The 69,950-nt window shown below is 45.9% G+C and overlaps 3 protein-coding genes across 3 annotated transcripts in view; all 3 read left to right on the top strand.

Annotated features, from left to right (window-relative positions):
* The window catches only part of RORA (RAR related orphan receptor A), a 14,895-nt gene extending 8,687 nt beyond the window's left edge, over window positions 1-6,208 (top strand). Inside the window, exons 8-9 of the mRNA XM_015811005.2 lie at window positions 334-446; window positions 4,678-6,208. Coding sequence (XP_015666491.2) covers window positions 334-446; window positions 4,678-4,842 — 278 coding nt within the window. The 3' untranslated portion in view covers window positions 4,843-6,208. The remainder of the gene's footprint in view (window positions 1-333; window positions 447-4,677) is intronic.
* Window positions 6,209-20,164: 13,956 nt separating this feature from the next.
* On the top strand, window positions 20,165-31,586 carry ICE2 (interactor of little elongation complex ELL subunit 2). Its single transcript, XM_029283148.1, has 13 exons — window positions 20,165-20,414; window positions 20,528-20,647; window positions 20,863-20,997; window positions 22,044-22,169; window positions 23,061-23,220; window positions 23,836-24,005; window positions 24,230-25,136; window positions 25,476-25,639; window positions 26,490-26,619; window positions 28,531-28,615; window positions 29,647-29,697; window positions 30,357-30,615; window positions 31,386-31,586. Exons 2-13 carry the CDS (start codon window positions 20,531-20,533, stop codon window positions 31,584-31,586), a joined length of 2,505 nt encoding a protein of 834 aa, XP_029138981.1. The 5' UTR covers window positions 20,165-20,414; window positions 20,528-20,530.
* An 8,570-nt stretch (window positions 31,587-40,156) lies between these two features.
* ANXA2 (annexin A2) lies at window positions 40,157-59,039 on the top strand. Its single transcript, XM_015811004.1, has 13 exons — window positions 40,157-40,192; window positions 47,539-47,598; window positions 49,796-49,895; window positions 51,844-51,938; window positions 52,156-52,269; window positions 53,384-53,474; window positions 54,308-54,387; window positions 55,078-55,137; window positions 55,477-55,570; window positions 56,152-56,247; window positions 57,043-57,101; window positions 57,875-57,997; window positions 58,614-59,039. Exons 2-13 carry the CDS (start codon window positions 47,551-47,553, stop codon window positions 58,671-58,673), a joined length of 1,020 nt encoding a protein of 339 aa, XP_015666490.1. The 5' UTR covers window positions 40,157-40,192; window positions 47,539-47,550; the 3' UTR covers window positions 58,674-59,039.
* Window positions 59,040-69,950: the final 10,911 nt, after the last annotated feature.

Here is a 69,950-nt window from a genome sequence, read left to right as displayed (position 1 = left end):
CTGAAGAGACCCAGCAGCTCTCTTCTCACACTGGTTGGACTTTAAAGCCTTCTGACTGACCCCCAAACTTCAGGGAAAATGTGAACCATTTCTTGAAAGAAACAAGAACAGGATGGAGAACCATCAAATGTTCTTCAACCTCTCTTGCTTTCTACCAAGGAATGGAAGATGGCAGGTCATCTGAGACTGGAGCGCTATCAGGAGAGTTGGCTTGCTCTGTTTATGGTAGTGGAGTTAACCGAAGACTTCAACCCAATGAATAAAATGTCTGCAAATTGTAATTGAAAAGAATCACCTGAATTGTCCCCCCTTCCACTTTTTTCCCCCTTTTAGATCGATCGTGGCTTCAGGAAAAGGTAAAAATAGAAAAGCTCCAGCAAAAAATTCAGTTTGCGCTTCAACATGTACTGCAGAAAAACCATCGAGAAGATGGAATATTAACAAAGGTAATTAATCTACCACAGGGGTAGTCAATCTTGGCTCTTTTATGACTCGTGGACTTCAACTCCCAGAATTCCTGAGCCAACTAAGCTGGCTCAGGAATTCTGGGAATTGAAGTCCACGAGTCATAAAAGAGCCAAGGTTGACTATCCCTGATCTACCACAATCTTTTGCACTTTAAAGTCTATTTAACTAACTAGACCAGCCGTACAACTTTCAACTGAATTAACATCCTCTTTTACGGAATATTTTGTGATGCTTGTTTAAAATGTGATGGAGGAAATTGCAGTGATTATCTAATAAACCTGAATAATAAAGGTGAACAAATTATGAGCAATTGCTTCAGAGAACATAGATAATGTATTTCTTTCTTCTCGAGTTGCTTTAGATGCTGAACTAGAGTTAGAGGCTTTGAATCTCAGGCTTAGCAATGGATCAGGTGTCAACTCTTTAGAAATTGGGCATCATTTATGCGGAAATTTTAATGTTAGGGAGATATTTCTTAAAATTGTATGAAGAATGATTCTTCCTCTTGGGAGGAATCCAACTTTCTTTATATCCTTTTTGACATTGCTACCAGAAGAAGAGATCCCCATGGATAAGGCCACTATTGCTAGATGAGCATTATGGGTCCCCTGCTCACCTATAGCCCATAATGCTTCTGAAAGATAACATTTGATTAGAGGGGAAGGACCACTCCTCTTTGTCCCTCAGCTTTTCTAACCCCTGTTGCTTTGCAGGCCCTAACAATGGAAATAGGGAACAAGTTGAATAAATGAAAGATGAGCAGCCAGTTAAAGGGGTTGTATCTTAGAGCACTTACAACTTTTAAATATTTTAGTCATTTAAAACATTGGCAAAGCAGCCCATCTTAACACCAAATTCTGGGCAGCTTACAAGGAAGCAGTCTTCTCAGCCAGAACAGCAGCAAATTATAAAACCAAAAAGAGAAAGGCCTGGTGCCACCAACACAGCTGCTTGATGCAACCCATGAGGTTCTCCTTCCACCATGACCTCACCCCATCCTCCTCAGGGGGGCTTAAAAGCTTTTATGACTGCTCCCTTGAAGCCCCCCACCCACCCACCCACCCCGGAAAATAATGGCATCACTGATGGCATCTATTTTGCCTCTCCCCTCACNTAAACCACAGTTAAATTTTTAAAAAATGGCAGGAACAAGCCCTTTACGATGAATAAAACATGAAAAGTAGAAACTCCATTTGTTATCGGAGAGCAGGTTGTTCCTAAACTCAACCAAGACCACCTGCAATCTATTGAAAACCTTGTTCATCATATCATTTATTGCATGGAGGATGTGACCTTAGCCTTTGAGGAGGCCATGTGTTCCTTCCTGGTGGTAAAGAAGAACCCAGACAAGGAAATTATGTGACAGAGTAAGGCAAATGCTGAAATCCACATTTGTTTCAGTTAATCCTAGAATCGCTACCATAAAGTATGATGATTATTTGTGACATGTTGCTAACAGATTCTCAGAGGAACCCAAAAAACTGATAGTCTAAAGCAGGGGTCCCCAACCCCTGGTCCGTGGATCGGTACTGGGCCTCAGCATGCCAGCAACCGGTCTGCTCAAACAAGCAAAGCCCCATTCATGGGATGCAGGCAGCATGCAAAACCACGCCCCCTCTGGTCCACGGAAAAACCTCTCTCTGTGGAACCGGTCCCTGGTGCCCAAAAGGTTGGGGACCTCTGGTCTAAAGCAGTGTTCCTCAACCTTGGCAACTGGAAGACAGGTGGACTTCAACTCCCAGAATTCAACTTGAAGACGGGTGGATTTCCCCATTCTGACTGGGGAATTCTGGCAGTTGAAATCCACCCATCCTCAAGTTGCAAAGGTGGAGAAACGCTAGTCTAGAAGGATCCTTTAACAGTAAGTGGAGAAAACACTTTTCCCCCATTAGTTTTATATGTACTAAATAGATGAAATTGATTTAATAAATAACATATACAATCAAAAATGAAGTTACAGACCATAACAAGGCACTCCTGGTGAACAAGGCACACTTTTAAAAGCAACCTGAAACCTCTTATTTCTTAATATTGCCATTGAAAAATCTTTTCCTATTTCATTAGGGTCTTTAGAGGTTGTATTTATCAGAATGTGTCGTGCCTTTGACTCTCAAAACAACACAGTATACTTCGATGGCAAATACGCTGGCCCAGATGTATTCAAATCATTAGGTAAGGCAATAAATGCTTCATTAGAATGTATTAATATTCTAAATGTGCTGCATTTTGAAAACTATTTTTTATCATAAACAAATATATTTTATAGAAATAACTCAAAAAAATAATCATAAATACCCAGGGGCACAATTTAATTCCAGTGTTCTTTAACCTTATATGAGACTTAAGTATTATACAATGATACCCTGATGTTTAAATTGAAAAATTAAGGGTTTAAGCTAGAAAAATATACCAAGCAGAGTTTTAGTATACTAAGTACAAAAGTAGAAGCTGAAAGCACTTTTTATCTTCTTTTGCATTCTTTGGAAGAGACCCTGTTTGGTTGTTTTATTTTGCAGGCTGTGAAGATTTCATTAGTTTTGTTTTTGAATTTGGAAAGAGTTTATGTTCTATGCACCTTACTGAAGACGAGATTGCATTATTCTCAGCTTTCGTTTTACTATCTGCAGGTAAGGTATCAATCCGAGGAAGTAATTTTGCTTTTTCAAATTCACCTTGAATATTTTCTGCTCCTGAGCCAAAATGTTTTGCTTTTCCTTCAGAGCAATATATTTAGTTCACTTCCAATAGTCTGCAGGTTTTGTTACTGAAAACCTGACGTCATCACTTAGCTTGGTAATCCTGAAAGTCAAGTAGATATTTTAGGAGAGGAATAACGTGGCATAGATGTGCTTTTGGTTATCTCCTGAAGAGACCCAGCAGCTCTCTTCTCACACTGGTTGGACTTTAAAGCCTTCTGACTGACCCCCAAACTTCAGGGAAAATGTGAACCATTTCTTGAGAGAAACAAGAACAGGATGGAGAACCATCAAATGTTCTTCAACCTCTCTTGCTTTCTACCAAGGAATGGAAGATGGCAGGTCATCTGAGACTGGAGCGCTATCAGGAGAGTTGGATTGCTCTGTTTATGGTAGTGGAGTTAACCCAAGACTTCAACCCAATGAATAAAATGTCTGCAAATTGTAATTGAAAAGAATCACCTGAATTGCCCCCCCTTCCACTTTTTTCCCCCTTTTAGATCGATCGTGGCTTCAGGAAAAGGTAAAAATAGAAAAGCTCCAGCAAAAAATTCAGTTTGCGCTTCAACATGTACTGCAGAAAAACCATCGAGAAGATGGAATATTAACAAAGGTAATTAATCTACCACAGGGGTAGTCAACCTTGGCTCTTTTATGACTCGTGGACTTCAACTCCCAGAATTCCTGAGCCAACTAAGCTGGCTCAGGAATTCTGGGAATTGAAGTCCACGAGTCATAAAAGAGCCAAGGTTGACTATCCCTGATCTACCACAATCTTTTGCACTTTAAAGTCTATTTAACTAACTAGACCAGCCGTACAACTTTCAACTGAATTAACATCCTCTTTTACGGAATATTTTGTGATGCTTGTTTAAAATGTGATGGAGGAAATTGCAGTGATTATCTAATAAACCTGAATAATAAAGGTGAACAAATTATGAGCAATTGCTCCAGAGAACATAGATAATGTATTTCTTTCTTCTCAAGTTGCTTTAGATGCTGAACTAGAGTCAGAGGCTTTGAATCTCAGGCTTAGCAATGGATCAGGTGTCAACTCTTTAGAAATTGGGCATCATTTATGCGGAAATTTTCTAACCCCTGTTGCTTTGCAGGCCCTAACAATGGAAATAGGGAACAAGTTGAATAAATGAAAGATGAGCAGCCAGTTAAAGGGGTTGTATCTTACAGCACTTACAACTTTTAAATATTTTAGTCATTTAAAACATTGGCAAAGCAGCCCATCTTAACACCAAATTCTGGGCAGCTTACAAGGAAGCAGTCTTCTCAGCCAGAACAGCAGCAAATTATAAAACAAAAAGAGAAAGGCCTGGTGCCACCAACACAGCTGCTTGATGCAACCCATGAGGTTCTCCTTCCACCATGACCTCACCCCATCCTCCTCAGGGGGGCTTAAAAGCTTTTATGACTGCTCCCTTGAAGCCCCCCACCCACCCACCCACCCCGGAAAATAATGGCATCACTGATGGCATCTATTTTGCCTCTCCCCTCACAGCTAATATGCAAAGTGTCTACCTTAAGAGCCCTGTGTGGACGACATACAGAAAAGCTCATGGCGTTCAGAGCAATATACCCAGACATTGTACGACTTCATTTCCCTCCTTTGTACAAGGAGTTGTTCACTTCAGAATTTGAGCCGACGGTGCAGATGGAAGGGTAACGGGGTCTTCTCGAGCCTTCTAGAAGGGACAGACGTTCAAGCAGAAAGATAGCAAGAGAGAAAGAGATTAAACGAAACCAAGACACTTTCGTGGCCCTGCTTAAGACGTAGGGAGCCAGCACACTGCACATCTTCCGGGCAGAGGCGCCAGGCGAAGGAGGGGAAAAACGAAGCAAGGGCCGAACTTGCTCGTCTTCTTGGTCCAGTTGCTGCGATGCTCACCCAGAGGGACCCTTTTTTCCTGTCTGGACTTCTCAGTCTTCAGCCTCTGTTTACACAGAAGGAGGGTTTCCCTCTGTCCTTGTAACTCACTGCCCACAGAGACGCTCACCGAACAAGGTCCGAACCGAATCTCCAGCTTGACTCCGGTGACTGGTGTGCACCGCAGAGGCTCCGCATCATCAGTTTTGCACAACCTTGCTCATGGTTTCATGAAGGACGATGTCTTTTCACCGTACCGTGATTGCCGCCAGGCGGAATGGCATGAAAAGAGTCCATAGCAATAGCATTATAATCTATTACAGGGTAAATGGGCATGAAGTCAATATATAGCAAAAGAGATGATATTGTTTATATATTGTTTTAATTAATATAAAAATGTAGTTAACTGGTATAGCTTTTATTGTTGAATTGATAAGGCACTTTCATTTTGCACCTTTTTTTCTTTTTAAATTATATGCTGGCGTGTTCAATGTTTGTGCTGCATGTACACCAGAAATCCAAGTTTAAGGGAGGGCTGGAAGGGCGAGGAGGAGGAGGAGGACACTGCAAAAGGGGTTGTGCTGCTATTTACCACGTTTCCTTTGGCAGAGAGGCCGGCCCAGGTCATGAGATACCCTTCCGTGGTCTTGTGTAAGGGGGCAGGGAGGGGAGTCAAGTTTCTAAACTGTTCTCTGGTTCTTAAAACTATGATTTTATTGGAGAAGCAAGAAAAAAGAAAAAAAAATCCCTATTTTTAAACCAGATTGCTGACAATGGGGATTGAAAAGAAAAAAAAAAGAGCTATGTTTAATCACTTAACAAAATGTGTTGGTTTTCAGTAACATCTTTTTAAAATCAGCCCATTTCCTGGGATGAGTAAATATGGATTCCGACAACCAAATTTAGACACTTGTGTTTTGGAAATATTGGTCTTAATACTTTTGTTTACATTTTGTGTGTGTTTGTATATGTGTATGTGTGTGGAGAGAGAGAAACAGATTCAATGTACTAAGACAGATAGGGTACATACATTTTTTTCTTCTCATGGATAGTCTCCATGGGCTTAAATCTTGTATTCAGTGCATGGAAACCCAACTTTTTGCTGAAACGGCTGGAGGCTTGTTAAAAAACCTGCTCTTACATGTGGCTAATTCCTTTGTAAACCAAGAAGTGCTACTTGCACCCATGCTTCCCAATTCGTTCCAAACAGAAGCTCCCACGGAGGGGGGCGGGGAGCTTGGATCACACAGTTGCCACCGCCATCTTGGTATCTCGGTCAGTCCGCTATTTTGAAATCCAAAACAATCTGAATTCATGCTCTGCTTACCACGTGCTACACTTTAGCCACCTACACCTAGAATCAGGAGCAAGAAGCTCTATATTAAGAATTATTTATATCCTGGCCAATGAAATCCACCTGAGCAATCCTATTCAAATGCAAAATCTGATCTAAAAGGCGGTGATACAAGTTGGACTCCAGTTCTCCTTTTGACATTCCATTTGCTCCTTGGGCCACTTCAAAATCTTGGAGAGGGTCCCCTCAAACTGACCAGAAGTTCCAGTTGGAATCCTGGTCTTCACGGCTGTGTTTAGAGCCAGTGACCAAGGCTGCAATCCTGTGTCCTTTGATATATTGGGAAGCCCCACTGAACTCAATGGGGTCTCCATCCACACAGACGTACACGAGGCTCTTTGGTTGAGTTCTTGAATCACCTGTATTTAAAGAAACCAACTGCACAATCTTTAATTCTCGCCTATTTCTCTTTCCTGCCTCTTGAAATACAGTCTGTATTATCAGTGAATCTTAACTCACATTTATTAGAGTAGCTTAGATATTTTTAATTTGTTGACTACTAATCATTCTGAGGGCCATTTTGAATTCTGATTCCAGTTATCTTTTTGGTGGTAAAAATGCCATCAAGAATGAAAGTGATTGAGACCTTTATTCACGGATAGTGGTAATGTCAGCCAGACTTGCAAGCTACTCTTCTTTAAAAAAAATAGATTAAAAGTATAGCAAGCTTCAGCATCCCAATGATCTGAATATAAAGCCTTTGTAGGGATGTGTCTCCTCATCTCAAGCTCTTTATCCTTGACCTAGAGATGACTTTACTAGGCAGCTAAAATGTTTGAGAAGAATATTTTCATTCTTTGCTTTATCAAGCCTTCTGTAGGATCATGTATGTCCACAAATCATAATAGAGTTTGTTCATGTCCTGTCATGTCTATGAAAGAAAAAAGTTGAGTTTTCCCAGCATGAGGACTTTTTCCAGAGAGTTAAGTCTTCAAATAATGTGTCCAAAATAGGATAATTTGAGGTTAGTCTTTTGAGCCATGAGTGAGAATTCTAGGTTGACTTGTAGGATGATCCATTTTTTTAAAAAAAAATCTTAGCTGTCCATGCTCTTCTTAGGAGCCTTCTCCAGCTCCTAAGTTCAAAAGGATCAATCTTCCTCCTTCCCTGTTTCTTCAAAGTCCAACTTTGACTTCCCTAGAGAATCACAGGGAATTAATTCCCTGGCTTGCTCTGTTCTGATCATTTCCTTTTAGTTAATAGCAAATTATATTTTGATAACGATAAAATGATGCTGATAATCCTCTTATGAAAGATGCCACAAGTAATCAGCAATATGTACTTTGAATGTCAGAGGGGAAACCTATTGGCAAAAACATAAACTCCAGAAATAAGTTTTAACATCCAAAGTTGGCTAGCCTAATATACTTGTTGGATAACAAACTCCAGGTAGGATTCAGCTATATAAAGTGTAGCATTCTCCGTGGTGGGGTATATCAAAACTTCACAATATACCTGCAGGTGAACTCCAGAAAACTGGAAGTTAAAATTAATTTGGGTTTCCATTCTCCTATCCTATTTTGGTGGACCTATTGCACTATTTTAAAAGAAGGCATGTAGTCCTGGGCCTTGAAGGCACAATTCTGTCTCAGTCGTGTTTATATTGTTTAGAATTATGAACTGACATGCTATGTGACATTCTTTTAAATTTGGTTGTCTTTTTAGGGAGCTTTTCATTGTCATGAGGTTATCAAGGTCTGAGTGTGTGTACCCTTTACGTGTGGAATATGTGCGTGTGTGGTTGTTGTTAGGCCATTAAGTGTCCATGGAATAAAGAAAAATGTGTTGAAGATATGTAAGTCAAAAATAGAAGGTGGAAAAAATATTCTATATAAAGCCTTGTCTGGACCACTTAGAGAGACTTCTATTTTTTTAACCCTTCTATAAATATTTGGTGGCACTTGAACTATTCCTGCAATAAAATGTGATTTGTGTAAAGGTAGAAACAAACAAAAAAGATTTTGTAATGTGAAAAAAATGAAAGAAAGCAATGTAATTTTTCTAAAAAAGAAAAACAAAAAACAAATCAACTTTGTATTATTTTTGTGGATGGAATTTGTCTACTTGTCTTTGGAAAAAAGCATTTGATTTCATTGAATGTGCCATAGCAGAGGCGCGTGGGTGGTGGGTTTTTTTCGTTATGTCGTAGGTGAAAGGAAGTGATTTTGTGTTTCCGACATTCCGTAAAGCGTGAGGCCATCGCAAAATAATTCTTTTTAAAAATGTATTCGCAAGCTTCGGTCTTTGTTGCTTTTTTTGCACACGTGTTTCATTTCTCTCTAGTGCAATATGGGCGTAGAGCACTTGCGGGTTTTACTCAGGGAAAATTACATATTTGTTATACAGGGTTTTACGTTGTCGTTTTTTGTGGTTGTTTGGGGTGGGGTGGGGGTCGAGGGGTGTTTTTTCTTTTGCTAAGGAATGTCGATTGAATCACCTGTTGTCAAAGAGGCAGCCAGATAATAATCCTAACGCCACTGCCAAAGCCCCGAATCCTCTCTCGTTCCGGCCCTTGCCACTGACCACCACTTCCCCTGACCGCTCTTTGTGCGAATTGGAAAAAGAGAAAAAAAAAGGGTATATAAGCACCTTATGATTGACTTAACTGTGAATGACAATCCATCTTGTGATCGGTAATAGATGCCCAAGAAGTTAGCAGTTTTGGTTAAAGCTCAGGGACCTTTCAAACTCTTCAACAGGGAGACCAGAGTTATGGGTCAAAACGCTTTTGAGAAACGTCGGGCTCTTCTTATATTGAGCAGCTAATCGGGACAGAGCTACGTTTGTCCCTGTGGAATCTCTGGATTCTCAACTTTCGGCTACTTAACCCTGTTAAAGATCCATACTAAACCAACAGTAGAGGCTTTACAGCAAGGGTGTCCAACTTTGACCCCTTTAAGACTTGTGGACTTCAATTCCCAGAGTTCCCATTCATGGCTGGCTGGGGAATTCTGGGAGTTGAAGTCCATAAGTCCTTCCAAGGTTGGACACCCCTGGCTTACAGTATAAGTTAACACTGACCCATAATGCATGTCAAACAACCACTCTTTTATCTTTTTTAACAACAACAACAACAAATATCATTGAATCCTGAATATTTCTAGATACTATTTTGTGCTTTTCCAAATGAAGAAACTTTGAGGGAATGTGGCAAGATTTTCCAAGGCTACTTTTACCCTACATTAAAAATATATATATACAAGGGATGAGTGAAGGAGGATTGGAGAGATCACCAGTCCAGATAGATTTCCTTAGGTGCCAAATATAATTTCATCTGTAACCTTATGCAAAATCAAAATCTCGTGCAACTTGGTTTAGATTTTTAATTAATTTATTTATTGTTCCAGGTTTGCCATTCGGTGCAACCTGCAGCATTAAACATAAAGGAAAAAAGCAGTGTTTATTATATTGAAGTTATTAATTAAACTGTCTGCTGGGAGGAGGCCAAAATGATTAAATGTTGTAGCTGCCATGATTGATTTTTAATTCCTTCCCCGCAGAAACCTCTGATTTATTTATTTAAACAGATTATTACAACCTTTAAAAAACTATTTCAAACTCCTCAATGATCCATGAGCAGTATTTCTCAACCTCAGCAACATTAAAAAAGGTAGACTTCAATTCCCAGATATCCCAAGCATGGGGAATTCTGGGAGTTGGAGTCCACACCTCTGAAAGTTGCTGAAGTCGAGAAGCACTGCATTTAGAGGAATGTGCTGCTCAATAGTGAGGTGAGAGGTTTTCATTTAATTAAAAAGGCTGCCCAAATTATTTTAAACAGCCCATAGTAACGGTCCTCTAAGTAATTCCAGAATTGACATTAATTGTCTTGCCACTCGTCCAGTGCCAATTGTGTGCCAAAACATTTGAAGGAGGGAGGCTGAAACAGAAATGAGGAGTTCCCTTGAGACATGGATTATTTGCCTTTTTTCCATGTTTCTTAACAGGAGGAGTTCTAAAGGGAAAGAATTAGGAATTTATTGAACAGGCCAAAGAAAAGCGAATCGCATCTCAAATACGTGACTGGATTCCTCTGACTCCGATCACACCCATCCTAGCAATTACATTTCCCCCCCCCCCACTGAATTGGTCAACGTGGCCAATTGTCACAGCTCAAAAGCATTAATTTACTGTGATGGTTGTGTTTGGATTCAGGTTCTCAGAGATCAGCCCTGACTGGGAGAGTCATCTTCCTCCCTTTTCTTTTCTGATTGATTCCTTAGCAAGTCACGAGATTTTGGAGCAAGAATTGATTTTGAGCAACTCAACAGTTTCCCATCGAGCAGACGTGTTGCATCTTGTCCAAAGGGGTTGGGGCATCTTAGAGCAAGGGTGGGCAACCATGACAACTTTAAGACCTGTGGACTCCAACTCCCAGGATTCCTGAGCCAGCATGGTTGCCCAACGCTCTCCTAGAGATTTTAATGCAATAAAATTAAATGAAGGAAGGAAAGCCAGACAATGTATCTGAAGTTGGATTGGTAGATCTTTCTCCCAGTTTGGGTTCTCCATAGTCATGTGAACCACCGTGAGGATTATTCCATGTCCTTGTACCAGGGTTAGCCTGCACCCTTTCCTAAGGATTGACTTCTTAAATCATCTATGCACAGATCTTGGGAGTGCACAGGGACACAGTTTTCATCCAAAGGCGCCAAGGATTAGAAGGGGTTTCTGTGATCCATGAAGATCAAAGAGAGGGCAAAGGGCAATGAATATGGAGATCAGAGGTCAGTTCTGCCAGAAAAATCTCCTGGAAACTTGGCAACGTAATGGGTTACTCAATCAATGAGGACACAGCTGCAGATCTCATAGCATCTCAGGCACTTTGATTCAAGTTCCCCCAGGCGTTCCTCAACCTTGACAATTTTCACCCTTGTGGACTTCAGTTCCCAGAATTTGACTGGGGAATGCTGGGAGTTGAAGTCCACCATTTTCAAAGGGGATAAGGTTGAAAAACACTGCTTTAGATACATCTATATGACCTTACTGAGTTAGCATAAAACATGGAGTAGAGCTATCTGTGTTAGGAGTTGTTGGGGTTTTTCTCCAGATATTTTTTTTTTTATCATTTTCAGAAAAGCAAGCATAAATACAACCTCACCTGTATGTTTGGCAAGAAAAGCACGTTAAGCTATTGGGCAGCCAAAGCCAGAAATTTCCCGGGTTGGGTTAGAGTATCCTTTGATTCAAATCCATTTTAAACTATCATAATTTGTGAATAACTGTGTGACCAATTTAAAATTCATTATATAACTATGGGTGGTTGTGTGTTTTTTTTTAAATAACTATTTACGAAATCATTCCAAGTCCTGTAATCAGTTATTTGTTTATTAATGAATGATGTCCCAATAACTTTTGAGGATATAGAACAGAATAACAGAGTTGGAAGGGACCTTGGAGGTCTTCTAGTCCAACCCCCTGCTCAGGCAGGAAACCTATACCATTTCAGACAAATGGTTGTCCAGTCTCTTCTTAAAAACCTGCAGCGTTGGAGCACCTGCAACATCTGCGTGACTATATCCTCAAAAGTTATTGGGACATCCTTCGTTTTCATCATTTATTTTACTCTTGTTTGGCTTGTGATCACCCACTCTAATGCAAACTCATAGAGGAATATGGGCATATCATGTTTATAGGTGGGCATTAGCTAAGTCCTACAGTTGCTTTAATAAAATTAGATATGAGAAGCTCTAGAAATAAAGTAAGCTGTAACCTATCATTACTTTATGTCAATAAATAAATCCACCGATTGGATTTTTATGGGTAGCAGGGCGTAATCTTAACTCTTCAGAGCAATAAACCAACTGAATCCAAAAATGAAATCCTCAGCTCCTGTGCATTTTGAATCTCCAAGTGAAGAATCGTTATTTACATTCAGATTTTAGAATCTATCGTTAGGGTACGTATTTAATTACTCTTAGAAGTTCATCCCATTGATTTTGAAATTCAGAATATATCCCTCTTTCACCCCTCCCCCAGCTTTACGCCTCATTTACTGAAGATGCATAAATGCACAGGACCGTACAATCATGTGTTATCCTCTCGAAATGCAGAAAATTCATAAGCAATATCGTGAATTTTATTTCACAAACCACAGAGGTACTGTATATATATATTTTCCTAATTCCAAAATTTTCTATTTTGACGCAACAAAAAAATTTGTAAGAAAAAGACAAAAAAACCTCCAGTGGTCCCTCTTTTGATGAATATAGGACATTAGCTGGCTGCTTCTCTCTGTGTAAATCGTACTGTCTGCCTGCTCCTTTTTCGTGGAGATGCGTTTTTTGTATGGATGTTTGAGCCCACGGGAGGCTTCAAGCGATGAAGTATTTTTCCCACTTGGAATATATTTAACGTATTTAACAAACCCCAGACAAGGCTTTTTTAAAAAAAAAAACATGCAAGAAGAATTGCAGTGGTAGGTGGTTTATTTGCAAATTGTTTTCCGTGCGGTCCATTTTATGGCACCTTTAACGATATTCTTATTTCCAAAGTACACAATAAAGGTTAAAAAAAAAATACTCTAGCCATAACTGAATGTCAAGCAATAAAACAATGATTTTTGTGCATAGATTTAAAGACATACCAATTGTAGACATCTGCATGTAAATGCAAAATCTCTTGTTTACTGCTTTCTTAAACTTGATCAACCAACTCCTTATTTTACTACTAATTTAAGGACTTGTAATGGCCTGTATACATTTTCTCTAGCTTGGTTTGTTATGTCATTCTTTGTGTCTCAGCTTCTGAGTCCTACTTAACTGTTCCGTGTGGTTCTGCTCACCTCCTGTATGGTTATAACTACTTTGCGTTCATTCTCTATAGATAAAAAGATATACTATTTAAAAAAGAAAAGCCTACGCAGTGCAAATATTTATCTGTTTATCAAATACCACATTATGCTGTATAATATCTGTTTTACTATATACTCTATTTTAGAAATAGATGTTTAGAACTAGCGTCTGTTCTTTTGTGTTTTTCGGATGTGTGGTGCTAGAGAAGTTAATTTGACAAAAAACACCCCTTCCCCTGTTTTATTCCTAGGCAATACCACACTTGATCTTGTACGAATATTTCATGGAATATTTATATGTGTGTGTGTGTGTGTGTGTGTGTGTGTAGGTGTATATAGACCTTATACACACCTACACACGTGCCCAATGAATTACCTGCATCAGAGTATTAATTGGGGTCATGGTTTTCTCTTCAAATGTATAATATAATTCTATAAAGTTGTCTCTCGTATATTTAATCAGGAGGAACTTAACTCCTCGGTATGATATTTGATATCCAATATAGTGTTTCCTCTCTTCTTTTTACCTGCCTAATTAAGTTCTTGCAATGCCAGGGATTCACCATCATTTGGGCTGAATTTTTGTTTGTTGTTTTTGCCAATCTTTTGAAAACAGCTGTTCAAAAGATCTGGGTTTAATTTGAACTTGCCCTGCTCTGAAATACTCACAGGACTAAAAGAAGCAGATTTGGAGAACTGCAAAATTCTAATGATATAATGTAATTAGAGAGTCCTGGAATCAATAGGTGATCCATAGGACAACTTTAAGTATTTTATTTTGAAAATATTATCCGGAAAAACCCAGGTGAACTTGCAGTTCCAGAATCTGATGGGCCAATTGCAATTACATCCTTAAAATCTAAAGCAGGGGTGTCCTGTGGATTTTAACCCCCAGAATTCCCCAGCCAGCATGGGGAAGTTATGGCCTGAGTGATACCAAGAGTCCATGTTGAACCAGAACATGGACCTAGTCCTCCAATAAAATCTAGATGTCTAAGACTTCTTGTGCATTGAGCTAGAACTTACCAGCACAAGCACATTTGGAGTGGCTGGGTAGGCTTTCTCAGTGAGTGAGAATATTACCATCCTTGGTGGGGCAGGGTCTCCTAGTTAAAACGTGTCCACCATGGTCTCAAACTGCTACTGGAATCCAGAGCTTCTAAGCCAAACAGTGAAGAACTGCCCTACACCTTTTTATGAGCTATTCTCTGTAAACCCAATAAGGAATGCCCCATGAATATTGCACTAAAGGCACTTACTAGACCCTCAAACTTGTGAAAACCTGAACCTCATACATCCTCTGTGGGACTCCTATTGAGCTCAGCAGGACCTCAAGACCCTTGACCCAAATTCAATTTCTGGCAACTCTGTGGAAGTGGGCAGGCATTTTCTTGCTGACCACACAGAAAGGTTTTGTCATTGCCTTCTTTAATTTCCTTAAAAACATCTCTGTCTGGCCACCGCTCTGAACCTCCTTGGCGGACTCTTGTCCAAATTTATCTATTAATCGCATTAACATGGCTGCCCACCTCACCCAAAGTGACTCTAGATGACGGACAAAGACCATCAGATCTTTCTCCCTAGAGCTTCCAAGCCCCTGTAAGTTTGATTGAGTGCAACTGCTTCCTGAATCAATGAATGTTTCCTCCCAAGGAAATAAGTGCAGATTCTCCACCTCATTTATTCAAGAAAAAGTTTCACTGAACTTACCATGAGTAAGTTGTGAGTAGATCTGCATAGGAGGGCGCTGTAAGCATGATTACCTGATAAACCAACACATGCTGAGAAAAATGAACAATTACTATAAAGCTGCTGATCAATTCCTTTCTGTTCCTGTCCTGGCCATTCACCCATCCATTCACCAATGTGTGTTTACTGTAAGTCTAGATAAGGGTAATGCAAACTGGAAAATGCAAATCTAGGTTATCCATGGCATTGCAAGTGACAGGTCTAATTCTGAACAAAAGCTGGCACTGGAATTCACCACCACCACCTGAGATTGGCAGTATAAAAAAAAAATTAGGACCAGTATTCTTTTAGCAATAATGGATATCAAATATCTAAAATGAGGAATACATTTTGAAATATTTATTATGACTCTTTTATGGACTATTAACTGGTTATAAAATCTTTAGCAAACATTTTTGAGGAATTTAAGAAGCTGTTTGTTTTCCACTCTTTTTGATAACAGAGGATAGTGACTCTTAAAGTCCCAGCTCCATGCACTGCTTCTGTTTTTGATTTAATACACCAGTCATTATTCTGGGGTGAAAAAAAAATCAAAATTTATCTGCACCCTGGCTACATTTTAATAACTTACGTACATTTACTTCATCTGTAATAATCAGTTGATCAGGTTTTCTTAAACATATAATCTTTTTTAAAAGATGCAAGTCCATTATTACAGTTCATTCCCTTATCAGTCCAGGTCACTTTTTAATCAGAGATCCTCTTACTTGTGTAATCCATGTTTCACATCCTTTATACCAATCCCTAATTGTTTGGGCTTCATTGTTTTATAAATTATGCAAGTCTGTGCAAGTAATGTTTCTCATAGTGTCTGAGAAATAATAAATGCTGATTATAAATATGTATTGGTCTGAGAATTAAGCACATATACATCACCAACCTCACTGAGAGAAATGCTCAGTCTTTTGTAAATACCTACAAATTGACATGAATCTGTACTGGACATGCAAAAACATGTGGTCTTTTGTGTACAGTATATATAAGTCCATTTTTCTAGTTATAAAAAAAGTATAAGCCATTGAGATGAATATTAAAAGTAATATTGTAATAAAATACTAATGGTCTTTGCCCTGTTATGACCTAATTTTTTTCACTGCAATCAGATTTTCTTTAGAATTCACTCCTACACCTGACAGCTTAGGCGCAAGCAGTTTTATCCTAATCCTGAATAAAGTATTTTGACTCATTTTGTAAATACAATTGTAAAAATAAGAGATTTAATGTTGTCTTTTAAATACTCTGATTTTCATTCTAATATGAATGTTGTTATATTGTACTTAGAACCTGTACCTTTAATATTACATTACCTTTATTAAGTGCATTGAACACATCAATTTTAGATGTGCTTTATGTACTGGTCTCCTGTAATAAAACTTCAGCTTCTAATGGGAACTTTTGTCTTCTTCGTTTTTTTCCTGTGTGCCTTATTGGATTTTCCTAAGGGTTCAAGCAAAGCCCCCACTGACAGAATGATGTGGTGATTCTGGGACTGAATGGTGATAAAAAAAAAATGGAAATGAGGCTTTGATGGGGGGGTGGTGGTTCCAAACAAGTTCCACTACCAGAACCTGATTGGTGGTGGTGGTGGGGGGGGGGGGGTTCAGAAGAAATGAAGGGCAGAAGAAAAGAAGAACAGAAGAGCAGAGTTGGAAGGGCCCTTGGAGGTCTTCTAGTCCAACCCTCTGTTCAGGCAGGAGACCCTGTACCATTTCAGCCAATCCTCAATGCCTAAAACTTTGCCTTTTTGGTTCTGAGGTTTCCCAAGTTGAACGTGCTTGAGAACCAGGTTCTGGCCTATTTCCACCCACGTAGCTCATGGGGCAATTTAATGCTCAGCCCAATCTGAACTGCAAGGTTGTCCTTAGGAAAACTGGAGGAAAAACTAAGTATACATTTCGTGAGTCAATTCAGACACTTTTATTTACAACTGATTTACAGTTCAATCGCCAGGGAGTTCCCCCAGTGAAGTGAGAGACCACTTTGGGAGTAGAAGAGGAATCAGGTGAGTTTTATCATTGGCACAGATTCCTGGTCAGTGTTTTTCAACCTTGGCAACTTTGAAAATGGGTGGACTTCCACTGCCAAAATACCCCAGCCAGCAAAGCAAAGCAAAGCTGGCTAGGGAATTCTGGGAATTGAAGTCCACCCATTTTCAAAGTTGCCAAGGTTGAGACAAGGTGACTTCTAGCAGGATGCTATTTATTGCTATTGCAATCTGATTTTCTTGCTGTTTCGAAGGTGCTAATGCCAAAGATTCAGATTTATTCCTAAATCTGCAAGCCCATATTTATTGATCCGCATGGAAGAAAAACCCACGTTATTTGCTTCCCATTCGAAACGCTTGCTGAAAAGACGGCGTCAAGTTCCTCTCTACACGTCCTTCCTCTCCACCCTCTGATTGGACAGTTTGCTTCCCGGGCGGGGCTTCGTGGCGAGGTCCACTCCGTGGATTGGTCATTCCCGGAGCTTGGGGCGGGGCTTGCTGACACTTGCCACCAGGACGGGTAGACGCAAGGCAAGTGGCGGCGGGCCAGGCTCAAGATGGCGGTTCCTGGTTGGATGACGCTGCGCTGGTAAGTGGGACCGCGGGGCTCCGTCGGGGGCCTTTGGGGGTGGTGGGAGGGAGCAGGACCGTGCCCTGACATGCCTTGTGGACCCAGACCCCCGGAGTGTGCGCGGGGACGGGGAGGAAAGCGAGCCTCTGGGCATGTACAGGGTGCCCCCTCCTTCCCTAGCTCTAAAGAGCCACAGAAGCTGGAAATGGATCGTGCCCGAAGGGAAAGACACCTTTTTAAAATAAATATATTTTGTGTCAACCCCATTAAATGCATTTTTGGGGGAGGGAGACGTAAACCCTCATCTCCCCCCCCCAAAAAAAACCCGCCTTCCCCTATGGTCAGACTACACTTCCCATCCTCCCCGTCGCTGCTGGGGGTGGAAGCAAAGCCCCACAATCAGTTATAATACACTGCAAGGTGGTTTATATAATCTCATTATAAGTAAAATGATTTAGTTGCCCATCACGAAAGAGCTGACTCTTTCCCTTTTGTTTGGGGGATGCGTTTAAAAAAAACAAAAAAAAACACGTGTGTGTGTGTGTGTTGTATACGTTTGTCTAGCAAATTTTTTGATTTGATTTCTATAGCCACCCATCTCAGCAAATGATTCTGGGCAGTTCCCAATGTAAAACATATATTACAATTAAAATCTTAAAAAAACATTTTAAAACAGTAAGAAGCATTGAAAAAGTAAAAATTAATATTGATTGATGAATTACCCCCTTGTTTTTTTAATACAGCCCTATTCCAAGACATACATTGTATCTAAAAATAATTTTATTTATTGATATCTTCTTTATTTTGGAGTGGGGCAGTCTAAAAAATGGGATATCAATCAATCCAGGATCATTGGCTGACCTCTCCTGCCAGTTAAAAATTCACCCTTCTCATTTTGACTAAATTTGACTAAACTAAATTTCATTTTTGATTTGTGATGTTGTGCCCACAGTAAAAAAAATGACAATAAATCTTATCTTGACGTACCTTTGATGCTGTTAAATTTTTTATAAATGTGACTGTTTTCTTTTTCCTTCCACCCTAGGGACACCCCCCCTCAAAATGGGCACGATGTGTATTTCTCTCGAGATCTTTATGAGAAATACTCTCTGGCTCCGACCCTCTCCGAACTAATGTCATTATCAGAAAGGTATTAGTCAATGCTTAATGCTTTCCTAAGCATTAGGAGGTGTTTGTTCCTCTTTTCCAAGATCTTTTGTTCCTCTTTTCCAAGATCTTTTCTCCCTTGAATTAAGGAGGGCTTTAAATAAGACCCCAGTGGTGATGCAGTGGGAAAGAGGCAGCAAAGGCCAACTTTGGCTTTCATTCTGTGTGGGGGAGGGCTTGGACATTCCCCCCCCCCAGCTGCTGACCTCTCCTGATGGGCCGCTTCCCCCTTCTCCATCAAAGGCGCTAATTTAAGCTGCTCAAGTTGCTTGATGCTTCTGCTTGCCGAGCCTGGCTGAGTCAGCATCTCCTTCGGAGAACGGCTTAATTAAATTTGCCAGTTCGTACCAGGCGGATGGACACGTTCCTTCATTCCGAGAGACGGCCGGGTGGTGTTATTAAGAGAGGTAGAGACAATGCTGCCGAGACCTTTCTTGGGACGCAATTCAAGATTTTCTTTTTTGACTAGGTCAGCAGTTAAGGCTTCACTTAGTTCATCCCAAATGTGCCTGTGACTTTATCATGCGTTTCAACAGAGTCGAAACACAGAGCGAGCTCATTGCGCATTGAGAGTTGGAGCTTGTGGGACCAGTCATGACTCCTCGGGAAGTGTGCAGGATGCACAAAACCACAAAGCAAATTCTTTGCAATCACAGCGGCTTTAGAAGATTCACACACACACAAACACACACACTCAGAGCACCCCATCAGATGTCAAGATGTGCTGAAAAGAGTTTGAAGAATGATGGGAAGTGGTTTGGGCTGCTGGAAGAAAATGACTTTTTAATGTTATTTGTACCTGCTCCTAAATGGCCGTAGGGTCAGCCCTGTTTCCTGCCAGCCGTTTGTACTGAACTCAAATGTTCTTGTCTGAGGGCAGGAATACATCACGATGTAGGCGAGATTTCAAAGGTAAATAAAAGGGAGTTAAGAGATTGTCCCAACCAGTGGTTCACATCTGTAACTAAAGCATTTTTCCTTTTAAGTAAACGCTGTCTTTAAGATTGGGGGAGTGAATCCGAAGACTCCTTGCCTGTTTTGGCCAGAATGAAAAAGAAAAATAAGCGTCAGAACTGTGTACAAGTAGTCATCAAAGTTCATTTAGTGGACGTTCAAAGAACAACGGCACTGAAAAAAGTGACTTGTGACAATTTTTCACACTTACAACAATTGCAGCATCCCTATGGACATGGGATCAAAATCCAGACGCTTGGCAACTGCCTCACATTTATGACCTGACAAGTAAAGTCAGTGGGGAAGCCAGGTTCACGTAACAACTGTGTTACTAATTTAACAACTGTAGTGTTTCACTTAACGGTGGCAAGAAAGGTTATAAAATGTGGCAAAATCACTTAACAAATGTCTCGCTTAGCAATGGAAATTTTGGGCTCATTTGTGGTTGTAAGTCGGGGACTCTCTGTAATAACAGTGTGCAACTTGCTCCTGGTTGGACGGGAATTGAGATGGCTTGCCTACAGCCGAAGGTGGCTCTGTCTGTTTCAGGCACTCTGAGAAGAAAGTGGCTGCGCCAAGCTCGGGACCCGAAAAGAAGCAGCAGCCTGGCCAACAGTCTAGAGTGAAAGCCGAGCCTCTTGTGGCCCCCCCTCCCCAGGAGCCCAGGGTCCCCTACCCTTATGTTTCCAGCCTGTCTGAGAAAGAGCAAAGAAGATACTTATTTCTTTTGTCTGAATATTTAAATGCCGACCCAAACCTCTTGCACTGGTCTCAGCAAAGAAATTACACACAGTATCTGGTAAGTGCTTCGTATCTTTTTTCCTTTTTTTCTAGTCTGTTATGGAGGTAGTGTAATAGCAAATGTCTAAGAGAATTAGGACTTAAAAACTACCACTATTACATGTGTTACAGCAAATGAAAGAATTTGTCAGCAAAGAAGTTGCAGAATTCTTGAAATTCGCCCAGAACGCTGCTAGAAGCTGTTCTAAAGATTACAGTGACATCTCTGAAGATGCATTGATTTACACCAAGGTAATATTAAAAGATGGCTCTGCTACCTTTTCCAGGAATAGAGAAGCCCTCTGCTTCTAAAATAATAGTAAATCGTTGGGTTTTTCATAGATCGGTTAATTTAAAGAAAACGGAAAAGAAATGCGTTCTGTGCAGAAGCTGCTTCATGATGGAGAAATATAAACATTTCAAGACACGTTTAAAAAACATAGTCTTTTTCTCTCTCTTTTCTTGAGGATTTTCTGAGCGCTCGTGTGGGTTATGTGAAGAATTACCCTGAGTGGTATTCTCTCCACGAAGTGACCAGCCTCATGGGCGGACGATTTAATAGAGAATTGACCCTCAAGTTTGAGAAAACTCTTCTTGCCTTGGTGAGCTCCCCTGGAATTGCACCTACCTTAGTATCTTCTTGAGGGATACAAATAATTTACACTTAAGCGACTGTTCTAAGTTATGGTGGGACACCCCCCCCCCCAAAAAAAAAGCCACTTAGTAATTCCAACACATACATCTTGCAGTCATGCAATCGCATTTGGCAAGTAGTTTAACCTTTAAATTTTTTGATGTTTTTTGCCAGTTTCTGGTGTTAAACTTGCAGTTTTGGGGTGGGGGGGAATGCCATTGGGTAAAATGGATTTGCCTAATAGTCGCAGCTTTTGCCATGTTCGCTTTATGACCTCTGCAAAAAATGTTGTACATTTGGGTCTGGTCATGTGGTGACTCACTTAATGTCTTATTATTATTATTATTATTATTATTATTATTATTATTATTATTATTATTTATTGAATTTATATACCGCCCTATCTCCCTTACGGGACTCAGGCGGTGAACAGGCGATAATAAAAACCACAATAAATATACACAAATTTCTGTCTAAAATCAAATTAAATAACAGGCCTGCTCTAAAAATGCCCCATACAAAACCCCCACTAAAACATAATCAAACTACGCCAGGCCGGCCGCACGGAATAGATGAGCCTTCAGGGCTCGGCGAAAAAGGCGCAGGTCATAAGTTGAGGACTACCTGTCCTGTAGAAATCCGTAAGACCACAAGATGACAGTAAAAACAAAGCCTTTGCTATCCACTAGTGCAGGGGTCCCCAACCTTGGCATGTTTAAGACTTGTGGACTTCAACTGTGGCTGGGGAATTCTGGGAGTTGACGTCCACCCATCTTAAAGCTGCTGAAACTGAGAAACGCCGCTCTAGTGGTTTACTGGATGTTTGTGACCCAGGCTTGCTTCTCCCTTTTCTTAAGGAAGAATGATTTCTAGCCCTGCTTGGAGATTTGGGAGGCTGACCTTCTATTTGACCCTCCAGGTGTGCCCAGGATGTAGGCCTAGGTGGCTTCTTCCTTGGACAGCCATTCAACCAAAGGTATTAACATTAAAAATATATTTTTTCTCTCTTCCAAGGGAATGGTGCACCTTGTTAAGCGATTCTTCCCTAAGCTGCCAGCATCGATTAATTTTCCTGCTGATAAATCTAAGCGTGAACTACTCTGTGGGACTCCGGAGCACCGTGCTGCCCAGCTGCACAATGTAAGGATGCAATCAGGCAAGCCATGTGTTGCGCTATTTTAATCACGTTTGTGCATTAACTATTCCTGATGGCTGTTGCGTCTTCTTTCCACTTTAATAGCTCCCCTTGTTTCTCAGAATTCTCTTTGCAGTGAGTTTTGAAGCCGTTCTTTAAAAAAAGCGATCCAAAAGAAATAATTCACATGTCAGCGCGCTATGGCGCTGCGTGAATGAGCCGTAAGCTGGTGTGAAGTTGAGGTTCCTTTCTCTTCCTGATCAGGAGAACGACTTAATTAGGCTTCAGCTTCTTCACTTTTTGTTATAGGCAAGGCAGAAACTAAGTTTGGACCAAGCCAACATTTGCTAATGGATTAAATTTTGTTTTAAATTGAGTTCAACCCAACTCAGAAATATCCTCTATTTTTAGCAATATCAGAGTTTGCCATTCTTTTAGTTTGGAAGAAAAATATGTTCGGCATTATCATTATGCTCTGTACTCTAAAACAGCTGCTGCAGAGCCGGTTTAGGGAGATTCTTAGGCAGCGAGTAATAAATATAAACATTATTCCATGGGGAAATGGTGACTTTAGCAACCGCTACAGTTTAAGATATCTCTAAACACACACGAACACACCCACGCATGTATAGGTAAGAGTGAGATATTTGTATAAGGAGGGCAGTATTTCATCAGGATGCAGGCTTCACTAAAAGTCCAATTCATGCCGGAACAAAGAGACTTTTGATTCTTAAGGGCACAGATGTATAAATAGTCATGTTTGCCTACTTTTATCATGTGTGCTAAAAATACCTCTGGGACATCAGTTAATTCTTCAACCTTAATAGTGTAATCATATAATTTGGTTCAGTCTAATTTACAATTTATTATCTCATCATTTCCATTTATTTGTAAAGGATGTTAGCACCGATCCAAATGCTGAAAGACTGGCTGCCAAATACTGTCCTCAGGTGGTCCTGACGGAGGAATCCTTGTATACGCTGTTGAACAATCATGGTCTGGATTATAAGCAGCAGTGGGAGCTTCCTGTGTCTGTGAAAACAGTTTCTCTTGGTGGTGAGTTTGATCTGATGCTGACTTGGGCAAGTTATCTCTAAGTGAGGATCGGCCTCATCACTAGAAGTTTACAATGAGCCAAATAGCCTGCAGGTATTTTCATTTTCCTGATTACTGGTCCAATCTTCCTGATAGGGAGTCCCATTGAACTTTGGAATTACGCTTAATTCTGAGCAGAATAGTTTTGCTTAAGTGTTGCACTTGTCTGGAAAGAAAAGCAAACAATTGTGATTACTTTTTATACAAATGACTGTTGATCTTGTAGCAAAGAATAGGAAACTGATTAGGAAGAACAAACAATACGTTGCTTCACAGTTTCTTTTTAATGTTGAACATTAACTATAGAGAGTACAGTTAGTTTATTCTAGATTTTTATTATTCTGTGTATTTATTTCACACAGAAAGACTCCATGTAGTGATTAAAACAACCTCTATTTACGGTTTATTGCCTGTTTATCTCCTTCCAACTAATGATGGTTTAAAAAAAAGTTTTGGGAAGGCGAATCCAGTTCTTATTATGTGGGAAATTTTATTGCTTGTGCTTCCATATTTAGCTGAAAAGTAATTATCCTTCGCCATTAAAAAAAAGTGAAAATCAACTTTTTTCTCCAAAAGGTCTGAAACCAGTCAGAGTGGCCTACATCGACCCCCCGCTCCCTAAGAAGGAGATGACGGTGAGGGAAAAGAACCATTTTTTTCACGAATTCCTGGCAGATTTTCATATGACAAAGCAGTCCAGTATTGTAGCTCGGGCTGTGATACTAGACAAGCCATCAGAAGAGTCGGTGAGTTTCAGTCCTGTTTGGTTTGTTTTTTTTTTGTTTTTGTTTTTTTGTTTGAAGTACTAAAAGAACCTTTGCCTGAATTTCATAGGATAAGAAGCTTGCTTTTAAAATAATAATAAAAAAGAATATTGGCAATTGAAGCCTTCAAGACCTGGCTTGCGATGAAACTGACACAACGTGCGTATCCAGACTTATCCCCATTTTTCTCTCTCTCTCTCTCCCAGCCGGGAACAGGGCTTAAGACCTGCCCAGGCAGACCCTTGCCGGAATCCATTTCTGCAGACCTGGACTTTGATACGGACGTCACAGAACTGGAGAGCTTTGCCTCGGCCGCAAAGCCTCTGAGCGCGTCTCCAGCTGAGGTCGCTCCTGCAAAGCCGGCCGGATGGTCTGCACTCTTACCGGTGCACCTGAAAACGGAAAAAGGTCGGGAAGGGAGGAGCGAAGCGCAGGAGCGGGAAACGGCGTCTAGCAGCGGGAAGGCATCGCCCTCAGGAAGGAATCTTCTGGATTTGGATAGCGAGGGAAACTCATCGGGTGAAACGTTCAAGCCAATGGAAACGGAGCCAGAGGGCAGAAGTCTGGACCCCAATTTCTTGATCGCTTCTTCAGATAAAAATCGTAATCTCAGTGAAGGAACTGCTGAAGACGTCCGGTCCCCTGCCCTGTCCTGCAGCAGTGACACGGATGGGGAACATCTGATCATCGACGCAGAATGCGAAGCTGGCCACGGGTCTGAACCTGGGGCGGTTACTTCCACCTCCGGCCCTGGAGGACCTGCTCCTCCTTCACCCAGCCCTGGACAGGCCCCGTCAGAAAAACCAGCCGGGTCTTCAGAGATGCACAGCAAGAATGCTCCCTGCAAGCCTCCCCCGCGGTTATCCCAGGAAATCGATCCCCTGGGGCAGATTTTGAAAATGCAAACCAAGCTGCTGAAACCCCCATCTCCAAATTGTCAGGGGCACCTGCTGGCAACCAGGGCAAGGAGTTTGAATCCTACCCAAGGCCAGGCAGATGCCCATTCTCTCCCCTTGGCATCTTCAGTCGCGGAGCCGGGACAAAATACCGTAACAAATACAGGCGCCTCCCCCAAGTTTACCTGGGCAACCTATTACCAGGGGCCTCAGAAAGGTAGGCTACGTGAGGCTGTAGCTAGGCTGTAGCTGGAAACCCATGTTTTGCAAGCTTGCCAACTTTGAGATGGGTGGACTTCAACTCCCAGAGTTCAACTTTGAGATGGGTGGACTTCAGTTCCCAAGATTCCCCAGCTAAGCTGTCTGAGGAATTCTGGAAGCTGAAGTCCACCCATCGTAAAGTTGCCACACTGCTGTAAACATTTCTGGTATGTGTGTACACAGTTCATTCTTTGTTCAGAATTCAAGGGAATTTCGTACTGGGGAGAAAAAATCCATTAATGGGTGAAGCCTCTTTGTGCACAAAAGTCAGCAAAACCCCCGTCTTTCCTGAAAGGGATGCTCTGGGATGCAGCCGAAGACGCAGCCGACTACGAACCTCCTCAGCATGGCAACCTGGTCTACAAATTGTACAGCTTGGAGGACATGCTGCTCTTGGTGCGCACCACCATCCAGAAAACGGAGTTGAGACCCCATCAGAAAAAGGCAAAATTCAGGAGGGTAGGTTCTCTTGTTGGGTGGGAGGATGTCTTTGGGGGGATACGTCATGCTTCAGTTGGTTTAGGTTTTAGCCAGCTCCGATGCTGGATTCCTGCTGTGGTCATTATACTTGCGGTCATGTGCATGAACCATTTCTTCCAGGGGATCAAATGTGAGGAGAGAGAGTTCGTAAGCCCTACATTAAGAGAGAAAGAATTGTTGGCAGAAGGTTTGCAACGTGGGTATTCCTTTAAGCTGAGTTTGTAGGGCTCTCCTCTATGATTCATCATCTTTTTTTTTCCCTGGATTTCTAAAAGTGGGAGAATTCTTACAAGTCTCTCCTGGATTTGCAAGAAATAGGAGTGAATGTTGTTGGTTCTTGGGTCATTTTTTTACTGCTGTAGTCTTGGCAGTCTGTTCCGGGGTGAGTAGTATAGGCTAGGATTCTGTCTTTGACTTCATACTTGCTCACCTGTGCAACCTTTAGGATTTCTCCTGAAGGCTCGTGTAGGAGGTACGTTTCTTGTTTCGGAGAGTTTGAGCCACCGCCCAGCCCAATTTCAGCTTCATAAATGAACAGGAAACGGCCGTCTCCTCTCCTTTCTCTAGAATAGGAAAAAAAACAAAAATTGGCTGAGGAAGAAGCTTTCCGGATGATCCCTAACAGTATAATTCAGATGCTTGACTTTCCTATTATCGATAAACAATAATTCTCTAAAAGGTCATTGCTTTCTTACTTGTAGCTGTAAATAGCTGATCTCAGGTCCTAGCAACGGATGAGATTTACGTTTTGCTTTTCCGCTCAGTAGACAGACTGAAAACGCTTTGAAGTGGAAAAGCTTTGGCTTAACTTCAGGCGTTTGTTTTCTAGCACTTTCCTGTTTACGTGTTGCCAAAGTTAGAATACCAGGCCTTCTACGGAGCAGAAACCTTCACGGAAGACGAAGTCTGTCGACTCTGGACGGAAAGCTTGTTACATTCCAATACTTCCTTCACCGTGGGTCAGTGAATCTTCAGACTCTTTTTTTTTTTTTGCACAATGTCCTTCCTGCCAATGGTTTTATGCACCTGACTGTGGTACAGGTGGTCCTTGACTTACGACCGAAACTGAGCTCATCGTTTCTGTTGCTAACGAGACATGTCTTAAGTGAAATTGGTTCCATTTTACAACCTTGCTTGTCACAGTTCTTACAGGAATCCCTGCAGTTGTTAAAACGAGTAACACGGTTGTTAAGTGAGTCTGGCTTCCCCATTGACTTTGCTTGACAGAAGGTCGTAAAACGGGATCCCATGACCCCAAGACAAGGCAGCCCGTCATAAATATGAGTCAGTTGCCAAGCATCCAGATTTTGATCCCATGACCACGGGGACGCTGCAAAGGTCGTAAGTGTGAAAAGCACAAGTCACTTTTTTCAGTGCCGTTGTAACTTCAAACAGTCACTAAACAAACGGTTGTAAGTCGAGAGCGATCTGTAGTGTTCCAGTAATTCTTTCAAAAATAGGGTGGTTTTGAATATACTGAACTTGGCAGATACATCGGATGAAACGGAAGGCAGATGCCGCGGAGATAATTAACACAATGATGAAATGTTTGTCTCAAAGCAGCCGATGATATCGTGGTAACTCCTACCTTGTGGCTCATATCAAAGCCTCTTCCAGAGCAATTAAAGCAACAGCAGTAAAATCCCTAACGGTCCAAGCTGGGGAGTGCCCCTTCTGTGCTGCTGCCACTGAGAAATGAGCCTCTGAGTAGTTTGCTGCATCAGATGGAGGGTGTCTGAAGTCAGCCTCAGTTTGGAGGGAGTTGTGCTCTCCCTAGACCTTAACCTTAGACCGAAAAATCTAACTTGAGTCTAGTTCAGCCACACCCAGGAATGGGCCGTTTTCTGAGTAATATACAGGATGGTTTAAATCAGAGGTCCCCAACCTTGGCAGCTTTAAGACTTGTGGACTTCAAGTCCACAAGTCTTAAAGGTGCCAAGGTTGGAGACCCCTGGTTTAAATGATTTAAATACCCTTTTGAAGCGCTCTTTACTTTTCAGGCCTAGTGCATGCATCATCCTAACCAGGGTTGATGGGATAAACCACAGTATATGGCAACTGATAGGCTAGGGCCGTGGTGGCGAACCTATGGAACGCGTGCCACAGGTGCACGTCGTCACCCCAGTGCTAGACCTTCAGCTGGGTTTTATAAAACCTTTTCGCTGTAGGCCTCCGCTGCCGTGTGCAAAAAAAAAAAAAAGTGCAATCAATCAATTTCAAGTTCTTGTGGGAAAAAAAAAGATCTTGCAAAGTTGGAATTGATTGATTGAACTTTTTATCCCACCCAGTCTGCGATTACCACCGCAGCCACGCCCATCCAATGGGCCACACCCACCCGGCACCCGACGATACATAAGTGGGTTTTGGGTTGTAGTTTGGGCACTCGGTCTCTAAAAGTTTTGCCATCACTGCCCTAAGTGGAATTTTCCTCCAATGCGATTTTACCAGGAAACGTAGATAGGACAGGCTAGAAAAGTCAATGCCCTCCTAACCATACCGAAGCACTCCGAATTTGTTGGCAATGTCCATTTTGCTCTCCGAGTTCATGGTGACCTAACCCTAAGTGGAATTTTCCTCCAATGGGATTTTCCCATGTATCTTACCACGAAAGATAGATAGGGCAGGCTAGAAAAGTCAATGCCTTTCTAACCATACCCAAGCACTCCAAATTTGTTGGCGATGTCCATTTTGCTCTCTGAGTTCATGGCGACATAACTAGGGTGATAGGTGAGCTTAGCCTCCGAATTATGTCTGACTTTCCTTTTGTTTCAAGTTCCGATGTTGTCACGATTTCATTTTAGCCTAAGCTGTGGTGTCTCCTGCTTTGCCGTTTCTTCATTTCCGTTTGGGAAAATGTCTCTTTCCTTTAGGTCACATCGATGCCCTCACTTCACGCGTCTTCCTGCTTGAGCGGCTGACTGGGAAGGCGTTGGAAAAACGATTCGGCACATTTAAGTAAGTAAAATGGGTGACAAATAAATGCAACAAACAAGCAAACTTCCCATAATAGAAAGGTTGACTTACAGGGCTCCCTAACCATTAGTTCCTCTTTCTACATTTAAGTATTTTTCTTCCAGCAAATGCAGTTGAAATCATGGGCTTTTTAAAAAAATAAAAATCACTTAGTTGTATGATCTTCTCTCCTTGGTCTACAAATACTCAACTCTCTGTTAGTTTTTCGTTGATTGATCGTTTAGATAGGAATTTTATGCATAAGCGAGCTACTAATATTTGGACTTGGCTTTATGACCATAACTGAGCCCGGAAGCATGATCTCGTTATTAAGTGCGTCATCATATGACCACACCCAATTTTACAACTTTTTTGCAGTGGTCATTAAGTGAACGCACTACTCATAAACCAGATTTTTTTAGGGGGCGGGGCTGTCAGCTATCGGAACTTCAAATCTGGGTTGTAAATACCTTTTGGGGGTTTTGTTGTAAACTGGAACAGCCGCTAAGTGACTGGTCGTAAGTCAGGGACCACCTGTGTGCCTGGTCTCCTGAGCCAAGGTTAATCAGAGGAGGGCCTTTTGTTATCTGGCCCTTTTCCTTTACAGTAGAGATTCTCCGATCCTCCCCAAAGCTTTCATTCTTGGATCGCTTTGCGGAATGAGAGTTGACAAAGTCCAGGGATTTCTCAAACTCTCTTTTGAGTCAGGAGGTTTAGGAACTTCGTGCCTCTGAAAGTGGCTGACAGTTGAGGATGTTGCACTTCCTGTCAAATGCCATGTTTCATGGCTTATCCACACATTCTGCAGCTGCACGGAATGGATTTGAAATAACTTAAACAGCTGATCGAGTCTGACCTCTCACCGGCTTGTGCCTGGGCGCTCCAAGAAAGAGGGCACCACTGGGATCCACAAACCTTTCAGATTCCTGCATGTCTGTTTATCTCTTGAACAAACAGCAGTTGCGATGTTTACATAATGCATTAATTTTCCCCTAATTATTTTGTGGCTTCTGAATGCTCTTCTTCCCCCACAGGCCAACCAATTCATTACATATTCTCCAAAACATCTTGAAGAAAGTGGCTGGGTACGTATGTGGCTTCCTCTGTTCCTTCTTTCTTTCTTTGTGTTGTGCGTAACAAACGATTTAAACTAAGGAGAGATCCAGGACTCCAGGATCCAGTGCTGGGAAGCTCGTAGCCAACACTTGGAACTTGGGATAAGGAGGAAAGATCCGAATCAGGTCTGGATCATCATCCTCGCACACGTTCAAAACCGCATGATCCGGTGACAAGGTGCGAAGGAGGCAGTTTGTGTCTGACAGAGCCAGGGGGAGCAGACTGACTGATCGATCAATTTTCATTTTCATTTCTGTATCTGCCCATCTCAGCAAAAGACTCTGGGCGGCTCACAAATCAAAATGTACGTTAACAATTAAAATTTAAAAAACATATTAAAACAATAAAAACAGTAAGAAGCATTAAAACAGTAAAAAAAAAACATTAAAATATCTAATTCAAGGTGCATCCAAAAGCGAGCTACCTGGCCCATTAACTGTGCAGCCGGGAGGCAGGGCCCTTGGCCCACGCAGCACCACAGGGTCAGGAGCCGAGCCAGGGTTTTGGAGCTTTATGGAAGGGTTGGGGCCACTGTGGCCTCCGAAGGAAGGACGTTCCACAGAAAGGGCCGCTGCAGAAAAGGGCCTGCGGATTTGGCATCGGTTTGTAATGGCTGTGCTGTTGTCAGCTTGCAGGAAGGCTCTTACCTCTTGGCTCACCTGGCGGGAGACTCCTCAGTGTCCATCTACAAGAGCTCGGACGGAATTTCCACTCGGGCAATGTACAACCTGCACGCTGCTCACGCCGGCCTGCCGCCCACCCCGGCTGCCCTCTCTGTGCCCTGGGTCCCCCTCGACCCCAACCTCCCTCTGCCGCATCACTTTGCTCAGGGCCGCGTCCCCTGCACTTTCCCACCGATGCCGGATGAGGGTGCCAGGAAGTGGAAGGTGAGAAAGGATCATTTGGGAGAACCCTTTGGAGTTTAGCCACCCCACGTGAGAATGGGGTTCCACTTTTTATTATAACACCTTTCCCACAGATGTTACTTTTCGAAACGGGCCTCTTTATCATCCTTCAAAGTAATTCTGGAAGACATTTGAATACTTCCGTCAGGAGTTCTGCAAATAGGGATGAGGGAGAAATCTTAGAGCAGGGGTCTCCAGCCTGGGCCACTTTAAGACTTGTGGACCTCAACTCCCAGAATTCCTCAGCCAAGTTGCCAAGGCTGGAGACCCCTCTCCTAGAGGTTCAGGAAGGGGGGTGCAGATAATACCGCCCGAGCGATACAGAAGCCCTCACTGCCCTGCGTAGCTCCTTCAGAACAATATCATGTATGCACAGCGACCATATTTTCATGGAGCACAAACCTACAAAAGGGGCAACTCTGAAAGAGGTTCGTAAGGATAAAAATAAACACATTTTTACCACTTTGCAAAGGAAAATTCAAGAACAAAGCCAAGAAAATAACTAACTCAAGAGGACTGTTTTTTCTGAAATACAGGGTTGTCCTTTACAATAAGGGCTGTGTTGTCACTGTACGCATAATTAACTTAATCGGGGTGGATTGTTTTCACTGAGGAGCAGAACAGCAAAAGGGAAAAGGTTTCCCGGGATTCAGGGTGACTGCACTTTAACCAATTCTGGCAGGAACTTAAGCTCCCCAGCTTTCACCCACTTTGAAGCTGTTCCCTCTTTCTCCCCCCTTTCTGACTCCTAGATGAGCAGGACCAAAGCTTTCTCCGCCACACCCAGCCCCCGAGGGCCAGTCTCCATGGAAGCCAGGGTCGGTTCCCTGCAGGCTGAGCCCCCAAGAAAGAAGCCTGGGACTGCGCAGAACAAGGGCTCCAGGCCAGAAAATCAAGGCCCAAACCGGAAATTCTGGAAAAAGAAGCGCACCAACCGAGGCCACATGACTTAGTTGTCAGCGGGAACGGCAGTCTTTCTCGGCAAAAAAGCTTCTTCAGTGAACGAAGAAGGTGGTGGGCAACTCCATCAGGCCGGGCAGAGTGGCCAGGAAACCTTTCCGCGTCTCCGGTACTTAAGGGGAGCATCGGAGGAGTTTCTCCTGCGCTGAGAGTCTACGGAGAGTCTCTGTCGTCCAGGTCCTGGTTGTCCCAAAGGTGCTTTTTCAGGAGGCAGCTGGACTTCCTTGTTTTTCTTTGAAGACGTTTCGCTTCTCATCCAAGAGGTTTCTTCAGCTCTGACCGGATGGTGGAGGATGGAAGTCAGTCAGAGCTGAAGAAGCTTCTTGGATGAGAAGTGAAACGTCTTCAAAGAAAGCCTCCTGCACTGAAAGTGCATGAAGCAACCCGGGAAGGAGAGCAGCCAACTCTGAACCATCAGAACTGCTTTTATGTTGCCGTCTGTTCCCAGTAACGTTACTGGGTGAAAACCAAGCCCCACGTAGATTTCTGTTAAAATGGGCAGTTCTACTCTTTTTTTGGGCAGCTGGGGCGGAGGTGGAAGAGAACAGATCTTAGTTTGAGTTTCCCTTTAAAACTGCCCTTTTCTGCAGGTTGCAGGAATGTCGGGAAACGCCCACAGTTTTTAAATTTAAATATAGTTTTTTAGAGTTGTTAAGGGTCTCCCAAGGCTCCTCCCTTGGTCCTCAGGCACAGGCCATCACCCGAAGACCAAATGCATTTGGATGTTTTGAGGGTTTAAAACGGGCGCCCAGCCTTAGCAACTTTAAGACCTGTGGACTTCAATTTATTTATTTTCTTTTTCACGGTCAAACTGAGTGCTGTGCTGGCCTTGTGCGTGGGTGTATTTGTCTTTTTAAAATACAGTTAAAATTCCCTATTTGCTGATTTCTGATTTCTTTTTTTTTTTCCTTTTTTTTTGGGAGCGTGGATTTGAATTTTGCTTGGGCTTTTGTACAATGGCTTGTATGCACGTTGTCACTTGGCATCATTTTGTACTCCAAACTAATTAACGTTGAAGTCTGTGGTTGCACGGCCGTAGTTGTGTAGTGCTCCTGCCCCAGGCGAGACCAAGATGAAGTGGGGCAGGGCAGGGCAGCCTTGATGTCACGGCACAGAAATGTTTTCTGCCAAAGTACAGCCATGTTTTTGCAAAGTTACACCCGGTTGTGTCTGAGACATCAGCCCACCTGTCCCATTCCAGGCACTGAAGCTTTCAGATATTTTGTTGTTGTTGTTGTTGTGGGTGTTTCTGGGCTGATCTTTATTTTTTTTTAGGCACGATTTGTTTCTGCTAAATGCACTGCTTTATCCAAGAAAGAACGTGGTTTCAGTTCAGTTTCTATCACCGCATACACACGTAATGCTCTCCTAGTTCCCGAAGAGCCGAAAGTTTTTATCTAGTTGCCACAACAAACCGTGTCTCCTCTTTGTTTCTGCAGTCTGCTAGGGTTGGCTGGTTTTAATGACAAGGTAAAGCCTTTGGGTTGCAGTGTTGCTAAACACCAAGTTTTCTTTCAAAATCCAGTCTGACCTCCCACAGGGAAAATGTTTCCGAGATGAGTCATGCACCAAAATCGGGTGGGGTCCCGAAGCTTTGCCTGGCTCCGAAAGAGAGATTAAAAAATATGCTTGACAACAGAGGAGATATCTGTAAGGCTTTTCCTCTGAACTCGGCCTCTGCAATTAAGGTCCAGGGTTCCTATTAAGCGAGCTGCGGCGAGACAAATCTCTTAAAAGTGGCTGCAACTTCTTTGCTGCTTGGGGATACAGCTGTTTTAAGGGAAATTTGGTGTCTGCTGAGCCCTGCTTTGGCCAGCTGGTTGGGTTTTCCGGGTAGCTGAATGAGTGCTTTAACTTGGCACCTTTTTATACTGTGTTAAAAAGAGGTGAATTCTGCATTTGGAAGTTTTGAGGGTTTGAAATAAGGGTGTCCAATCTTAGCAACTTTACGTCCTCTGGATTTCAACTCTCAGAATTTCCCACAGGTCTTAAAATTGTGCCACGGATGGGTACCACTGGTTTAAAAGAATTTAACTTCAGATTTGCAATTTTTCTATCAATTACTATTTCAGTTAGTCTTGTCAAGCTGTTACAGTGGCCCCGTACAGGAGGATAAGCTTAAGTCTGTTTTATTTTCAGGATATGTACACCCACCGTAAGATTGAACCCGTATTCTGATTGGGAAATCGGTTTGCTTCAGTTTGGCTCTGAATCTGAGTGGGGATCGGCTGACGTCTGTCCCAATCCAAAGCAAAGTTCAGAAATTCACACTTCCCTTTTAACTCTCCACAGGAAATCCACAAACGGCTGTAATTTGGTTTTTCTACTATAGAAAAATAATGTGCGATTTGCAGGCCCCGGAGACGTTCCCCAAAGAAGCCCTGGCTCTTTCATTCATTCATTCATTCATTCATTCATTCATTCATTCATTCATTCATTCCCCTGTGTGTGTAATAAAATAAAAATATAGGTAGTCCCTGACTTTGTCCAATGAACATTCAGATTTACAATGGCACCGGGGGGGGGGGGGAAGGTGACTCATGAACAGCCTTTGCACTTAATGACCGTCGCAGAGTCCCCGTGGTCACATGACCAAACTTCGGGCACTTCGCTACTGGTACGTATTTACCATCCAAGGTCATCGAATTGCTATTGGTGACATTCTCAAGGGGGGCCCTCCTCAAGCAAAGTCAGTGGGGGGAGCCCCAGGTGGTGATTTGCTTAGCGACCGCAGCAAAAAAAAAAAAAAGGTAAAATCAAGTGCAACTCACTTAGCGACGGAGGTCGTGGTCCAAAGTCAAGGACTATCTGTAAATCCTCCTGGCCCACTGGCTAATGCCTCACCAAACAGCTTCCCCTCTTCGATGGTATTGCATTTGACCCAGAAGTGGGCAAGGGCGGCCCTGCACGTCTCCTCCCTGCAGCAGTGCAGCCGGTGCGACGTCACTGCATCCAAAGCTCACCTGGCCCCACCTTGCAGCCAAGCCGGTGATGCAGGCAGCGGAGGGCTTCTGCGAGAGACAAGTCACGGCCGGGCATTGTTACACCGCGGGAGACCTTGGACTTGTGCCTCCCCACGTGGCCTGCAAATCCTCCAGGAGCTTTTGTGTTGCTCTCTGCTGCTTAGACTGGGATGATCTGTCCATCGGTGCTGCTTGCTGAAGCCCCTGGACAGGGCTCTTGTACCCAACACAAGCAGGACTTCACGAAGGCCGAGTGCGGATTGTCGTCCCTCAAGGGTTTAGCCCAGCCTGCTGCTTTGGCTGAGCAAGGGGTGGGGAGGCTGGTCCCAGAGGGGAGCCCCTGGTTCCCCCACCCGCCCAATTAATTTATCCTTCACTTCTTGGAGCAAAGTGAATCAAGCTCCTTTTCTGCTCTTGTTCTACTTCCAGCTGGCCTCTTTTTGAGGTGCTGGTGCACCTTCACCAAGTCCTGCCTGTTGGAATTGCAGCAAGAAAGGGAGATTATATTTTTGCATCTGTTTAGGGGCAGCTGACTGTTAGTTTTGTGGTCCTGGCCATCTTTGGCATGGGGGAGCCCCCTTTTCCATCACCGAGGCCGGCTGATCACCGCGTTCCGCTCGGTCTTGGCTAGATCCATGCCTTGTAGTAGCTGTGTTTGACTCCCGTTTCCATCCTGCTCAGCCAACAAGGTTACTGGGGTAAATGTATGAGAAGCAGGGTGCTATTTAAAGCATAATTGCTCATGAGAGAGAGAAAAAACCTGATCTTGTCTCCTCCAGCTTCGTTTCTGATTTGATTGGTCCGCTGCCCACCTGAAGGATGGGCTATGCGGTCAGCTGAATTAATCAATAATGCCTGTGAGGAGCTCAGTATTGACCCTGGTGGATCAATATTGCTAATGGGTTTTCTCCGACGCTCTTCCGAAACCAGCTGGCTCTCGGGTCTGGAGCCAGCAGTCTGGTTCATGCCTGCACATGCCTGCCAGCTCCCTGGGAACATTGAATTCCTGCCTTCCTTTCCGCTGGATTATGGGCACGCCATCTTTCCAGCGAACGTGCTGTGGCTTGCAAGGTCTTAGCTGGGACCTTTGATACCCAGCCACGGATCCCTTCATCAGCAGACTGTCTCAGAGCCAAGAAGGAGACTTCCGATATACTGGGGGAAAAGCAAACCCCACGCAAAATGGTTCCCTCTCCTTTACTGCAGTTTAGGGCAGGGGGGACAGAGTCAGGAGAGAGAGGAGCTGGAGGGGTGGGTCGTGTGTCTTCATAGCCAGGCCCTGGAGTAAGAATGGGGGTAGGCCTCAGCTTATGATCACACTCAATTTTATAATGGCTGGCCGGACAGCAGTGAGTCAGAGGAGAGTCCGGCTCTGCAGGGCTCTCCCCTTGGCCCGGAGTGGGTGGGGAGCTGGACTCTGCTGATCTTCCTCTCACCTCCAGCTCCTGTTTTCTCTGGCAAGCAGGAGGGGAAAGCTGGAAGTGGCAGGTCTGCAAAACAAGGACTTTTTGTTCTCCAAAATTGTTCTCTGCTCCCCAAGCAGCCTTCCTGGCCTGAAGCCGTCCCCAACTCCTCCTGGCCTTGCATGGGGCTCCTAAGCTGCCCAGAGTCACTTCGGTGAGACAGTAGCAATGTAAGTTGCATCAATCAGTCAGTAGTCAAAGTGGCGGTTCTGAACTCTTCCAAACACTCCTGATCTGGGTGGAGGGGAGGGTGGGCGGGAAGACCCTTCCTGTGTATAGACAGGAATTGGTTGATCTGTTTGCTGGGTGATTGGATGTTTTGCAGTTTTCTTACATTTTGCCAGCCATGATTTGATGGCACCGAGTAATCGTGTCTGGCAGTCAAAACATTGAAAATCAGGATTCTCCTCCTCCCCCCCAAATACCAGGGGTTGTTTCCTCCCTCCCCTCTTGTTTTTTTCCCCACGTAGTTTCCTTTTTAAGTGAGTCAGGAAACAGGTATGGCTGGACTTTGGGTAAAATTCTAGCCACGCCTGTTTTCTTATTCATTGTTGACTCACACTTCATTCATCCCTTTGCACCAAGCAGTTGTTGTTTTATTTCCCTTTTGTGGGTGCATCCAAGGCAATGTCTCAATGCAGACGGTTCAGCAGGAGTTAATGATTGGCCAAAGCCTGCAGATCTTAATTCTGAAATGTTCCATAATTGGCCGAGTGGAAGAGTCCTCAATTGGCCGGTGCCTTAAGCAAGGTTTAACTCCACTTTACCCTCGAAGGCTGAGGTCTTCTGAATACACATCTCTGGCCCTGTTGCAATCCCCAATATGTTTAATAAAGACTTAAAGTTCTTTCTTTGGTTGAGCTGGAATCGTTTCTGATAACTTGCTCTTTGTAGGAATAATATTTGCCTAGGTAATTTTATGCGTAAAATTCAGTGCATTAAACAGAATAACGTTTGCTGTAGCATTGATTTATCTTGTTTTAAGTGCAGTTGCATCTTACGTCTTAAGTCTTCTTTCAAACTTCTTAACAAAGATAGATTTGTCTTTCCAGTGCTTTTCCAGCACTAACAAGCCCTCAGTAAAACCAACAACCAAACATTATAGTAACAATATAAACAGCAGGAGTAACAGCAGATCATGGACTTAGTTAGAAAAAGTACTAAACCGGCCAGATTCGGCAAAACTAACCTCGGATGTGTAGCGCAGCACTAACCGGGTGGAATGGAAGAGTTCTTTCTGGTTGCCCTTCTCCCCACAGGCTATGTTTTGAGGGCAAAAGTGGAGTAATTGTGTAACCACAACAGATGCCCAGATACACAGCAACATTCCATTGGTATTGTGTAATAAAATGGGCATTGAGTGAAATCTTGTTCAAGTTCAGCATTCAAACATGATGCTGCATAACAGCTGTTCATCTCTATTGGGAACTGCCCAATTCAGCAGCCTGGAATATTTGTCCAAATTCAGGGGACGCACAGAGGCTTCCTAGCCTGCGCCTTTGGACACCTTTTAATTGTGTGATATTTTGATCGTGTAATGCACTAGAACCACTTTGCACCCCAGTGATTTCTTCTGGAAGATGGTTGGGTGGAAAAGCCTTAACGCCTGGGTGAAGAGGCCTAGGGCTGGACCCTGCTGTCCCGATTCCTGCTCTTGAAATGCAGTTCATCCAGTGGTGATGGCACCAGGCTAGAAAGCAGGAGGTTGTGAGTTCAAGTCCCGCCTTACAACGAAAACCATCTGGGTGACTTTGGGCCAGTCCCTCTCTCTCAGCCCAACCCACCTCAGGGTGGTTGTGGTAGGGAAAATAGGAAGGTTTGTTGGATATGTTCACTGCCTTGAGCTGTTGCACACATAATAAAGGCAGGATACAAATAGAAATAGATACAGGGGAGAATATGCTGAAAAGGAAGTTACATCAATGTAGTTAAGACCAAAGTGGGTTTGTAACATTCCTGTTCCTGTTTCCATTCCAGGAGCATTTCTCTCTCTCTCCCTCCCTCCCCCACTTCCAGAGATACTAGATGCTCTTTTGCACAGGATTAAACAGAGCAAACAAAATTCTCCATTGATGCGTACCAGGGCAGGAATGCAGGCTTAGATAGGAGAGTCTTAAGGCAAAGCACTCCTCTGAAGGATGAGCTGCTTAGTAATCAGCGCCCTGAATAGCATCCCTGCTCCTGCTCCTCGATCTGGTTGACAACAAGCCAACAACAAGCCAATTTCATCGCAGTTTCAACCTCATGAAGATTAGGGTTCGGACCTTTGTCAGCTCAAAACGGATCCCTTTCAAAATAGCACCAGAGGTTTAAAAACAAAGAGAAGAAGTTGCCTAGATTCCCAAACATGAAATATTTCACGTTGCATGAATATCATGCACAAATTTTACATTTTTGAGCACCAGCTAAGGATAATAGAATTCTTCATCTTGGAAAAGGTTAAATCAAGACAAGATGGTTAAACAGCCTTCCAATGCAGCTCCCCCATCCGAATAACAGTTGGAAGGGACTTAAGAGGTCTTCTAGTCTAACCTCCTGCTCAAGCAGGAGGAAAAATAGATTTGAAAAAAATCAGTTGCTCTGGAGGATTTTGATTGCAGGGAAAGTGAAATTAAATACTTCCTTTTGTTCTAGTGACTGTTCCAAAGAAACTAACAGGCCTGCTCTTTGCAAGTTGGTTAAATACAAAATGCAGAAAAGAGCAATAAAACCAGAAAAGAAACAATAAGCTATTTTAGATGTCAGTGTGAACTTTACATCACAGTTTATGTTCCCTCCCCTTTTCTGATGTATCAGGTCTCTTGGACAATGATTAACCTTTGAGTAGTTGAACAGCACTTAGAAAATTGGAGGGAGTTGATGTTTTTAATCCAGCTGGTTGCATTTTGGGCCTCTGGAGGAGATGGGGAGGGGGTCTGTGAAATAGGCAGGCAGGCAGGCAGTTGGAAGGCTGCAAGAGTCAAACAAGTGAGAAAGGGCTGATGGGATCTTGAGTTCCCCCCCCCCATTTGGCCACCATCTCATCTCTGGGAGATTTAAAGTCTACCCGTCTTACTGTTGCTGAGGTGGAGCAATGTTGATCTCATTGCTGGGCAAAAAATTCTCAAAAGGGCCATGAAAAAAATGTTTGGTTTTAGAAGCTTCCAGCCTCCAATCAACTTAGCCTGCGAAGCCCCCTTGCTTCTGCAGGAGAAGGCTGGCTTCACCCAGGCCATACCAGGTGGCCATGATGCCATCTGCCAGCTTGGTTGGGTGCCAACCCAGTCTGGATTCAAAAGTCAAGCCTGGTTGGACCTTGGAGGGGAGATGCCCAAAGGACGGTCCATCGCCTTTCCATTTCAGCTAAGAAAACTTTACAGATGTATCCCTCAAGTCATCTCATCTGGGAGGAACGCTCAAACCCAGTTGGGTTTTGGTGAGATCTCACTCGGTGACCTTCAGGCAAGTCACACTGGCAGAAACCAGCTTTTATTTTCACCTCACTTCTGACCAAGGTTTGCTGGTGGACTTGGTCAGAGAGGGAGATGAGGAAGTGCTGGGATTCTTCTTGCTCCTCCTTGAGTTGAAGACTTCTCCAATTCATTGAGTTGCCCCCATGGGCCTGCCCCAGAAGAAGCTGGCTGAGGTCTCCAGAGGCTGGACCTTATCCCCTGCTGGGGTCTGACCCTTTGCACCGGAGAAGGTCGCTTAGCCGGCAAGAGAGGCCCTCGGCCCCTCCCCCTCCCCAGGGCAGTTCTTTGACACTTGGGGCAACTGAGGCAGGGTCCTCTGGCGGAACCGGGGCTTGCATCGCCCCAGCAAAGGGACCGGGCAGCGCTGCTCTCGCGCCGCGTCTAATGCGACATTGGCGCGTGGGGGAGGGCAACTGCCCCGCAGAAGCGGCTGTTGCCCCGTAGGACCCCTCGCGGCCCGCACCCCCGCCTCTCGGGACCCCAGGACGGGCCCAGCGACGGCTCGGGGGCGCGGCGCCTCCAGCCTCCCCCGCGGCTCCGCGCCAGCTGCGCCAGGCCCCCTCCCGTCCCGGCGGGGCTGAGTCAGAGGCGGCGGCCGGGCCGGGCTTGGCCTCCGTCAAGGCGGGCGGGGACTGGGAGGCAGCCCGGCTACAAAAGGGCCGTCCGGGCGCCGCCCGCTCTTGCTAGGCCGGCCGGCGCTCGGAGTCTGCAGCCCCGCCCGGTAAGTCCCGTCCGCTGCTCCTCTGCAGCGGCGGCGGCCACAGCCCCGCTTTACCCCCCCCTCCACTCTCCCCAGCCGGCAGTCCCCCCCCGAGGGTCGCGCTGCGCCCCCCCCTCTTCTCCCAGCCGGCGTCGGGCGCAGCTGATGCCCGTCGGTGCCGGGCGTTGTTCGGGGCGCCGCGTTGGAGGAAGCCGCTCGGGGTCTCCGGGGTCTTGCAAGGATTCCGGGGAGCCCTTGGGGGCGGGGCAGGGGGGAGTTCATGAGACCCCCGGCTGCTCTTTGTTTCGGGAGTCTCTTCTCCGGGGCTGCTTTTCCCCGTCGGAGAAAGCGCGGAGCGGCGTTTGCTTTTTGCAACGCCCCCCCCCCTTGGTTAGGGGCTGGATCTGATCAGGAATTCCCCTCCTGGGACCCTTCCTGCAGGAGGGAGACGCCCCCGCCTCTCTTTCTCCGTGGCTCCTTCGTGCCCCCTTTAGGGGCTACACCCGTCGCTTCGGCTGGCAAGAGGGTGAGGCTGAAGTCCTGTCTAAGTCGGTAGCCTGCCTGGGGCTGCGTGCATCAGAACGGGGTGGGGGTGAAAACAGCCCCCCTCCCCAAACCTGTAGAAGAAGCAGGCGGCTTGAAGCCCCTTTCGTGTCCCGGAGCCTCCTCGGAGCCCCTCATAACCTCCTCTGGGGGGGGGGAGTGGAGGGCCAGACCCCTTCGCCTCGCCCGCTTGCCAACCGAAGGCAGTGGAGGAAATCTGTGTGTGATTTGTGTGTGTGTGGATTGGACTAAGGAGGACACAAAAGCTTTCCTCAAACTCCCCCAAGAGGAGCCAGGGTGGTTGCAGAGCTGTTGCGATGGACCCCCTTAGTAAGGCCTGCTTATGTCCCCCACCCCACCCCAATTTGCCCAGCCCGGCGCTTCTCTCTGCCAACTGCAGCAGTGATGCCTCTCCTCTCTCGGGTGTGGCTCTGCGGGGGGGGGGGGCTGGACGCCGTTTCTGTGACGTCATCCAGTGTGATTCTCCCTCCCGTCCCCTCCCCCTCCCCAGCTGGCATGTTTCAACAAGCAATGCGGTAGGAGCTGTTGAGCAAAGCGGGCGCCACGCCCTGTGCTTGGCTCGGGTTTGCCAAACGTCTGGAGGGGGGGAGGAGGAGGAGGGGGCATTTGCAGGGTGAGGGCGGGCGGAATGAAGACACCCCCCCATCTGCGACTCTCACCCTGATTCAGCCGCATCCTCCCACCTCTTGCCAGACTCTGCAATGGGTGGCTTCGTCTGGGGGCCCTTGAATGTAAATATGGTTTATTGTCCTGTGACATGTTTTAGGAGAGAAAATGGAGCTTGTTGCACAACAAGAAGCTCTCCTTGTTATTTGAACAAAGAGGCAGTGTAGGGACCGCACGATGGGACCGACCAGCTTTGGATCAACATTTGCTGCAAAACTGTTGGCCAAACTCTTGGCTTAATCTACTTTGAAAGACTGGGTATCTCCTCTTAAGCAGCTGGTAAACATCAAAAATGTCAGAGGGTATACAAAAGCTGCCTAGCCCCTAAAAATATTGTGGACTAGCACCTTTGCAATCTTGTTTGCAAGTTCTGACAACAGAGATGTAGTTCTTTGCACCTCAACCTGGGAATGGAATCGGGACTATATCTGTGGGGCTTTGATTTTGGAAAGTTCCTGATTGCTTCTCGGGTTGTCTCAGATATGGACGGGCATGAAAAAGAACCTCTGATTCTTCTGAGCATCCCTCTTGATTGACCGTGTTGCTGCCACAGCTGAAGAGCCGCTGAGCTGCAATAAAATGGGCCTTGACCGAGCCTGCTGAGGTCTTCAGCTCAGTAAATCTGTTTGCTATTACGCATAAATGTGTTTGTTATTAAAAGAGGCCCGATGGGCTGCAGCCAGGACGTTCTCCAGCGTGTTTGCAAATGGGTTGGCAGCCCCATCTCTGAGGGCCTCTTGGACTGGGGGAGGGGAAGAAATTCCACCAGGCAGTGAAGCAAAAGTGGTGTAGCATAGGGAATAGTGTATCAGATGACAGCTATGGAGACCTGGGTTCGAAGGCCTGGTGTGGAATGGACTCTGTTGAATTGGCACCACCATTACTGGAGGTTCCCAAGAAGACTGGACAGGCATTGTTCTGGAATGGTCTAGGGCAGGGGTCTCCAAACTTGGCCACTTTAAGACTTGTGGACTTCAACTCCCAGAATTCCTCAGCCAGCCATGGGAATTCTGGGAATTAAAGTCCACAAGTTGCCAAGTTTGGAGACCCCTGGTATAGAATCTCCTGCCTAAACAGAGGGTTGCACTAGAAGATCTCCAAGGTCCCTTCCAACTCTTTATTCTGAATTTACTGTGGCGCTGCACAATGTTTGGTTTTGAATACACTGTCTGATTTTATGGGGTTGGGGGGAAAATGCGGCCCTTGAATAGGTTTTCCTTAACTTCCTCCCCCCCTTCCTAGTGAAGGAAACATCTGTAGCTGTGGATGATGGCCTCTTCCTGCAGATCCTTCCCTCCCTGGCTTTTCCAGAGCTTTCTCTCCCCTGCACCCTGCCTGCATTCCTGCCCAGCCACACCCAGGTTTCCTTCCAAGCCAGGAATCTGGCTCAGGGTTTGCAGCCCCTCCTTGGCAAGAGGAGAGCCCCCTCCCCTTTTTTTCACCTGCCAGGCAACTGCTGCACCTCCCTCAGGGAGCGGCCAGGGGCCATGGCAGCCATCCCGGCCGGGAGTCTCTGTGTCTGCGCAAAGCCAGCTTAGCTCCTGGCCCAGCATGGGGGAAGTTCTGGCTGTGAACCGGCTGGTAGGATAAATTTAAAGGATATTTTTTTTATTTAGCTGCAAAGGCTTCTTGGTGCATCGAACAGCAGTTATTAAGGTCGTTGTGTTTCTCAACCTTATCAACTTGAAGATGGTTGGACTTCGACTTCCAGAATTCCCCAGCCAGCTTGGCTGGCTGGGGAATTCTGGGAGTTGAAGTCCAGCCATCTTCAAGTTGAATTCTGGGAGTTGAAGTCCGACTATCCTAAAGTTGCCAAGCTTGAGAAACCTTGCTTTAGGGTCCACTGAACCCGCACTCCAGATCCATCTCTCTGCTCAAACATATTTCGAATTTTCTTAATTCCTGCTGGGCACCAGCATCCTAACCTACCTCGCAGGGCTGTTGCAGACCTACCTTTCACCGGAAAGCTTTCATTTTATCCGGAAAGTAAGAGGGACGTCTCTGCTCCGGATCAAAGCATTTGTTTTCCGAGCATTTTGATATTAAATTCTGTAACTCCCAACAACCACTAACCTCTTGGCACTGTCTTTGGCCCTTGCTGGCTGAGGATTATGGGAACAGAAGTCCAGCTCCTTCTCAAGTTGGAAAAGACTGCACAGATAAGGCCAGCCTTCTGCCTTGAAGCAATCCATGGGAGATATCTAACACAAGATAATTCACTCTGGGGTTGGAACAGACCCAAATGTTGCCTGCTGTGTAAGCATCTTGTGCCTAATTGTGCTGAGCACACAACTCAGCCTTTCATTCCCGCTCTCAGGAGTAGCTGGGATTTGATCCCCTTTGCTATTTTGTCATGCCAGCACACAGCAAGAACAAGTCTCTACAGTTCCCTTTGGAGCCCTTTAATTTCCAAGCTGCAGTCAGCCAGCATTCGCTGTGACTGAGGCCAAACAACCAAAACCCCGAAGAAAGCTGGGTTTAAAGTCCCAAAGGTGTTTTTTCAAAAGGCAACTGGACTTTCGCTTCTCATCCAAGAAGCTTCTTCCGTTCTAAAGAAGCCTCAGTTCTGAAGAAGCTTCTTGGATGAGAAGCCGAACGTCTTCAAGGAAAAAACAAAGTCGGGTTGCCTTTTGAAAAAGCACCTTTGGGACAGCTGTGACCTGGGTGACATCTGGGTTTAAAATATGCCTTTTTGCTGGAGCTAGTGGGAAGCGGTGCTTTTAACATGCAAGACGTCGGTTGTGTGAATTCAAAAACCTTTTTTCCCCCCCTTGTGGAGGTGAGGGAAACAGTGACGGGGGAGAAAGTCGGATCTGGGAACGACGCTTAGGGAAAGGAACGGGTTACCTCTTTCAAGCTGCTGAACCAACGCGCCTCCATGAGGACTAGAATGTTCTCCTGGCTGGAAACGCCCAGATTCTGCAGCAACAACGCAACTACACCGCGTTACGGCAGTTCTCACCTGTGAGGAGCCCCGCCACGTAGCTGAACCCTGGCGAGCTTTTCTCCCCCGATCAAAGATCGCTCTCCGGCGGAGAGATCCTTGCAGGATTCCCTCTGGATGACGCATCTCCCCCACCCCGTCCTCGCCTTGGCTTCCCTCCGGTTGGCCCTGCTGGGTCCGGGGGCGGCTCAGCGGGACCCGCCCGGTCTTCCAGCGGCCGCTTGGCCCGTGTTGCACGCGTGGGGGAGGGGGCCCGGGTGGGTGCGTTTCCGAAAGGCGTCCCTTGGATTCCGTCCTCTCCCTCCCTCCCCTCCAAAACCTTTTCGCGGCCGGAGCCCCGTGGCGGCTGCTTTCCCCAGATGTTGAGCCTGTACTTGAAGATCAAGAGCGCTGCGAAGCTGGTGGAGGTCATAATATCGAGGCGCGTCCATTTGACGAGGATTAAAGAGCAGACCTGGGACTTCTCTGGGTCCTAGCAAGGAGGTTGCTACAGGGTGTAGCTCATTTTGAGAAGAGAGAGGGGAGGAAGGGGTTAGGGATACTCTGGTGAGCGCTATGGAGCTTCCAAGGTAGGAGGCAGTATACCTGTGAATATGGTTGCCAGCAGAGAAAGGGCAAAAAGGACAGCTCTTCTCATTGGGTTAAAATAGCATTTCTCAACCTTGGCAACTTTAAGGTTGGGTGGACTTCAACTCCCAGAATCCCCCAGCCACCTTTGCTGGCTGGGGGATTCTGGGAGTTGAAGTCCACCTATCTTAAAGTTGCCAAGGTTGAGAATCACTGGAGACTCTGGAGACCCCCATCATGGGTTGCTCAACCTCAGGACATGAAGGCGTTGATGAGAAGCCCAACTCAATGGACGTGTTGCTGTATCCTGACCTGTGCTATTCCCAAACTCTCCTGGCCATCCTAGGGACTAGAAACATGGGGGTCCGTGGGTTTGAAGCTACTTAGGAAGTGATGCCCTCTTTTTAGCCTCACGTAACCAAAGCGCTCTCTCTTTCCCACATTTCCAACTGCCCAGAGTTCACATCCCACGCCCTTCTGCCTTCCCTGTTATTGGGAGATTCCTCCCCCCCCCCAGTCCTGCATGTGAGGGGAAGTGAGTAATGTGCTTGCCGGTCCCTTGGCTAAACGTCTGAGTGTCCCTGATCCCTAGGATTGTTCTGCAGCTTTGGGAAGATGGTGAGCTGCCAGGGTTGGACTGGATGACCTCAAAGTGTCTGCTTTGGAGTTCTTCAGATCTTTCTTTTCATGACTGGGTGTTTCAATCGGAGCAGTGGGTTGTGCCCCTTCTAGGGGTTTCTCTGACCCCTCCTGGATTTTGCAAGTTGGCTGCTTGCCTTGCCTGGGGTGGATTTGAAGAGGAAAGTTTGCGAACAATGGTCTGGTTTTTTGGCTGCATTTGGGGGCGGCAGCTGGAAGATTTCTCTGAGCTGAGGAATTTGGGAATTGCCCCCTACGTGGAAGAGGGAGAGGACCATTGGGCCAGGATCCCACCCTCCAAGGACTACTGCCCTTCCCCCCCCCCAGCCCAGCCCAGCCCAGCCCAGCCCAGCAGCGACAGGATGCTTACAAGTGCTCTGATAGGAGTTGGGGGCAGGGAGGAACAACTTTTCTGAAGCCTGGCCAGGGATGGGAAAGGGCAGGCAGCCCTGCTCCACGGTGGAAGTGGAATCCGTCCGGGCTCTGCAGGATGGAAAACCTTCCTCAGCTTTGCTGGATGGAGGCCCCTGCTCTGCCCTGCAAAATCCCAGTTCCATTTTTTTTTCTTTTGAACCTCAAGATTCTTCCCAATCCTTTCTAAAGAATGTGCATCCTTTTGCTATGTTCAAATAAAATTCCTTCCTTCCTTCCTTCCCTCCTTCTTTTCTTTTTTTCCTTGAAGCCTTCAGAACTGAGGAACAAATGAGGCTGAAGGAATTCTTGGCGAACATTGGCTTCCCCATCCTTGCCCCACCCTTAATAGCTGGCTTGTTAATTGCGCGCTGCTGGCTCCGACTTCCTCACCCTTTCCAAAGTTGTTCAGCAGAGTTTCTTCTGCAGCTTGCAAAAGGCCCCACCTCTTTGAAAAGCCTGCTTCCTTAATTGCACTGTGCCCCTCTTTATGGTGCTTAATTGTATTACCACCTTGGCAATCGAACTTAAACCTTTTGCCCCAAGTCTTCAACGGCAGCAAATGTCCTTTGGGGAGCAAATCCCTAATGGTAGCAAAATGTCTCCTGGTAGGAAATTCCCTGTTTCCTAATTGCAAAGTACTTGGAGTTTCATTTCATAATAGGATGTCTCTGTGGCTGCTCGCCCCTAAGAGAAGAAACCCTCCCCCTCTCCACTTTCCTCCTCCTCCTCCTCCTCCTCCTCCGAATTGCAGTAAGGTTTTCCCTAATTTTGTCTGAAATGTGTAATTGAAAACAAAAACTGGGGCTAATAATTTTTGGGTACTTTTTAAAATCTGCAATTTGAAATTTTAGGTGATAGATTGGCCAGGGAGAACAAACTCTCAAAGTCTGAAAGTTTATGGTTTTCCTTGCTGTATCTGTCAGGATCCAGGATTGGCTCTGTTGGGCCAGCTGGAGACAAACAAAGCCTTTGTTTGGGAGCTTCGGAAAGGGCAGTGCTGGTGACTACCAAGGACTTCCATTCATCGGCAGGGGGGTGGGCTACAGAATCAGAGGCCCCTTAGGACTTTTTAGGCCAGGCTTGTAAGTCTCAATGCCTCTAGAACAGTGGTGGCGAACCTATGGCACGGGTGCCAGAGGAGGCACTCAGAGCCCTTTCTGTGGGCACGCACGCCATCACCTCAGTCCTAGGCCTTCAGCTGGGTTTTATAAAACCTTTTCGCTTTAGGCCTCCGCTGCCGTTTGCAAAAAAAAAAAAAAAAAAAAGTTCAATCAATCCGTCAATTTCAACTTCTCACGGAAAAAAAAGATCTTGCAAAGTTGGAATTGATTGATTGAACTTTTTAGTCCCACCCAGTCTGCCATTACCACTGCAGCCACGCCCACCCAATGGGCCACACCCACCTAATTGGCCACACCCAGCCAATGGGCCACACCCACCCGGCACCCGACAATGCATAAGTGGGTTTGGGGTTGCAGTTTGGGCACTCGGTCTCTAAAAGGTTCGCCATCACTGCTCTAGAAGTTGAGATGGGTTTTTATGACACCTTCTTTTTTCTGTTTTTTTCCTCCAGCTTCTTGTCAAGATGTCGACTGTCCATGAAATCCTAAGCAAGCTCACCCTGGAGGGGGACGTAAGTATCGTGGCTAGGGGAGAGGGGCTCGCAAAGTCAGCACCTTCCTAAGCATTCTGATGCGCTCTGGACCCGTTGACGATGTCCATTTTGCTCTGTGAATTCATGGGGACCCAACCCTAACCCTAAGTGGATTTGCCCCCCAATGGGGTTTTCCCATGTATTTTCCCAGGCAATGTATTTCTTCCCTTCTCTTTTCTCATGCATCCCCCCTCCCCCCAAAATGAAATGTTGATTTGCATGTTCTAATTATGAACAAATTACCTTGATTGATGGATATCTACTTTTTCTCTTGTTTAAGTGGGCCGGTAGTCTTGCAATCTCCCAAATCATCTTTTCCAGGGCATCACAATTTGCTGAGTGTGCAAAGGGCCATTGAGGGCTCCTTGGTGCTCTCTGTGCTTGGTGGTTTTCTTGCAGGGGTTTCATTACCTAAATATGGTAACTTTATCAGTGCTAGAAGGGAGTGGGGTTTGTGGAGTGAGGGAGAAAGAGAGGAAGAAGAGGACTGTGGGGTCCTGGGTGCTCTCTGAGCTTGATGGTTTTCTTGCAGGTGTTTCATTACCTAAATATGGTAGCATCATCAGTGCTAGTGTCATTAGCCCTGATGATGTTACCTAGTTGGGTCATGAAACGTCTGCAAGGAAACCACCATGCTCAGAGAGCACCCAGGACCCCTCAGTTCAACCTTGAGCTGCAAATAGTCCCCTTTCAAGGGCCATCGAGGGCATTCTCCAGGCAATTAACAGCTTTTGCCCTTGGAGTGGCTGCAACGCTGCTGCTGCCCTTCATGTGTGTGTGTGTGTGTGTGTGTGTGTGTGTGTGTGTGCCATTTTCTCTGCCTTGTGGCAGCCCAGAGGGGAGGCTCCTCTGACCACAGGCCCAGCAGGTTCTCTGCAAAGAGGCTCTCCTGGGGCCGGTGAGCTGTTTCCTTCCCCCCTTCCAAGCTCTTTCCACTCTCTGGTGTTCCAGGCCAAAGAATGTCCTTTGTTTGGAGAGCGGACAGCTTGATTTCGGTGCATTTAACTTTCCCACTCCTTGTTGGTTTTGGCTTCATGAATCAGCGGCTTCTTCAGGGAACTTGCTGGTGCTGCCAAGCCTGGCCTGGGGAGAGGGGAGGTGGCAGGGTGGGCTCTCTGGAGAACACGCCTTTCAGCCCCTTCCAAAGAAAAGCGAAGGTTTTTTCCACAAAGCCGCCCTGGTAGAACCTGCTTTGCAGGCTTGCAAGGGGGGGGGAGCACTCAAAGACCCCCTTTGGAGATCCCTCCCCCTCCTCCCTGGAAGTGGCCTTTGGCAGCCTGAAGTATTTATGACCAAAGTCACTTCTCCTTTTGAGCCCTTTGGGGAAGCGAGACGGGCTTGCTGCATGAACAGTCATCTTCCCCAATCAGGGGCGTGGGACTACAGATCCCATCAGTGTTAACCAGGGCGGTCCTTGCTGCTGGGCCCAAGAGGGGGCTGTAATTCGACCCACCACGAGGGGGCATAAGCATGAGCTGAAAGCGAATCCTTTTCTTGGCAGAAGCCCATCAGTCCAGAGGTTTGTTAATGAGGCGGATTGTCAGGAACTTGAATACAGAACCTGGAGAATTGAGAGAGAGAGAGAGAGAGAGAGAGAGAGATGAAGCCCTCCTGAATTAGGGGATTAAGCGGGGGGGGGGGGGGAAGGCCTCTCTGGAATGTCTTTCCTGCAAGGGTTATATAATAGACAAAAATCTGATTACTTGATTAGCTTCAGTCCACATCTTCCCTCTGTGGATCTGGGGGTTTTGAGATACCCCTCTTCCTTTCTGAGCCTTAGTGAAGCCCTTTCAAATAGGGGCCTCATGCAAGGGTCCTTGCCCCCTCCCCCCATTCTGTGGGTCCCACCATCCTGCTTTGTCCCCATCCACCTTTGGCAGCCTGCTGTTTGCAAATGCCGGATGGATGGAAGGCCTTTGTGCGCCTTGGAGCCCATAAGTGAAGCAGCCCCCAATCCATGGGGGGGGGGAAAGCTGGCAGAGCATCAGCCTCACCCAAGCGGGGGACCTCCAGATGGGTTGATGCCAGCCCCTCTGGAGGGGCACCAGCTATGCAAAGGTGGCCTCACTCCAGGCTTCCTTTCGTGAATGCCCTTTGTCTATTCCCCCCCCCCCGTGAGAGATGAGGGGCTTAGCAGGTCTTCCCATTGATGGCTGCCCTTTTTCTTCCCCCCCAGCACTCCCTGCCCCCCAGCGCCTATGCCACCGTCAAGGCTTATGGGAACTTCGATGCTGATCGCGATGCTCTCACCCTGGAAACTGCCATCAAGACCAAAGGTAGGTGGGAAGGAAGCTCTGCGGAGTTGGGTCCAAAGTCAACCAGGACCGCCGCTGCTTCTCCTGGCTGGGCATGGAGGCAGGATGCGGGGGGGGGGGAGATAAGCTTGGGGTCCCTTCCGCTTCTGAGGGGGCTGGCCAGAGACGGGCGCAGCCCTTGAGCAGCTCTTAAAAACAAAAGGAAGCAGATCTAGATTGCTGGATCTGGTTGCAGAATTGGGGGAGGGGGTGTCTGGGAGAGCCCTGCAGCCAAGAAGGCTTCCAGAGGGGCTTCCAGGACGCCATGGAGGAGAGCGTCCCTGCCCCCACCTGGATTGCCTGAAAGGGTGCGACACACAAGGAAAGGAGAGGGAAGGGGGGGGGAAAAAGCAAATTAGGCATCAGGTGTTTGGACAGCTTTTTAGGCAGCCGGATAGGAGGTTGCGGGTTGGGAAGCAGATGTGTATGTGTGTGTCACAAACAAGTGCCCCCCAAGGGTGGGGTGACCCACAGCTGTCCCAGTCCCCCCTCCCTGCAGTGCAATGCCTCATCCTCAACTGTCTAGGGGGATTCTCCATCGTCCAAGTCCTGGTTGTCCCAAAGCTGCTTTTTCTAGAGGCAACTGGACTTTCTTGGTTTTTTTTCCTTGAAGACGTTTCACTTCTCATCCAAGAAGCTTCTTCAGTTCTGAATGAGAAGTGAAGCATCTTCAAGGAAAAACGGGAAGTCCAGTTGCCTTTTTAAAAAAAGCACTTTGGGGACTTATCCTCAAGTGGCACAAACAATGGCTTGTCTTTGGCTTGTGTTGTTTGGTCATGCTAGGACTTCAGCCACAGTTAGTTGGGCGATGGTGGTGCTGAGCAGAGAGGAATTGGCTGGCCGTAATCCGGGGGTCTCTCTTTGCAAGGCTGAGGGAAGGAAGAGGCCGCCTCCGCTCCTGCCTGCCCTGCCAGAAGGCCTTGGCAGCTGTGAGTCAGCAGCCCACAAATGCTGCATTTTTCCAGCCCCGGAATGCAGCTTCAGCTCCAGTTGGTGAATCTCTCTGAGGCCGTCCCTCCCACAAGGATTGCCCTCTTTTCCCAAGCTCCAGGACCCTCTGGATGCTCCCTCCGGAGAGAAGCCAGGGTTCTTCTTTTCTCCCCACCCTGCGTGCCTGATTTCGGAGTTGGGGAAACCTGATTAAAATGGAGGAAGAAAGGACTTCGGTTCATAGCAGGAACATGCTTTTTATCCTGATGGTTGCGTCTGATGACAATGCATGACACGATCAGCGGAGGAGGGTGGGTTAGGTGGGCTTTTGACCTTTTAAATGGACTCTGGCTGATCTGGAGGATCAGCCTGAGATCCACTCTGTTGCATGGACCAGCTGTGGTTTTCTACCAATTCTGAAAGCCATGGTTTTCGCTCTCTACGTGACTGGTGCACAACCCGGACATTCCTCTTTGCGAAGGCGTGTGGAGGGAGACACGCCTTTATTTCCCCAGCCCAACAAGAACCCCAAGGCTTGGAGTGTTTAAAAGCCAGGCGGTGTCAGAAGGTCACGCAGGCATCACTAAAGGAAAAACTGATGCAAGAAACACAACTTTTGACAAGCTGCTCTTCTTGGCTTTCCTACTCTGCATGCTTTATATAGAATTGAGATTCCCCCCCCCCCTCTGCTTGGGCTATCTCTAAAACTCTGGTTTTCAACCTTGGCAACTTGAAGATGGTTGGACTTCAACACCCAGAATTCCCCAGCCAGCCATGGGAACTGAAGTCCCAGCCTTCAGTTGGCTGTGGAAATCTGGTTGTCGAAATCCACCCATCTAAAAGTTGAATTCTGGGAGCTGAAGTCCACCCACTTTAAAGTGGCCAAGGTTGAAAAACAATGTTATATAGACAGACAGACAGACACAGAAAGAGAGAGACAGACAGACAGAATGGAGGAGAGGTTTGCCTTGAGCTGAGCTGTGGTCTTCTCTCTCTGCAGGTGTGGATGAAGTGACCATTGTCAACCTTTTGACAAACCGCAGCAATGAACAGCGGCAGGATATCGCTTTCGCCTACCAGCGGAGAACAAAGAAGGTACGAAGGCTGGGACTCCAGTTCCCAGAATTCCCTTGGGCGAGGTGGGAAGTTAGCATCAAGTAATTGCATAACCAATTTGCACTTTACTAAACCTGGCTTAGTATGTTATGTGTAAACTACAATTTTGGCTTGTGGGAACCGAGGAGCTTGGAGAGAGCAGAGGTCTGCTAATTCAAAAGGCATCCTAAGTGGCTGGTCTCTCCCTCCGCTATAGGAACTGTCTGCTGCTTTGAAATCTGCCCTCTCCGGCCACCTGGAAGTGGTCATCCTGGGCCTCTTGAAGACGCCGGGACAGTATGACGCCTCTGAGCTGAAGGCAGCCATGAAGGTGAGTGAAATCCTGGTGCTGGGGGGGGGGAGGAGCCCTCTTTCCTCCTACCCCGGTTAAGAGCAAGATGTCTTCTGCTGCCATGGGTGAAACTGGGCTGTCCTTCCTCTCCCACATGTCATTCACTCTGCCCTGCTTGCAAGGATGCTGGTTTATAGGCGCCACCTGCCCAGCCACGGAGGGAGGACCTTTGGGAGTTATGGACATTGGAGTGCACCCATTGGCAGGTTCAGGAAAGAAGATTTGGATGCCCCGGAAGCATCCAAATCTTGGGTGCTCTTGGGACTTCTCTTGGGACCCTCAACGGCATCTATTCCTGAGTGACCAAAGCCAGTTCAATAATACCACCTTGCTGCCCTTTTCCTTTCTGGTGAGGTTCCCTTCGTGGGAATCAGCTGGCAACCGGAGTCATTTGGTTGAGGTGGGCCCTGTAGAAAACAAACAAACAAAAACAAGGGTTAGGATACAGTGCCAGGTAGAGTGCTGGCATTTTCTTTATCCAACACCTCCCTCTAGTGCCCACAACCTGCATTGCAACTTGCATCGGCCATTGTTTTGCCCTGGAGCTTGGAGGAAGGAGCGAGGACTTTTCTTTTAAGAACACAGTAAAAAAAGAAATAACAGAGGGGGGGGGGGGGGAAACAGAATTAAAAAAGATTAACGAGCATTCCAAAATCGAGTAAGTGTTTAACATTAGGTGGGTGCTGCGAATGAAAGCCTGTTAGGTTTCCAGTTTCCTTAGGATTGCAGGACCCAATTCCTGTTGCAAGCAACGGAACCCCTCTCGGTTGATCCGAAGGAAGCGGATCCTGCAATTGCAAGAAAAACACTAGGAAGAAAAAAAAAATAAAGCCAAGTTAGGATGCAACCATTAATCAACAAAACTAGCATTGTGTCAGTCACGAGTTCTTCCAGCTGTCAGGAATGGAGGCAGCCGCTTTCCAAGCCTTGAGCTGGAGGTTTTTCCAGCAATGCCAGGAGGTGGGAGGGTTGAATCGGAGCTTAGTTCAAGCAAGGCCACTGCCTGGCCCTGACTAAGACTTTTCCGAAGGCTTTGCCAGTGATGTGAGTCAGACCGTGATCGCACCATGTGGGTTTTTCTCTTGCACTCCAGGGCCTGGGAACCGACGAAGACACACTCATTGAGATCATCTGCTCACGGACAAACCAGGAACTGGCTGTCATCAACAAAGTCTACAAGGAAAGTAAGTTGGCCAGGATGGACCTGGGAGAAGAGAGAGAGTGGGCCGAGTCTCTCCTTTAGGCGACCAGGGTCCTGTTAATGAAGGAAAAGAGGCATGTGGCAAAGAGTTGCCGAGAGACACTTCGGTTCTTCTGGGTGTGCAATGTCCAGGCGTTGAAATTTTATTTATTAACTTCAATGTATTGAATAAGCAGCTTGCATCCGGGGAGTAGAGAACTTAGCAAACCTCACCGGGCAAAACAAGGCCATCAGGACTGAAGGAATACAAAACATGACTCCGAAGTGCCAAAAAATCTGGAGCTGGCTTGAAAATAAAAAAAGAGTATTTTCTGTAATATGCACATTTTGGCGTTTATAAAAAAAAAAAACACCACAAAGTTTTTCCAACTTCAACAACTTTTCAGTGGCCTCCAGGCAGAGTTTAATTACAGGTACCCCTCTTTTAGTGATTGCCTTATTTAGTGACCATTCACAGTTATGACAGTGAAGATAAGGTCACTTTGCAACCGATCCTTGCATTTACGAACTTGGAAATTCTGAAAACGGAAAGAAAGCTTCAGTTAGATCTTAAGCAGTCACTTTTTCACATAGCAACTGCTTTGCTTAATGACTGAGTGGCCGGTCCCGATTATGGTCACTAAATGAGGACTACCTGTAGTCAGGAACCTGAGAGACTCCTCTTACTGTGGCTGCTTTATAGAACATCAAGCCATGCTTTATTCTTGCATCTGTGCTGATTTTCTGGACTGCAGTCAGGTGTGACCAATATTCAGCGTTCTGTCAGACCCAGAGGTGGTTCCCCCACTTTTCCCCTTCCTTCTGCTTCATTTTTAGTGTATAAAACTGAACTGGAAAAAGACATCATCTCTGACACCTCCGGGGATTTCCGCAAACTGATGGTTGCACTGGCCAAGGTAGGAATCTCCTAGTATTCCTCAATCTCGGTCACTTTAAGACCCCTGGACTTCAACTCCCAGAATTCCCCAGTCAGCTTTCTGTGGCTTTATTTTGGGTTCTGATGCACTTGTCCATCAGGAAAACCCCTGGCACCTCTTTGGGTAGATTTGCAAATATTTTCGATCTGCTACTGGGCCTATTCTTCTCTCCCATTTCATGTCCAGCATCAGGATTTTTAGGAACAAGGAAATCGGTCACTGCAAGAAGAATCATAGAATGTTATCGTTGATGAGCAATGGTGCTTGGACTATTGCTAATATTGTTGATTAGCCCACAGGACTTATCAATAAATAAATAATTGCAAGATGAGCCATTGACTTCATAGCTAGGAAAATAAATACAATCTATTATAAATGGCTCAAGATCAACCTGCAGCCCACTGTGGTGGGTGGATCAGGTTCGTGCGGATCCAGTCACTTCTGATTTACAGGAGCAGTTCAGTTTGGATTGCCAAACGACTCTGGTTCTGATCTCCAAATTGATTTGATTTGGATCTCGGAATCTGATGGAGGAGTTGGAGCAATGGGATTCCTGCAGGTGTGCAAAAGTTGTGGGGTTGGACTAGATGCCCTCGATGAGTCTTCCCTATCTGGGACTCTGTGATGTATAATAGGGATTGACTTCGTATTTCTGTTCTTTGTTTCAAGGGCAGGAGAAACGAAGACTGTTCTGTGGTGGACTTTGAGCTCATTGACCAAGATGCTCGGGTAAATACTTCTTTCTGTGGCGCAAAACTGAAAATAATGTATTCATTTCTAGTATTTATAGCCACCCATCTCACACAAGTGATTAAAACAACCTGCCTTCCCCCAAATGTAACATAAAATGATCTGCCTCTCCCATTTTGCTTCGTCTATGGTTTCTATTACTTCATCTGGCCACACAAGTTTTCCTTTATAGCTGTGCCTGTTTTTCTGCCACCTTGGCAAGAGCCGGCAGATTCTGCCTGCAGAATTACTGTCTGAGCTTTTAGGATGCTCAGGTTGAGGAGTGCCATCCCAGCGGTGGACAGGTGCTGACCCCAGACGTGTCCCTGTCATCCCCAGGACCTCTACGATGCCGGAGTGAAGCGGAAGGGCACCGATGTTCCCAAGTGGATCAACATTATGACCGAGAGGAGCATCCCCCATCTCCAGAAAGGTAAAACAAGCCCTCTCTGGACAGCTGGGGGTGGAGTCGAAGCAACTTGATACCCAGAACCAACTCCATAGGGCTTCTGGAAGTTGACGTCCACAGAGCTTAAAATTGCCAAGGTTGGACACCTCTGGCCCAGAGCATCAGTTTTCAGAAGAAGGTCCAAGCTTCTTCAGCTCAAAAGGACCAGGAGACAGTAAGGGCAGACTCCTCTGCCAGTCAATGTATAAGACTATGAAAGAAGACTCTGCTCTGTAGTGTAGCAGCTTCACCTTCCAGAGTTTTCTGGTGCATTGAGAGCAGACCACTGAGAAGCTCCTTAAGGACAACCAACTTCTTTGATAAGCAGCACTATCTGGCCAAGATGAAAGAGTTATCTCTGTTGCTCATTGAGTTGTTTCCTACTATCATTTCCCAACCTGAAGGAGACTTAGCAGGAGGACCAGAAATGTTAGTCCAACTTGGGGTCTTCTTCCTGAGCCTGGTAGTGTCATGATCGATTCAACCTACCATTAGATATTGACGTTGTTCTTGAACTTTGTTTCACCCAAACGATTGTTTTGACTTTCCTTCCCTTGTCTTGGTAGTGTTTGAAAGGTACAAGAGCTACAGTCCTTACGATATGTTGGAGAGCATCAAGAAGGAGGTCAAGGGTGACCTTGAGAATGCCTTCTATAATCTGGGTAAGGAATCAGAGAAAGAAGGGAAAGCTGGCCATCTTAACATGGTCATGGACATCTCGGGTGGGTTGTCTCCAAGCAGAGAACTAATTTGCTGGAAACCCACCAACACAGGCCCGATGGAGGGGAAATTGGGATGAAAGCAGTTCCTGGATTTTTTTAAAAGCAGAAGTAGTGATGTCAGAACACCAGGGCACTTAAGAGAGCTTCCTGGCTCTGAGAAATTAGTTTGGGGATGATGAAGCTTTCAAGCTTGGTTGTCTTCAAGATACAGATTTCTGATCCTTTTTAGGCTACATGAAGTCAGAGAGGACAGAAAATAATCTCCAGCTAAATTTGAGGCATGTTCTTGGATGGATTTCTTGTACTATGCAAACTTTGAAGAAGTTGCATTTGTAATTAACACCAGATGGCTGCATTTCAGCAAAATAAAAAAATAAAAAATAAAAATCCATGTCTGTTATGAGTTTCCAATGGAATGTAAACAATGAAAGATTATTCTGCTTTTTAAATAAATTGCATTGATTAGGCCCAGGCATAATTTGTCACTGACATCACGAATTCCAATAGGATTTCTTTTTTCAAATGGAGGACAAACCAAGGCATCAATAGCTAAGACAGAATTAAGGCACCCCCTAATTTTGAGTTCTTTGATTTTAGAATGTGGGTTTTGAGATTTGGCCCTGTCTTCAATCTGTGTAAATTGTCTCTGAGCACATTTACAAAAAGTTTTTAATGATTTCCTTGTTTTATCCGCCACACGTTTCACCCTCATTTTTGATCTTACTCCTTCCACAGTCCAGTGCATTCAAAACAAGCAGCTCTACTTTGCAGATCGGCTGTATGAGTCCATGAAGGTAAGGCCTTGGGGGAGCAGTCTGGCCCCAGTGGTGGAAGCAAAGCTTAGTCTGATTTTTTTTAATGTACAAGGCATGTATACATCTGTGGAGATTCTCCATCGTCCAGGTCACAGTTGTCCCAAAGGTCCTTTTTCCAAAAAGGCAATTCCTGTTTTTTTCCCTTAGAAAATGTTTTGCTTTTTATCCAAGATGCTGAAGAATTAAAGAAGCTTCTTGGATGAGAAGTGAAATGTTTTCAGAAAAAAACCCCCAAGAAAGTCCAGTTGCCTTTGGGGGAAAAAAACACCCTTGTATATCTTTTTGACCAAAACCTGCTAACATCCCTGCAGAGCAACATTGTGGTGGAGATCAGTTGGAGATGCACATTGGAGATGCAGTTGAAGTGTAAATGTCAACCTTTTTTGGGTAGACGCTGACTTCACTGCATTGAATTGACTGATTTGTCACTTAAAAGGAGGTCAAGACAGAAGCCATCGCTTTTAAACCACGCTGATGTTAGACTTGGACATTGCTTCCCCAATGCTGAGCTGCTCTATCATAAAATAATTTCCAGAAACCGCAAAAGTCTTTTTACATCAGGACGCAGGAGAGCAGGAGAGGCATTAATACTTCTGCTTATGCAAATGATCCCCAAGTGCTTTCCCCATCTTTCTGTCAAGGAATTCTAAATTTCCCATTTGCTGGTCGGAGGAAGAAACAAAAAATGCTTTTAAAGATTTCCCAGACATTTCTAGACATTCGGTTTCAGCATGAGGTCTTTTAATTTTCAGGGCAAAGGCACCCGTGACAAGGTCTTAATCCGAACCATGGTTTCTCGCGCTGAAGTTGACATGTTGAAAATTAAGAGTGAATTCAAGAGGAAATACTCAAAGTCCCTCTATTACTTTATCCAGGTGGGTGGACAGGAGGACGGAGCAGGCTCCGGCCTCGGCTTCTCCAATTAAAGTCTCTTAAAGAGAGTCACATCCCCATCAACTGGCGGGGGGCGCGTTTCCTCCATGTCCTGCACCCCCAAATGACGTCTCATGTGCTGTGATTGGGGGGCGGGGGGGAATTGAGCCAAATTTTGTGTACAGGTAGCCCTCAACTTATGACCACAATTGAAGTCAAGAATTTGATATATGAGTTTTGTCCCATTTTACGACCTTTCTTGCCGCAGTTAAGTGTTAAGTGAATGACTGCAGTTGTTAAATTAGTCACACGGTTGTGAAGTGAATCCAGCTTTGATTATCAGAAGGTCGCAAAAGGGGGATCATGTGACCCCAGGGGGACCCTGCAACCGTCATAAATGTGAGTCAGTTGTCCAGCATCCGAATATAAATCACGTGACCTTGGGGGATGCTGCTACAGTCTTAATTGTGAAAAATGGTCCTGAGTCACTCTTTTTCAGTGCCGTTGTTAACTTCGGTCACTAAGTGAACTTTTGTTAAGTGAAGGACCAGCTGGACTGATGTATTTGCTTCGTTCAGAGGGTTAATTCGCTGCTTTCTCTTTGGGGTCTCTCTGCAGCAAGACACAAAGGGGGATTACCAGCGGGCGCTCCTGAATCTCTGCGGCGGAGAAGACTGAAGCCGGAGGGAGGGAGAAATCCCCACCAACCACTCCAAGCTGGAAATGTGCTCCCCCTGCCCCCCACCTCTGCTGCTTTTCCTTCTCTCCCCTGTTGCAGAAGTAGGAGCCCCCGGCTCACTCCGCTTCCGCCTGCTCTGTGTGCAACAACCGCCTCCTGGCTGCCCGTGTCTCTCGCCTTCTTCCCGCCGAGCTCCTGCCAGTAGCTAGTCCCATGAGAGCCACAAGGCTGAAGCAGTTAACATTCCTAAGAGAGGGAAGCGGGTGTGATAATGGGATCCACCACGTGGTCCCATCCCTGGTGGGGTCTGGTCAAAAGGACAAATAAAGGAAAAAAAAAACCACGAGATTTTTACTTTAAAGGAAACTCTGTGCTTGTGCAGTTCTTTGGCTGGCCTAGGGCAACCACAGCTTCCTGGCACGTCAATTGAACATTGGTTTGTTCGGGTTGGGATAAGGACTCCAGCCACGAGCAGGGGGTTGGACTAGAAGACCTCTAAGGTCCCTTCCAACCCTGATTCTATGTTTGTAGCCTCTTTAGGCTAGTAACTTGACTCTACAATCTTCCTTTTTTCTTAAATCTGCCTCAGAACAGCGCCCAGTTTCTGACATTGGCGCCCAGTCTTGTTGGTCTGTGTGTGCCGAGAGAGGAAGGCAGGGGGGTGTTTTCCCAGGGAGGTTTGCAGGAAGCAGATTCACCCCCTGGGCTGTGACCCAGTGGGGAAGAGCTTATTCCTAACGGTGGGGCGAGAGTGGAGGGCAGGTAGTCCTCGACTTACAAACACAGTTGGGACCAGGATGTCTGTTACTAAGTGAGCGGGCAGTTAAGTGAGTCGTGCTCAATTGTACAAATCTTGTTAAGCAAATCATTGCCGTTAAGCAAAATCATGCGATTGTTCAGCAAGTCTGCTTTCCCCCACTGACTTTGTTTGCCTGAAGCCGGCTCGGAAGGTTGCAGGTGGGGTTCACAGGACCCCAGGATGCTGCAACCATGGTAAATATCTGCCAGCTACCAAGTGCCTGAATTTTGATCATGTGACTGTGAGGATGTTGCAACGGTCGTACGTACGAGGACTGGTAGGGAGTCGTTTTTCCAGTGCCCTTGCAACTTTGAAGGGTCGATCAGTCAGTGATTGATAAGTAGTTGGAGGCAGCTGTCTGTCAGCATTTGCTAGTTCGCAGCCTTGTTCTTCCACCTGCACAGAAAATTGTATTTTAGCTAAGAACCTTCCATTTTTCCAGAGCAAAGCCGGCATGTGCCCACCAGGGGGCGCTCAAAGCAAAGCGGACGGCTCTTGGCCGGCTGCGAACCCGTTTTATCCAGGGATAAAAGAAAATCACCCCGGAAAAGGAAGGAGGAGGGAATCTTTCAGCCTGCATCCAGGCTGCGGGAGCAAGACCTGAAGAACACGGGCTTGCAGTAAACGTGTCAGCAGCAAGGGGAAGGGCAATTCCTAGATTAAAAAACAAAACAAAAAAATCAAGGGTCCTTGGTGATGCCAAAGGTTTGCCAACTTGGTGGCTCCCTCTCCTCTAACAGGATCAATGAGTTTGGGGCAATCCCCGAATGAATAAAACCAGTGCCCTGGATTTAAGGGCCAGTGAGACATTGGACACACCTTGCTTTTCTTCATCCAACTTGGTTTAGATAGTCAGGGATCTCACTTGCTCTAGAGGAATTCTGAGAGTTGAAGTAGACTCCAAACAATTGTGGGTGCAACTGACTTTCTTCCACATTCAAAAGATATAAATAGAGGATTTTATAATTACACAAATCAGTACTGGCTGTTCCAAACCGGAGAGATTTCCCCCCCCCAAGGAAAAAAAGAAAAAGCTTTTGCCATCACACCTACACACATTTCAGAATTGTCAGCCATTTATTATTTAAAGTGTGTATATGCATATGGACAAATGATAGATAAAAAAGACTTGTGCGTGTCCAAAAAAGATTTGTGTGCAGAGAAAAAAAATTAATTGTGCCTCAACCTGCAAGTACCACTCTCCAAGGAATTTATATTCAACTTTATTTAGGATTAGGATTTATTTAGGATTCACTAACCACCCCTTAAAGGAGCAGCATTTATTACAAGGGTGTTTAGAATTGCAATGAATGGAAAAGAGCCCGTTAGCGTAAATATTAAAACGCTAAGAGTTTTACTTCCTTCTGTTGCCTTTGGCATTAAGCGGAAAAGCAGAAAAATGATCTATTTGAAAGAAAGAAGAACAGCCAATATATGAGGTGTAATTCATGGGAAGCTGTGGGTGACACACGCATCAGGGTGAAACAGTTAATATGATCTTGAAAAGGAAACATTACTTTTCACCAGAAATTTATTTAGAAGCCCTATTTGAACAGAGGGAGATTTGCACGGGACAAGCTGTCAAAGCTATATAAATTGATATAATTTTACAACATCCCAATGCAAAATTGAACTCGGGTTGAGTGCATTATGGTGAATAATAGCAGCCAGTTGAAATGATGAATTTACTAGTCATTGACAAACCAATACTGTCCTATAACTAAAATCAAATGCAAAAAAAAAATGTTTTCTCTGATTTTTTTTGGCCACTGAGGATATTTGAAGGAAAGCAGTTCATTCAGTGCAATTGATCGTTCTCTTACGCCCAAATTTCATCAGATACAGAAACTCATTTTCTTGGTCACCTGACCTCCCTCTTGTACACGCCGTGCCCAAAGCAGAGGGAGGGGCCATTCCCAAAGAGAGGGCCCAGAGATGCTGGCCTGTAGCATCTAAGGAGGCTTCTGCATATCTTTGGGTCTCTGCCCCAGTGCTGGAGGGCCAGGAATCGGCAGGCTTGGCAGGGCTGGCTCAGATTGAGAAGGGGGGGGGGCTCCATCACCTTCTACAGATAGGCCTTGACTTGTTTAGTGACTGTTCGGTGTTACAACTGTGCTGAAAAAAAATGACTTACAACCCCCCTCTCTCTTATGACCCTCGTGGCATCCCCATGGTCACATGGCCAAAATTCGGGTGCCTGGCGATGGCAGCACAGGATTGCCATTTGCAGCTTTTCTAGCTGGCTTCCGACGATGGGGGGAGCCACACTTGCTTAACAGCTACGTGATTCACTTAACAACAGCAGCAAAAATCTCACAAAGTTGGGCACAACTCAACAACCACCTCACTTTTAGCAAGTGTTGTCATAAGCCGAGGCCTGTCTGCATCTCCACCGGCCTCCCCCTTCCATCCACCAGCGGAGGAGGGGGTGAGGGGGGGCTCCATCTCAGGGCACCAAGTCTTGGCAGTGCCAACCCTCCACCCCACCTTTCCAGAGCTGCATGCCTCTTTTCTGCCGCCAAACTTTCAGCAGGGCCTGGAAAAGCCGGAGGAAACGCCACCTGGCGCCGACGGGGACCGGCTTCTGCACCAGCCTCCTCGCTCAGCCAAGGGCCCGGCTCTTCCGCAGGGGCCATCTGCCCTCCTTATTTCTCCTCATCTGGGTGGGCCTCCGGCTTGGGGGGAGGAAGATACTCACCAAATGCTTTGTTGATGCGAAAACCCCAAAGGAGGAGGAGTGGCAGGCAAGGATGGCCGCCAGCCAAGCCTGCTAATCACAGCTGCCTCTGAAGTGGCTCTAATCAGCAGTGTGAGGTTGTCTCAACTCCAGCGTTGTTTGCTCAGGCTGGCAGTTTAGAGGTGCTGCTGTACAAGGTATTTGTAGTCGTAATTTCTCCAAATGGGGAAGGCAAACATCAGGAAAATCAGCAAATTAACGTCTGACGTTTTCAAATTAGAAGGATGCACCCCCATCCTCCTGGGAAGGAGCCGGAGGTGGGCAGGGGGGGGGGGCTGCTCAATGGGAAGGCTGGTCTTCCTGCAGAGGAACGCTGAGAATGGGGAAGGGGACAGAGAGGCGTCTAAAAAAAATGAGGTAGGGATTGGACCCCTGACCCTTTTGTATAAGCATTCCACCCATGACGATGTGGGCAAAAGGGTTGCGGGTTCCACAAACGACTGTCTCTGCCAAGGCACCCAAACCCTTTGAACAGAAGCTGTCTGGGTGACCTTGGGCCACTCCACCCCCCTCTCTCTCTCAGTCCAGCCCACCTCGCAGGGCTGTAGTTGTGGGGAAAATAGGAGGAGGGAGGAGTATTGTGTGTGCCTGCCACCTTGAGTCAGTGATACAAATAAAATGAGTGAAGCTTCCTGGAAAGACCCAGGAGGAGTACCAAAGACCCTGGTCCACTGCCAAGGGAGAACTAAAAGGAGAAAGGTACAAGGGGCAAATGTGGCGTTTCTGTGGCTCCTGAGGTCAGGATGGGCCCCCTCAGCTGGGCATTGTGAAGGACAGATCTTTGCCTCCGCTTGGGGATGGAAGGGAAGGAGACATACTTGTTCTACACATCTCCAGAGACCCAACTTTGATCATAAGCATCTTGTCCTACTCAAAGTTTGGCATCAAAGGTGCTTTCTTGAGTTTGGTGCTCATCCTCTTGCTGTAGGGTGCAGTTTCCAATGCACACTCACATCTCTGGGCTGAGGTGACCCCCCCTCCCAACTGATGATTCAGGAATGGTGCACAGGAACCAGAGGCACCTTCCCATCCATCTTTACAGCTGGGAAGATTGTAACTCACAGAAGAAACCAACAGGACTAGAATCTTGGTACAGAACTGGCCAACCGGTTATCAGGAAGGTCTACTAAGGGGTTAAAAAAGTCAGGTTGTGACCCGTGATTGAAGACCCCATTCTGTGTGTTGAAGCTCCACCCCTATTTAACAGCTGCCCCACTTGCAGGTTGATGTGGCTTTGATCTCCTGACCACAGGCGCCATCTTGCCGTTTTTGTCCCCTCAGCCCAAGAAACGCGTGGTCAGTTTTGTCCAACCCAACATTGGCTCAGTGTGCTGGGCTATCCTCAACAGGGACCGATGGGGCGGTGCACCTGATGTGGGCTGTTATGTAGCACATCTGGGGCGCCAGGTTGAAGAAGAGACACCGAAGCTCCCCTAATGTCTTCCCCAACTGAAGTGGAAACTATTCACCATAAAGTTTTTAAAATCCCTCATCAAACATTCTTCGTCGGAGTTTATAACCACCAGGACTTAAGAAACGGGGTGGGCAACCTTTCCTGTAATGAGCCCGTTAGGCCACGTTTCCCCCTGGAAGATTATAATTAATTACCTCCAATCTGCCAGTAATCCAGTTGTTCTGAAGTCAGGCACGGATAAAACAAGTCAATTTTCTGCCTCTGTTTATTATCTTTAAACATTTTAATATCGGGAGGAAGCTGACAAGTGGCTGAGGGTGATTTCATGCTGCTCACAAGCGACTCTTGGGGCAGGGGTCTGCCTAGAATCCAGACCCTCCCCCTGGGTGAATCCCTGGTGGAAGGAGAAGCCCATGAATTCATTAATTTGGAAATTAAAAGGTTTGCAGGTGGTTTTGCTGTTTTTGTTTACAAGGAATCGTGTGGGCTGAAATAACCTTGGAAGATGCAGAGAAACCGAAATCTTCGTAGAAAGAGCGTTTAGAGCAGCGAAGCCATTTCTGGCCTTTTCTGATATCTTCAGTCCATTTTTATGGATCTGGTGGGACAACAGCTTCTGAGAGGATGTTCAGTTTTGGCCAATAACTCCTCTAATTTTGCCACACCACAGACTTCTGCCTCCGCTTTGATTATTTGCTGCAGAAGAGTTACTTTCTGCAATATAATTTGCAACATAAACCGGGGGGATTGCAGAGTTTGGGGTCCTCTACATTTAAAGCCTTCACTTTCCCCCCAGGTTGGGGTGTCAGGGTGGGCAGTGAACCTTTGATAGGAGGCTTGTTGGTGTGTTATTTTCTTTAGTACACACATTATTCTATTCTTTTCCTGTATTATTTCCTGCTGTGCACCATCCAGAGTCACTTTAGGGGTCCAATACATTTGACCAGCGTTTCTCAACCTTGGCAACTTAAACATGTGTGGACTTCAGCTCCCAGAATTCCCCAGCCAGCCATGGTCCCCTTTCCTATAAGATGCTTTGGGCTGGCCTGCTCCCCCAAGATTGGACCCCCTTTTTCCACCCCATTCCAAGCAACCCAGAACCTTTTTCTTCCTAAACAAATCAGAATTGCAGGCAAAATTTTGCAGATGGTGCATTTCTCTTAGCAAGTGGAACCGACTCTTAGCCTCGTTTCTCCCTCACGCCCCCCCCACCCCAATTCACCCCCTGAACTGGGATGGCAGGAATGAGTTTTTAACCAGGGCCAACCCTCTTTGGCCAGGGGTCCACAGTAACTTTCCTTTAGCAGGGCTTGGACATTCAGATACGTGGGGATGGAGATCTGTCAAGAGGTTCTTTGAAGATCATCAGGCTTATGCTTTGCAAAATTGATTGGGGGGGGGATTATTGTGTTTAGGGGAGACTAATTACGCTCTGTGCTGCTTCTTGCTGGGAAGCTCTCCCCCCCCCCCCCGCTCAAGTGAAACAGATGCTGCTTTGCAGATTTGTTAGGAGGCCTGGAGGACTCTCCGATGACTTGCTTGGCTGTTGGGTGTATCTACGCTGAGCTCTGGAGCCTGGGATGGCTTCTCTTTGTGGCCGTCTCTCTGAATATCTAGTACCAAGGAGAGAAGACTGTTCTTTTTCTTTTCTTTTTAAAGGAAATGGGAGAAACTGTTCTTGCTGCTCTTTGCAAAATTTCAGGGCTGCCCCCCTTTTTAATAGGAACAAATATTATTTATTTATTGTGGTTACTTGTGGCGATGCCAAATTGCCTCCATGTGCGATCTCTGCTCCGACTGTCCCTTCAAGGTAGGGGGTCAGAGCGGCCTTTCTCAAGAGCCCCATCTGGCCTTCGCCCGGATCCTGCTAGGAACAAAGGTAGGAAGTGGCTGGAACCGAAGCTGGATCCGACCCTCCTTTGATTCAAATTGATCTGCTTTAAGCTGTCAACCGACGCTGCCCTGTCAAGGAAGAAGAGATCTTTCTCTTGAGCAAACATTAAAAGAAAAATTAGCAACATTCTCAGATCAGCAAAAATTAAAAGAAAAATTAGAACAAAGTTTAAAAGAAGTTGGAATCTTCTAGCAACACCACATAAATCTTTCACTCTTTCCCCCAAGGAACCTGGTAGGTCTACGAAGCCAGGATCCCTGACTCATATACCTTTGGCCTTCCTGGACCAAATAATTATTTTTGCAAGAAGAAAATCACCGTCTAAAGTCAGTGCAAGAATTCCATATGAAGTCAGAGAGACTTTCTGCAGAGGCCTTGTAACTTGCAGCTGAGCTAGTAGGAGAGTTTGTGAGTGTGTGTGTGTGTGTGTGTGTGTGTGTGTGCAGTCACAAGTTGCCCATCTTGCAGAATCCTCTCCAAAATAAGGCCATGTGCTTTTTTTGCTTCTGTCCTGGGAGCTGAGCCTGTTCAAAGCCAGGGAGAAGAGCTGGCTTGCTGCTGTGCAGGGTTGGGAGGCATTCTGCACGCTCCCAGAGGAATGCGCCTATGGTCAACAGTGGCCAAGGGGAAGTCTCCCCAGGGAAGTGCAGGAGAGCCAAATGAACAGAAAACATGTTTTTTTTCTCCTAAAACTTGGTCCTCTGCCTTCAAGAGGGTGCTGGAGCTGACTCTGTGATTGGGGTTTCAAAGGGCTTAATTTCAGCTCCATTGTGCCCATCTGCTGGTCTTGAAATAAAAGGGAGAGGGAGGTGGAATGTCTACAAGGAGGGGGAGAGGAGGAGGAGGAGGCATGGGAGGGAGGGAGGCTTCTTATTAAGGTGAGGCCCAATCCTCTGGCAGGCCCTCATCAGCATGCAAGGGATTGCCAGCCCGGAGAATGCAGGTCCCCTTAAGTTTTGGTTGCAATCATATTGCTCAAACTCTCCAAGTTATCTCTGCTGCGGTGCAAGTCCTGCACCTCTGAAAGGAAGATTCTTGAGTGGGCCTTGATGAAGTGAGACCCCCCTCCTTTCCTGCTGCTCGCTGTGTTCTTTGCTCCTCTCTTTCTGGCCGGCCTTGATATGCAAATGGAGATGCGAAGGTGGCGGAGCTGAAACTGTGGCCTGAAGCTCTCTCAAAGGGGGGGGGAGAAACAGAGGGGGAGATTTGTCATCTTCCCTCCCCTGTTTGTGTCTGCTTGACAATGTAAAGGGGGTGAAATGCAAAGAGGGGGAAAGTTGGTGCTCTCGGCAGAGGAATATGGAGTACAAAAGGACCAAGATAGCAAGCAAGAAAGAGGGGGGGGGAACCTGGGGGGGGGAGTGAAGAAGAGCGGGGAGGACAGAGAAGGCAAAACAGGAGCTGAGCAACAGTTCAAATAAATAGCCCATGCGATTATTTTGGAAAACGTCTCGGTGGAACAATAGGTGGAAGCCTTGCTGGGATGTGCAGGGCAGATCTGCCTGTTTGCTTCAGATTAAGGGCCTGGGTTTGGGATCCAGGCAACGAGGAGGAGGAGCCATCAGATTCTGGACGGTGTGTCAGATTGCATCAGAACATAGAACATAGAAGGATAGAGTTGGAAGGGTCCTTGGAGGTCTTCTAGTCCAACCCTCTGCTTGAGCAGGAGACCCTCTACAGTCTCACAAGAATCTGCTGGGAGGGAGTTGAAAGTCAGAGTGCCAAGCCTTAATTTTAACTAACCCCTCTCCTTCAAATGTCCTAGTCCTTATGGGTCTTGCTTGCTGTATTTTCAAAACTCAGAAAAAGGTCGGGTGAGGAATTGGAAAAGCTACAGGAGATGCACCTTGGTTGAGGTGAAGAAAACCAGAATCTTTTATGCCTGAAAATGGGGCACATTCCTGCTAAAAGATTGTATTTTTTTAAAAAAAGGGGGGGGGGTTGTGGCTTGGCTAAAAATTGTGGTTGTCCTAGTGAATTGTCGTGGAGCCAGGCTGGTTGGGGAATTCTGGGAGTTGAAATCCCCCCCATCTTAAAGTGGCCATGATTGCAAAACCCAGATCTAGAAGGAGCCTTCAAAGAGTCTCTAGAGCAGGTGAATATGGACAGGACCTTGGACAGCTCCTGGAGAATGACCAGCTGCCTTGAGTTCCTCTTTCTGACCTGGGTCACCTTAAATTCCTTCCAATTTTACGTGGGAGAAAACCCGAATAACCAAAGACCTACATACAAACACCAGCGAAAACCTCAGAATATATATATATATATAAATCATGGAGAGGCCTCAGGTTTTGCCTTCATATCTAGTTGAGGTCAGTTACGCTGCTTTTCTTTTAATCCGAGTCTGTAATTTGGGAGGAGAATGTCAGCCTGGAGCAGTTAAGGTAAGAGGCAGTCAGTTTGGAATTAATAAGACAGTAATTGCCCATTCAATCCCCATTGATTACTTTAAGTGTGTTTATTGAGATTTAATAGCTGTGGAACAGATGTATTTCCTGCAGATGTTCTCAAACGGACAGGCACACATCTGTACTAAGAGTGAGAAGGATGTTTATTTTAAGGAGGACCAATAGCATCAATACTTTATTCCCATATACGTCAAAGACCTCAGGTAGAATATTTGCACGCTCCTGTTCTGTTTTGTCTGTCATGCAGCAAGCCAGCCATGTTGAATTTGGTAATTTGTGAAAAACAGATGTTGCAGCTTCTGTGATTTGTTTAATGTGTTATTTTGACTATGCGCCATCAAGCTGGTGCCAGGTCTTGGTGACCCCATGGAGAGACCTTGGCTGGGATGATCTGCCTCCAATACAGTCCCTCCGCTCCTCGAACAATGGACCCCCCAAATTTCTTATGACCCCCCCTTAATTAAGATGGGCCTTGTTTCTGATGCATTCACATGTTCTCTTGAAAAAGACCCTTCCCAGCCCATCACTATTCTGCAGCTTGGGCAATTTTCTTAGCATGTCTAGTTGTTACACAGTCTCATTTTTTGTTAGACCCCCAAAGAGAGTTAGGGTCTCCCTGTGTCTAAATCTGAACTTGTCCACCCTCAGCCCAGCAGTTGCCTGCGTGACTTTCTGTCCTTTGAGAGACACCCCACCATTTGGGGGGAAACTCAGTCTTGTCCCATTCTTAAATAGAAACACATATCAAAGAAAAGGGCTAGCAATATGCTAAAGCCTGGCTTAATCCTGGTTTATGCTCGGACCCCTGCAGAGGCTTTGATTTTGGTGCAGAGTCCTACCTAACTATTGGCTGCAAAAAAACCCAGCACCCTCTTGCCATCTGTGGGGTGGCTGCCCCAGTGGATATCTTAAAAAGATAAACTTTTTCTGATTTTTCTGCTGTTGTTTTTCCTTCTCTCCTTCGTTCCCAGACACATGCCGGGTTAGGAAGGGAGGTTTTTCCTCCTGACACGCCAACCTTCCCTGCTTCCCTCCTCTCAAATCTAATGGAAGCACCTGAATGTTTAATGTCCTTTGATGCAGAAGTCAGGAGATCAAAGTGGAGGGATGCTTCTTTTGGGGAAGGGAGGGGAGAGAGAGAGAGAGAGAGAGAGAGAGAGAGAGAGAGCCCACCAACTTCTCAGCCCCTGAAATTTTTATCATTTCCCATCCAAGCTGAACCGCTTTTGTTTAATCTTCCTGCACCTTTTCTTCTTGATTGTGTGCTCTTCTTCTTAGGGATATGCAAACTTTATTAGTCAGTGCTGGCTTTCAAGCTTTTCTGTTTGAGAATTGGGAATCAGGTACCTTGACTGCTCGCCTAAGGGAAGCACCGAGCGAGAGGGAGCTGACTGCATAATCTTCCTTGACATCCCCACCCTTCCTCCTTCATTATAAACATGGTTAAAGGAGCTGTGAGCACCCTGAGCTTCGGCATAAGAAAACACTCCCCACCCCCCCACTCCTTTGATACCGGCTTCTGGGTAGATACTGTTTGGATGAAGACGGGGAAAACTGACAGGTGCCAGAGAGGCGTCTAATTGTCTTTTCTGCTTTTGGGGAGGGGGTGGGAGCCTTCTCCCCATCTCACCCTCCTGAACTGGCACCCAGACGCCACTTCTGTGAGCAGCTCTGGGGTGCCCATCGCAAGAGGGGTCCTGTGCCCACCAGGGGAACAGCTTCTGCAGTAACCTCAATGCCAGCTTAGGAAGGGATTTGCAGAGGGCCTGGATAGGTTGCAGCTGATATGTGGCCTGGCCCATCTTTCTCTCTGGCATTAAGGACTAGAAGCTTAATTCACCAAGAGAGCTTGGTAAAGAATTCCACCTGGGGCTGGTTGAGCGCCCCTTCCTGCTTCCTGTAGGATGTTGGGGAGACCTGCACCAAGCCAGAATTTGACCCGGTGGAAGGTACCCTTGGGATTCGGGAAATGCGTGAGATTGCTTTCCAGGGGTTCGTATTTACTGATGCATCGACCTGTCTTG

The sequence above is a fragment of the Protobothrops mucrosquamatus genome, unplaced genomic scaffold (assembly GCF_001527695.2).
Source record: "Protobothrops mucrosquamatus isolate PMUCROS unplaced genomic scaffold, P.Mucros_1.0 scaffold27, whole genome shotgun sequence".
NCBI classification, from domain to species: Eukaryota; Metazoa; Chordata; class Lepidosauria; order Squamata; family Viperidae; genus Protobothrops; species Protobothrops mucrosquamatus.
The sequence above is the reverse complement of the archived record's forward strand: the minus strand, read 5'-3'. Positions and strand labels throughout refer to the sequence as shown.

What these genes read in the sequence shown, in the direction of transcription:
- ANXA2 (XM_015811004.1), top strand. Translation starts at nt 47,551, where the DNA reads ATGTCGACTGTCCATGAAATCCTAAGCAAGCTCACCCTGGAGGGGGAC. An exon ending in TGATGGTTGCACTGGCCAAG is followed by an intron (nt 54,388 to 55,077) that starts GTAGGAATCTCC and finishes CTTTGTTTCAAG; the next exon opens with GGCAGGAGAAACGAAGACTG. An exon ending in GGCTGTATGAGTCCATGAAG is followed by an intron (nt 57,102 to 57,874) that starts GTAAGGCCTTGG and finishes TTTAATTTTCAG; the next exon opens with GGCAAAGGCACCCGTGACAA.
- ICE2 (XM_029283148.1), top strand. Translation starts at nt 20,531, where the DNA reads ATGAAAGAATTTGTCAGCAAAGAAGTTGCAGAATTCTTGAAATTCGCC. An exon ending in GAAAACAGTTTCTCTTGGTG is followed by an intron (nt 23,221 to 23,835) that starts GTGAGTTTGATC and finishes TTTCTCCAAAAG; the next exon opens with GTCTGAAACCAGTCAGAGTG. An exon ending in AGGGTGCCAGGAAGTGGAAG is followed by an intron (nt 30,616 to 31,385) that starts GTGAGAAAGGAT and finishes TCTGACTCCTAG; the next exon opens with ATGAGCAGGACCAAAGCTTT.